The 72,089-nt window shown below is 42.1% G+C and overlaps 1 long non-coding RNA gene across 2 annotated transcripts; it reads left to right on the top strand.

Moving 5' to 3' along the window:
- The first annotated feature begins 21,823 nt into the window (after positions 1–21,823).
- On the top strand, positions 21,824–47,564 carry LOC134350950 (uncharacterized). 2 transcript variants are annotated; one of them, XR_010019035.1, is made up of 4 exons: positions 21,824–22,482; positions 25,046–25,206; positions 46,410–46,519; positions 47,517–47,541. It is a non-coding gene; the product is annotated as an uncharacterized LOC134350950 (long non-coding RNA). The 2 variants fall into 2 exon arrangements; XR_010019034.1 differs by having other exon boundaries at positions 46,410–47,564.
- Positions 47,565–72,089: the final 24,525 nt, after the last annotated feature.

The following is a 72,089-nucleotide window of genomic DNA, read 5'->3' as shown; positions in this document are numbered from 1 at the left end:
TCTATTGGCAAGAAATGGCATTGTACAACGCATACAGTTATTACAGTTATACAGAAAGTGTATTTACTAATTTTAGCTTTGTCAAACAATTACTAAGGAGAAAAAAAGAAAAAAAAAATTGGGCTCATTACACTTAAACCAGTCTAAGTGTGCACATCGTTAGAGCTCCTATTGTCCAAAAGCTGGGTATAACCATTACTCACTCATCACCAATCACCAGTAGAACATCCCATCTTGAACTCCTTTGTCTCGTGACACCACTTGCAATCGCGTCTTCCCGTTGGATCAAATCCTATGGCTGTCTCTCCTGAATTTCTCTTCCCCGCATCTCCCACCAAAAGACCATGAAACACACCAGTGTCTGTCACAAATTTCTCTCCACCCAGTTCTCTCTAGAACCTTTACCCAATTCCACCATCTTGATTAACTGACAAAAAATTCTTAATTTGAACATCGTAGCCCCTTATCTTTTGTTGAAACCAAAACATTCTATTAGCAGCACCATCTGCTTTTACAGGAAGCTACTAAATGAAATGCCCTACAGCATAGCAGTAGAAATCTTAACCAGGGTGTTACATTCTCCCCCCATCAAAAATAAGTCATGAAATTTATCAAGCCAATATTAATAGCACAGTATTCAAATAAATTTCATGATTTCAAGACTTCCAAGCCATTTGTAAATGGCAGGAACATATCCCATTATGGGGATGGACGCAACACTCTGCTTCCCTGGTGCATCATACGCCACCCTATCTAAAGGTTTCCCAATTCTCTCACACCTTCTTATTTCATCTTCAGCTTCTGCAGCCTCAGACACTCCTCGAGACCTTCCCTGTTCACTTGGGGATGCTGCCCACTGCCGATTACTCATGTCTTCCGGCAACTCAGGTCCCCCTGTCACCTGACTGAGCCCAGCTTCTTCCCAAATTACATTACAGCCCAATTTCCCTTCACTGTCTAGTGTCGCGTCTGCCTGTCCACTGCTGTTCCCCTCCTCCTTGTGTTACATCTGAGCCTGTGTTGGGAGAGCCAGGAATCTCTTCATCAATGTTTGGGGAGTTTGCTTAGGGTAACGTATACCTCACCCTCATTTCTCACACTCTTGAATCCATACAGCATTCAGTGGTTGGCTCCTATTCTGGTCTTTCCGCTATTTGCCTTTCTGTTCTCCTCCTTCTGCACAAAGTTCTCCAACTTGGTGTAGGTGCCATACCAAGCTCTGAGTCAGCACGTACTTCATGCCCTAGGGTTAAAAAGTGATTCCGAAGGAGAATTTTGACAGGTCCATTTGCATCTTCTGGTTTCACCTAGAAAACTGCCACATTTGGCATCTGACTCTGCACTCCACAGTGCACAGACACCTTGTGGTCAGCTAACTTATGCTTCTCTGGTAGCCCCAAATTTCTTATTAAAATGCTGTCTCCGGTTATCAGTTGAGAGAATCTAATCTTTTAATCATATCCGCCAGTGATCGGGAGGAGAAGATGGTGGCATGGCGCAGCTCACAGCGGCCACTCCAGTGGTGATGCCTGCTATTTGTCAAGTAGGGTGCCGTGCACAATCCTGATTTGATGGAGATGGATGTGAGAGCATGGAGGAACATCCGGTGAAACTTCTGAAATGCCTCCTTCGCTGCTGCTGCTACTGTGTGATCCGGAATCTCTGGAGGAGAAGGCCCCGAGTCCACAGCTTTGTTTGTTGCTCGGTGGCTGAGGCGGGGTTAAAGCGCTCGGCAGAGGATGGTGCTCGGAGAGGCTGTGTTGGAGGGGTTGGTCAGAGGCTTGACGTTTTCGGACGGACTCAGAGTCCACTGAGGTCGGGTGCTTCCAATGGTGCTGCATCGGCAAGTTGGCGGCACTTGGAGGTTCATGGCAGGGAGAGTTCCTCCCTTCTGCCGCCTGCATGAGTTGATGAGTCTATCGGGACTTTGAGACATTTTTTACCGTGCCCATGGTCTGCTCTTTATCAAATTATGGTATTGCTTTGCACTGTTGTATCTATATGTTATAATTATGTGGTTTTGTCAGTTTTAGTCTTGGTTTGTCCTGTGTTTTCTTGTGCTATTATTCTGGAGGAACGTTGTATCATTTTTTAATGCATGCATTTCTGAATGACAATAAACAAGGACTGAGTGTCCTCATAATCCAATATCTCCTTGTGTTTCCATGATTTTGCCTGGTAGCAAAGACATCTGCTAGCTCATAAGCCTTCTACAGTTCTTTCCTCATGTCAGACACACACTCAGTAGCAAGTCTTCCCCACTGGCTCTAAAAGAGAGATCTACAGAATTTCACTTCTCGCTTAAACATCAAGTAGTATGGCGAGTATCTGGTGGCCTCATTCTGTGTATAACTGTGCAGTGGACCAAATGTTCAATATGCTGGCACCACTTGTTATTTTTTGCTGATTTCCAGAATTCCAAGCGTGTCTAACAATGTCTGGCTGAACCTTTCAGGCTGGGGATCACCCTGAGGGTGATAAGGCGTGACCATTTACTTCTCGATGCCAAGCATCCTCAGTATGAGCCAATTCTCAAAATCCCTTCCCTGATCACTGTGTATCCTTCTTGGGAGGCCATAATGAACAAAATACTTCTCCCATAACACTTTGGTGACTGTGGATGCTCTCTGATCCTTGAGCTTTTTCTGGTGTAGTGATCAGTGATGATCAAGATATTCACATCTCCTCTATGGAGAGGAAATCCAAACACACTAAATCAAGTGGCTCCACACTCTGTAAATGGGATAATGCAGCAACTCTGATAGGCAACGTCTCCGTCCAAATACATCAAATGTACGACTTCCAGTACTCTTCAACCTCAGGTTTCATTCAGGGCCAATAGAACATCTCAGACCAATCTGTAGGTCTTGTCAAACACCAAATGATCTGAATTATCATGAAGTGACTTCAACACAATCCTCTGATACTTCTCAGGCAAAATCAACTGAGAACGCTGAGGCTTGTCTGAAGAGGACAAGACCCGGTATAGAACCTGGTTCCTCAACTCCAGTCTGTTCCATCCTCTTGTCAGTAGGGGTATTGTAGGGTGATTCGCCTTTTCAACTCAGGCCATATCCCCTTTTGCAACAGGTGACCAAATGGCACCTATACAAGGATCATCTCCTTGTACTGCTGCCAATTCCTCAGGATTCAGGGCAGGCAACTGCTTCATATCCAGAGCAGTCAAGTTCAGTAAGTTTGTGGAATGGTGCAGAAGCTCGCAAATAATCCATAGCTCTATCCTGCCACAGCCTTGCCTCTTATTACCCCATGGTGGAAAGCTGACACATTGCTTTAACACCAGAGGCAGAAAGGTTCTCCCAGTCTCCGTCCATTTCCAGCACCTCATGCGAATGTCGGAACAATACATTGCATCAATGTTCTGGCTCCCCGGCAGATAATTCAGGCTGAAATCATAAGCAGACATTACCGCCAACGAACGATGGCCTGATGCATCCAACTTCGCCAAGATCAGGATATAAGTCAATGGATTGTTGTCAGTCCTCCCCTTGTTATTTAACTTATCCATCACAGCCCATTTCAATGCAGGAAACTCCAATTTGTGTGTAGTGTAGTTTCATTCTGAGGGTGACAGACTCTGGGTGATGAAAACAACAGGTCTCAATCCTCTGTCCTGGTCCTGATATAGAATACCCCCTAAACCCTCATTGCTGCTGTCAACATGCAGTACATATGGCAATTGGTGGTTTGAAAATGCCAACACAGGTGCTTTAGTCGGCAACTCTTTCTGTTGCTGAAGGACTTCTTCACATTTTGCATCCCATATTTTCTTAAAAGGCTCCAAAGAGCTAAGATAAACTTGACCTTCTTCTCCTTCCTTCCTTCCCCAAGGAAGGGTACCCACACAGCAGCTGATTCAAAGCATGCTTTACTTTGGAGTAGAACTTCACAAATCTCTGGTAGTACCCACAGAATCCAAGGAACAAGCTTGGAGCACTCACATTCTTGGGCCTTGGCCATGGGGTCAACATCACTATCTTGGATGGATCTGTAGCTATTCCATTCTGTGAGACTCTGTGCCTGACATAGTTGATTGACATCTTACAGAACTGGCGCTTGTCCAGTGACAGTTTGAATTCTTCAGCTTTCAGGAAGTCTAGCACCTTCAGTAGCCTCACCTCGTACTCCTCCATTGTAGACCAGAGCACTGTGGATCATCCAAGTACACCAGTACTTCAAGCAAGTTCATGTCCCCAACAGTCTTCTCCATGACATGTTGGAAAATAACTGGTGCTTCTGGTACACCCTGGGGCATTCTTTCACACTGAAAGAATCCAAGTGGACATATGAATGCAGTCTTCTCTTTGTCAGCTTTGTTCATGGGTATCTGATAACACCCACTCCTCAGGTCCAGCACACTTGCTCCACTCAGACAGGTCAGAGAATTCTTGATCTATGGAACAGTATATTGGCTGGGAACTGTTCAATAGTCAACACATATTCGTACCTTCCCATTCTTCTTCCTCACCACCACCATGGGTGACACGAAAGGACACCTTGACTCAGTGATAATTCCAGTTTCCTTCAGTTTCAGCAGGTGCTGCTGAATACCTTCCACCGCTGCCGGTGCTAACTGTCAAGACCTTTCTCTGAAAGGGGTGTCCTTTGTCACTTGCATTGTGCGGCGACTACTCTTGGAACAACCTACATCGAACTCATCAGTAGAAAAGGCATCATCGAACTTTAACATCTTCTCCCAAAAACTCCAGCTTCAACGAGTAGCCATCATACAAGTAGTCATCAGTAATAAGGCCCCGGAGCACTAGGGCACTGAGTGGTATCATTGGTAAATGCGTCAGATACCGGTTGTAAAAGGATTGGTACAATTGAGTAAACCTGAGGGCCCATGTCAAGTATGGCTGTCGCATAAATACCTTCAATCTGTATAGATACACTGGAGCTCGGCCCCTCTGAGCCTTCAGGAATAGGGTTTTGCACTTTAGTATATTCCTTGATACGTTGATTTTAATATGTTACCCCGAAATGCCAGGCCATTCCCTTTACTGGGTCTTTCCAAAATTTCCTGACTTTGTAAGAAACCATTGGGTTGCTTTCCGAAGGTTTTCCTGTCCTTCACACTCCTACTTGAAATATCCATCCTCTCCACAGTTGTAACAGAAAACACTGGTTGCTTTGCTTGTTAAGAGACTCCTGTCAGTAGCATCCCTCTGGGTTCAGTTTCCTATCAGACTTGTCACACTTGGTGGCAGGATGAGCTGACATCAACCAAGACACCTGGGCTTGCAGGTTTTTCACCACATCCTACAAAACCCCGCTTGTGTGGTATCAGGGGGTGGCTTCAGCAACAAACGCTCCTGCTGAGGACTTTGCCCTGCTGACGGAGGCCTTCCGCTCCTCCATCACGTTCTCTGATTAGCTCAACAAATGAGGGAGGAGGGTATGTCTTCTGAGACATTGAAATGCTTAAAGCAATCATGACTGCACGCCCTTCACAGGTTTTTTCAGATAAGGGTCCCAAAACTGCTTGCAATATTCCTAATGTGATCTGCCCTGTAACTTATGAAGCGTCAGCATCACATTCTTGCTCTTCCTTTCTTTCTTTTGTAACACAATTTTAATGCTACTCTGTATGTATTTCATTTAGCAGTTCTGTGAGAGCAGTCTCTTCTGTTTTCAGCCTGTTCAGGTTATTGTTTAAAATAAGGGATGATAAGGAATGTGTGACATCCAATTAGGAAGGTTGGCCTTGGGCTTTTTTTTTGTGCGATGAGAGATGAAGGGAGAAGACGCTGGAGAAAAACGGTCATAGGATTTGACCCGGTGGAGCCAGGTGCTGAGATTGAGGATCGGTGAAAATGAATTTTTGGAAGAGTTGAGCTCCAACTTGTGCACATTTGACAGTTTAATTATAATGGGCCCTTTTTGTTTTTTTCTTTCTTTTCTTTACTAACCCTTTAGTTAAGATTGATAAATATAATTCCTTTAATCTTATGCAATGTACTGTCTGTTAATACTTGGCACTGAGTTGTAACGGGGTTGCAAATTACACTGTATTCACACAAACTGGGATTTGGAGTGGGAGAGCCATCTCAATCTCAATGGTTTGCCGGGACTGGAGTGTGTATTCCCTAGATGTACGCAGCCAAAGAACCCAGTGGGAGTTTACTTCCTTTCTTCTTTTTTGTGCAATCCTTTTTGGGACCAAGGGGGGACTGAAACCAGCAATGTCCAGACACCAATTCAGTGCTGGAGCCCAAAGGCAAATTTTGCTCCTTCAGCATTTGCTTTGAAACAAGTGGGCTTGCAACCTTTGTCAAAAGTAAAGCTCGTTTGCTTATAATATGCAGTTCTGTAACATGTACACTAATTGAGAGTATGATTGCTTCTGTCAGCCTAAAAGCTGAAACATATGAAGAGGTATTCCTTGTGGTCAAAAAACATGGACCTGTCATTGTAGCGGAGTAATTCAGTGTTAGCATATACAAAGAATACCTTTAATCTAGGCTTATTCTCAGAGGATTATGTTTACCTTCTGAGTAGGAATGTGGTTCGAATGCTATTCTATAACGTTTGGTGCCTGCACATTGTTAACTGAATGCCACATCATTCCGTAGTGGGAGCAAGCATCCTGCAGTAATTACAACCCAACATTTCTTTTATCTTGTTTTGGATCTTTGATAGAAAGTTCTGGGGAGGCTGGAATTAAAACCACCTAAATTTAAACTGAGCCACCAGAGTGCTGATTCAGGGAGAATAATAGGAAAGTCCCTTGGTGGTTCCAAGATATATAATCGTCTCTATGTTGTTTTTGTTCTGACAGAAAGCTCTCAGGTCAGAATATTTCCCTGGAGCTTCTCCTAATCCACTGAAGAAACAACACAATGAGCTGCTCTGAGGAAATTCCCAGGCCTTCTCCCTCCGGCAGAGTTGAGATAAATAATCCACAACTGCTGTTCACACAGAACGTTGGAGGAACTCAGCAGGTCAGGTAGCATCTATGGAAATGAATGAACAGTCAACATTTTGGGCTGAGTCCCTTCATTAGCACTGCAAAGGAAGGGGAATAAGCTAAAATAAGAAGGTGGGGAGAGGGGAAGGATCAGAAGCTAAAAGATGATATGTGAAGCCAGGTGGGTGTTGGGGGGGGGGGAGGCGGAACAAAGTAAGAAGGTATGTCAGTTTATATCCTCCTTTACTGCCACAATGTGGCCATTCCCGGCTTGGAAGATCAACAGCTCTTATTCTGTCTGAGTAGCCTCCAACGTGATGGCATGAGTATCAATTTCTCTAACTTCTGGTCATTTTTCCCCTCCCTCTTCCCATCTCTGCAATTCCCCATTCTGGCTTCCCTCACACCTCTCCTCTTCTCCTCATCTGCCTATCACCTCCCATGATGCCCCTCCTTCTTCCCCTTATCCCATGGTCCGCTCCTCTCCTAACAGATTCCTTCCTCTCCAGCCTTTTACCTTTTTCACCTATCACCTCCAAGCTTCAGCCCCTTCTCCACCCACCTGGTTTCATCAATCAACTCCTTCTCCTCACCCCCACCTTCTTATTCCTTTTCTTCCCAGTCCTGATGAAGGGTCTCAGCCCGAAACGTTGACTGTTTATTCATTTCAATAGATACTGCCTGACCTGCTGAATCCCTCCAGCATTCTGTGTGTGTTACACACATAAAAAGTGCTGGTGAACGCAGCAGGCCAGGCAGCATCTCTAGGAAGAGGTACAATCGACGTTTCGGGCCGAGACCCTTCATCAGGACTAACTGAAAGAAGAGCTAGTAAGAGATTTGAAATTGGTGTCTTCTCCTATCATTTCGGATCTCTTCCTCCACCTCCCACTTTCAAATCTCTTACTAGCTCTTCTTTCAGTTAGCCCTGACCGAAGGGTCTCAGCCTGAAACGTCGACTGTACCTCTTCCTAGAGATGCTGCCTGGCCTGCTGTGTTCACCAGCAACTTTTATGTGTGTTGCTTGAAATTCCAGCATCTGCAGATTTCCTCGTGTTTCTGTGTGCGTTACTCTGGATCTCCAGCACATGCAGAATCTCTTGTGTTTATAACCGCAGTTTAGTTACAATTGGGTTTCTTCTCAAGGACACCAATGACAACAGTCAGAAAACTTCTTTCAGTTTTTCCCTCCGAGAAATCCCCTGTCTTTGCTGTTAGTCAAAAAGTAGATATTGTTCACTCTAATCCTCAGTGCTTTCTGATCAGAATTATATTTTTCAGGAGTCTATAAAGAGAAGTTCTGTTTCTGATACATAAGTACACGTGAAGTAGTAGCAAGATTCATACAGACAGAGCTTGATCTGCCATTCAATAAGGCAATGTTCATCAGAAGATTGCCTACCTGCTGTAAGTCCTGAATGTATTTCCACAGCTCCCTTGGGTAAAATTTCAAAGATTCAATGTAGAAAATATTCCTCCTCAACTCTGCCTTAATTCAGAGATTTCTTACTCTGAAGCTATTCCTCATAATTTAAAATTCCACTATAAAGGAAAATCAGAATCAAAACTAAGTTTAATAGCTGGGGGCAGGGTAGAGGGGATTAACTCCCACTACCTACTAAATGCTCCCAATAGTGTGTGCCTCAAGTAGCCCCTGACAACCAAGTCTAGCTCCTGGCCTTCACATGTGGCTTAGCTACTAAGCCTGGTGGAGTCATTTCTATTGATAGGAGAAGGGGCAAAGGCAGGATACAGGCACCTTAAAACCAGTCACCTTTTGCAGATGGCACTCATCAGCCTTGGCTGGCAGCTCAATTAGGTGAAGAAAATCTCTGATCTCAAACCTCCACTGCCTTGTGGATATACCCACTCATGGGGAAAGCTTCAGGAATAAACCTCAAGAGAAATATCTGGATCTGGACTCCCCATATCAGACCAATGTTGAGTTCAACACTGAAAGCAAGACCTGCGATGCTGCTGGTGGCAAACTGCAGTGGTCTCTGCTGTTCCTCTGGGTTCATCAGATGCGTGAAGACGGGGAGCTTGCTACATGGGCAGCAGCTTGTTCTCCATATCGTACTGCCCAGGATTACGTACCGAGACAGCTAGGACACAACACCCTGACTTACAGTGGTCTATAATATACATTTAAATAGAAATAACATTTATAGAAAGTAAAGTAAGTAGTGCAAAAAGAGAGCAAGAAGAAAATTAAATGTGAATTAGTATACATGAGTTCATTGTCTATTCAGAAATCTGATGGCAAACGGGAAGAAGCTGCTCCCAAAACATAGAGTGTGTCTTCAAATGTCCATAATATAACCTTTAATTTTCTTAGTATTGATCAAGGAGGACAACATCAGACATTTTGTAAGAGTAATCAAAGACAAATTTCTGCTCTCTATATTTTGTTCTTTCATTTGTAAGACATTTGTTATTACAGCACATCATTGCCTGTAGTTCTCATATAATCTTCAGCACATATGTTCTCTTTATTAAACTGTCATGGTGTCACTCCAAATTTCAGATGTGAATAGTAATTGGAAATAAGACTCATTGCGATATGAATGCACTGAGCAATGAAGAGCACTTTGTTTTAAAGCCCTTGAGTGCTTTCTTAATGGAATGCTGATTGACTGCTTACACACTCCACAGACCAACAGCAGCCAAGAGCACAAGGAGAGGACAATACTGCTGCAAAAAAACTTTACCATCAAGGGAACCTTCAGTCTCTTTTGGGAGCCCACAAAGCCATTTTACTCTGCTTACAATATAGAATAAGAATCAGGGTCAGGAACCAGGTCTTTGGACTGTGGGAGGAAACCCGAGCACTCGGAGGAAACCCACAAGATCACTGGGAGAACCTACAAAACCCTTACAGGCAGCAGTGGCAATTGAACCTGTGGCGCCTGTACTGTAAAGCATTGTGCTAACCACTATGCTAACGTGCCATCCTGGCACGTCATAAAATATGTTTGTTTTATGGCAGCAGTACATTGCAATACATAATAAAAAACAAAAAATTACAATAAGAAATATATTTTTAAATGTGTATATAGACACAGATACATGCGCACACACACACACACACACACATATATATATATATTATATGTGTGTGTGTGTGTGTAGGAGGCTCCTGCACCTCCTTCTTGATGGTAGCAATGAGAATAGGCACATCCTGCTAAACAGCTAATAAGAAATTTTTGTTTTACCACATGTTGCATTATTTTATTTGGTTGCTCCTTCAACACTCTGATGAAAAGTCAAACAGTGTGAAATAATCTTGTTCTAATGGACTTGAATCACTGGTCAGAATTCTGCACAGGCAATTTTACTGTGGGATTTGCATTGATAAACTGACTAAAGAATGTCACCTTGAAGGAAATTGTTGAATCAAATCTGTTAAATTGTAAATGATGTTGCGAGGACAAAGAGTGTGCCAATTAATTTAGATGACTCCCGAAAAACTATTCATAGTTAATGCCTGTATGGGAGGTGTGCACTGCACAGGATCGATATACTATAAGCTGCAGACAGTTTGTGACCATAGCCAGTTCCATCATGGCCACTAGAACTCCCCAGCATCCAGGACATCTTCAAAGAGGGATGCCTCAAGAAGGCAGCACCTGTCATCAAGGATCCCCATCACCCAGGACATGCCCTCTTCTCATTGCTACCATCAAGGAGGAGGTACAGGAGCCTGAAGACACACAGTCAATGACTCTGGAATGGCTTCTTACTCTCTGCCATCCGATTGAAATGGCTGAAATGGCTGCCACAAGAGGGCACAGGTTTAAGGTGCTTGGAAGTAGGTACAGAAGAGATGTCGGGGGCAAGTTTTTTTACGCAGAGAGTGGTGAGTCTGTGGAATGGGCTGCCGGCGGCGGTGGTGGAGGCGGAAACGATAGGATATTTTAAGAGACTCCTGGATGGCTACATGGAGCTTAGTAAAATAGAGGGCTATGGGTAACCCTAGGTAGTTCTAAGGTAGGGACATGTTCAGCACAGCTTTGTAGACTGAAGGGCCTGTATTGTGCTGTATGTTTTCTATGTTTCTATGATGAAATGGCAGAACAGACTCAATGGGCCAAATGGCCTCAATCTGCTCTTATACCTTATGGTCTACGGTCTTATGGTCAGTAGTTATGAGGAGAGGCAACTGAAGAGAGAACAATCGCAAAGATGTTCCAAAATGTCACCTGCAGTGAGGGAGAGAAAGTGAAAGTCCCCTTAAAGATAATGCTGAAGGTCCTGATATCACTCTCTCCTTTTTGATGAGGCTTTAGTAAAGTGAAGAGCTTAATCTGCAACATATAACATGAGAAATTGTGCAGAAGCTGGAAATCGAGAGTAACACACACAAAATGTTGTAGGAACTCAGCAGGTCAGGCACCATTTATCGACATGAATGAACAGTTGACTTTTTGGCCTGAAACCCTTCTTCAGTCTTGAATTGAAGTGTTGATTCTTTATTCATGTCCATAGATGCCTGACCTGCTGAATTCCTCCAGCGTTTTGTGTGTGTTACCATAATCTGCAGTTGTGGGCTTGTATTCAGTGATATGTTCTGGATATGCCTTCTGCGTAGAATTGTTTGAGCTGCAATCAGGGGACATGGACAGGGTAGAAAACTGATCGGAAGTTTCTGCAGAGAGATCATGGTTTAGAGCTGTGGGACATTCTCTTTGGTATCCAGCAATGGCGGAATACTATAAGCTCTACAGATTCAATGACAGCCCCTGAGACAAACATGTCTATCTTACTCTTCAGTCTCTTATCACTCAGCTTCCAAATCTTCTACAAAGGTTCACAGCAGTGAGAATTCAATGGTCGCAACCAGAGTAAAGTGAATCACAAAATACTGTCAGGCCTCTCTCACAGAATTACAATGACTGTCCCAATTTTACACTGGTGAATTTCCCAAATCAGAATCAGATTTGATATCACTGGCATTTGTTGTGAAACCTGTTGTTTTGCAGCAGCAGTTCATTGCAATACATAATAATGAAAACTATAAATTTCAATTAGACATTTACATATAATTAAATTAAATAAGTTGTACAAAAGAGAGCCAAATAAAACTGTGAGGTAGTGTTCTTGAGTTCATTGTCCACTCAGAAACCTGACGGGGAGGGTGAAGAAGCTGTTCCTAAAGCATCGAATGTGTGCCTTCAGGCTCTTGTACCTTCTCCTTGATGGTAGCAATGAGAAGAGGGCAAATCCTGGCTGATGAAGGTTCTTACTGATGGATGCCATCTTTTTGAGGTATCATCTTTTGAAGGTGCCCTCGATGCTGGGGAGGCTAGTGCCCATAGAGCTGGCTAAGATTACAACCCTCTGCAGCTTTTTCCAATCCTGCGTAGTGGCATTTGTTTAATTTGCAGAGATAAATCAATATATTATCACATTTATCCATATCTACTAAATGTCATTCCTTTTCTTATTTAATGTAATAGAAGAATTAGAAGTTAAGGGAAGAAGTCAGTTCCTATTTTTAAAGATTTATACTTTATGTACATTGTTGACAAGAATGACCATTACGTATCATTTTATCAGTGTCAATGCCCATTCATTCAATACATTATTAATCTGACAAGACAAATTTTTAATTCATGATTCAGTAGCTGGGCATTTTTGCACTCACCAATCATGTTCAAGGTTTGATTAATTGCAAATTAAATAAAACTGCAATTCAATTATCCAGGCCAAGATGTGAACAGGCAATCTTTATTTGGAGATGGTTCAGAGATCTAATTGGTCCAAATCTGATTCATAAAATGATGGAGTCATACAGTACAGAAACAGGCTCTTCAGCCTACTCTTCATCTGAATTTCCATCACAACCTTACCTTACCTATACTTCTCATAAATTGTGTATAGCTCTAACAAATCTCCCCTCATTCTCCTATGCTGTAGGGAAAAAGACCTAACCTATTCAACATTTCCCAATTACTCAGGTCTGCAAGTCCTGGCAACATCTTTGTAAATTTTCTGTGTACTTTTTTAATCCTATTGATACCTTTCCTGAAGGTCAGTGAACAGAACTATACACAATACACTCCAAGCAACACACATCAAAGTTGCTGGTGAACGCAGCAGGCCAGGCAGCATCTCTAGGAAGAGGTACAGTCGACATTTCGGGCCGAGACCATTCGTCAGGACTAACTGAAGGAAGAGTGAGTAAGAGATTTGAAAGTGGGAGGGGGAGGGGGGAGATCCAAAATGATAGGAGAAGACAGGAGGGGGAGGGATGGAGCCAAGAGCTGGACAGGTGATTGGCAAAAGGGATATGAAAGGATCATGGGACAGGAGGCCCAGGGAGAAAGAAAAGGGGGAGGGGGGAAAACCCAGAGGATGGGCAAGGGGTATAGTGAGGGACAGAGGGAGAAAAAGGAGAGAGAGAGAAAGAGAATGTGTGTATATAAATAAATAATGGATGGGGTACGAGGGGGAGATGGGGCATTAGCGGAAGTTTGAGAAGTCAATGCTCATGCTATCAGGTTGGAGGCTACCCAGACAGAATATAAGGTGTTGTTCCTCCAACCTGAGTGTGGCTTCATCTTTACAGTAGAGGAGGCCGTGGATAGACATATCAGAATGAGAATGGGACATGGGACATGGAATTAAAATGTGTGGCCACTGGGAGATCCTGCTTTCTCTGGCGGACAGAGCGTAGGTGTTCAGCAAAACGATCTCCCAGTCTGCGTCAGGTCTCGCCAATATATAAAAGGCCACATCGGGAGCACCGGACGCAGTATATCACCCCTGCCGACTCACAGGTGAAGTGTCGCCTCACCTGGAAGGACTGTCTGGGGCCCTGAATGGTGGTGAGGGAGGAAGTGTAAGGGCATGTGTAGCACTTGTTCCGCTTACAAGGATAAGTGCCAGGAGGGAGATGGGTGGGGAGGGTGTCATGGTCTGGATCGGGGTCCCTTTAAATTTACCTTGTTCATGTTACGATCTGGACCGTTGATTCCCTGTTTTCCCGTGTCCCTCGGCTTTGGTGAATAGAGGCAATTAATGCTCGGCTGAACTGGTAGTTTATAGTCTTCGGCTTTCAGCTGTTCGGGCGGGAGCGTCTGCAAAGTCATCAAAGGTACGGTGTGCCGATGTCATCTGGCCGGAGCAAGCCTAGTCTCTGCCGAAGCGAGTCCCGGTAATTCGCCTTTCCTCACCGGAGCAACCCTGTCCAGTTACCTCGCCGAAGCGAGCCTGCAAGGTTTCCTCATCAAGGTGGGTCCGTCGGTTAACCTGCCGGAGAGAATCAGGAGCCGCTGTCTACTGTTCCTGGGCTGAGTCTAGAGCTCGCCACTACCCGGCGGTTCCAAGCACCACATCCAGGTCCTGGCTCTGGTGGCATCCAAGTACCACGTCCAAGTCAAGTCCTGGTCCTGGCGGGATCCGAGTACCAAGTCACGTCCTGGCCCTAGTGGCATCTGAGTAGCTAGTCAAGTCCTGGCCCTGGCGGTCTGTGATTCCTGTCCTACTCCCGTGTCTGAGTCCCTTCTCTGCCCCCTCGCCTCCATCCCTCGTCTGTAGCCCTCGCCTGCACCTTGGTCTTGTTCTATGGCTGGAGCTAGATAGGAACTGTGTTGTTCTTTGGTGTTTGTCTTGTCTTGTCCTCGCCTCCGTGGGGTAAGTCAGGCCGTCTTGCTGTTGCTCTATGGGGGGGTCATGTCTTGTCTTGTCTTGTCCTCGCCTCCGTGGGGTAAGTCAGGCTGTCTTGCCGTTGCTCGGCAGGGGGTCATGTCTTATCTTGTCTTGTTCTCACCTCCGTGGGGTAAGTCAGGCCGTCTTGCTGTTGCCCCGCGGTGGGGGGGAGGGGGAAGTCATAAGTCCCGGCCCTATGTTCTGTTCCCATGGAGGGGTCCCGGCTCTCTGTTCTGTGTGTGAGTCCCGGCCCTAAGTCCTGTTTCCAAGGAGGGGTCCGGACTCTGTGTTCTGTGTATGTGTCCATGGTTCCATGTACCTGCTTTCCCGAGATCGAGCCTCTGTTTTTCCATGTTCCTCCTCTCCCTAGCCCATGTCTTGTCCATGCCTGGTTCTGGGGTCCGAGCCCGAGGCAAGACCCAGGTACTGTGTCCTTGCCCAGTCTCGGGCTCGGAGTCCAAACCGTAACCTCACAAGATGTGTCTTGCATTTGGGTCCACCCTTGCTTCCAATGCCCCACCATTGTGACAGAGGGATGGTGGGGGACGAATGGACAAGGGAGTTGCATAGGGAGTGATCCTTGTGGAAAGCGGGGGGTGGGAGGGAAAGATGTGCTTAGTGGTGGGATCCCGTTGGAGGTGGCGGAAGTTACGGAGAATAATATGTTGGACCCGGAGGCTGGTGGGGTGGTAGGTGAGGACCAGGGGAACCCTATTCCTAGTGGGGTGGTGGGAGGATGGAGTGAGAGCAGATGTGTGTGAAATACTCAATACACAATACTCCAAATTAGGCTTCACCAACAGCTTATACAAATTCAGCATAACATTCCAAATCTTGTACTCAATACATTGATTTATGAAAGCCAATACGCCACTTTCAATGAATTACAGATCTGTATTCCCAGATCTCTCTGTTCTACCGCACTCCTCGTTTCCAGACCACTCACTGTGTAAGTCCTACCCTGGATGGTGTCCTCCCAAATTGCAACACTGTACACTTGTCTCAATTAATATAATGGAATAAAACTGTAGTTCAGGCAGTTGATGGTGGTACCTGTTTCCCATTCCCATTCAAAGTAAAATAAGCTATTTAAATTGGGAGAAAGTGGTTTTCTCATCATCCATCATAGCTAGATGCTCATAGCCGAAGCAGCAAACAGCAAAGTTACCAGTACAAACTTTCTTTTTTATTAAGTGCAATGGTGAACAATGGCCAGATCAGAAATGCTGATCAAGTCAACTAGTTCCCAAAGAGAACTCTGATAGGCCAATCAGATGGTTCACTGCTGCTCAGCATAGAACACAGAACAGGCACAAGGGTCGCTAGCCCCTGTACCCCAGAAACACACCTGAGCAGTGCGGCGGAGGTCTGTGCTGTGCATGACCTGATCTGAAAGCATCATGTTGACTCATAACAGATCATGTTCACGGTGGAACAGCTTAGTCAAGGATGGGGTGATCAGCACAGATGGACAAATTATACCTCCACTACTCCAAAATCTATGATCATAATAGTTATATTACCAGTGGTGGCTGTCCATTGTACCTGATGATGACAGGAAACCTGTGCGGGAGAGTTTTTAAAGTGAAACATAAAAACATAGAAAACCTACACAATACAGACATTCAGCTCACAATGCTGTGCCGAACATGTACTTAGTTTAGAAATTAGCTAGGGTTACCCTTAGCCATCTATTTTTCTAAGCTCCATGTACCTATCCAGGAGTCTCTTAAAAGACCCTATCGTATCCACCTCTACCACCGTTGCCGGCAGCCCATTCCACGCACGCACCACTCTCTGCATAAAAAACTTACTCCTGACATCTCCTCTGTACCTACCTCCAAGCACCTTAAAACTGTGCCCTCTCGTGCTACCCATTTCAGCCCTGGGAAGAAATCTCTGACTATCCACACGATCAACTTTTATATTCTGGTACACTTGAAATGGGAATGCAAACATTGCATTTTCCTTCTTCACCACAGACTCAACCTGCAAGTTAACCTTAATGGAACCCTGCACAAGGACTCCCAGCCATTGCACTGGGGTAGTTCCACTCTCTTGCCCTCAGAAGTCCTGGTCCAGAAGTATGAACAGGAGCCACAAACAGGGGTCTTCCTTGGTTGCAGTGGATGACCATGATGTCTTCTGTGCCTTGTCACGCACTTTGCTCTGCACAGAGCCTTGCTGGTCACTAGCTCTCACTGTAGATCTCATCTGCCCTTTCCACCAGCTTGTCATGCTGTGAGAGCTATTTCCCCAATTCACTGGGGTATGAGGCTGCTGGCTACCCTCACCTGGTTTAATTCACCTGTTAAAGTGGTGTACTGGGGTGTGGTCACCGTCACGTGCAAACACCTACTTGGAACCACAGATGAGAGCTGAGTGTCTGGTTGGGACAAAAGGTGAGTGAGCTGCCCCAGAACAGACAAGACAAGCCCTTTACCAGAGGTGTTACCCCTCACTGGACACCCCATTTACTCCACATTACCAGTAGATGTATATTAAACGCGAAAAACAGGAATTCTGCAGATGCTGGAAATTCAAGCAACACACATCAAAGTTGCTGGTGAACGCAGCAGGCCAGGCAGCATCTCTAGGAAGAGGTGCAGTCGACGTTTCAGGCCGAGACCCTTCGTCAGGACTAACTGAAGGAAGAGTGAGTAAGAGATTTGAAAGTTGGAGGGGGAGGGGGAGATCCAAAATGATAGGAGAAGACATGAGGGGGAGGGATGGAGCCAAGAGCTGGACAGGTGATTGGCAAAAGGGATATGAGAGGATCATGGGACAGGAGGTCTGGGAAGAAAGACAAGGCAATTTTTTTTTATGCTGATAGGGGTGGGTGTCTGGAATGTGAGGCTGGGGTGCTGGTAGAGGCAGAGACGTTAGAGACTTTTACGAGACATTCAGATAGGCATGTGAATGTGAGGAAAATGAAAGGACCTGCATATTGTGTAGGCAGAAGGGATTAGTTTAGTTCAAATTTCAAAGTAAATTTGTTATCAAGCACAGAAAAAAGTTGAATAGGTTAGCACTTTATTCCCTGGAGTGTGGAAGAATGAGGGGAGATTTGATAGAGGTATATAAAATGGTGATGGGTATAGATAGTGTGAATGCAAGCAGGCTTTTTCCACTGAGGCAAGGGGAGAAAAAAACCAGAAGACATGAGTTAAGGGTGAGGGGGGAAAAATTTAAAGGGAACATTAGTGGGGGGGCTTCTTCACACAGAGAGTGGTGGGAGTGTGGAATGAGCTGCCAGATGAAGTGGTAAACGCGGGCTCACTTTTAACATTTAAGAAAAACTTGGACAGGTACATGGATGAGAGGTGTATGGAGGGATATGGTCCAGGTGCAGGTCAGTTGGACTAGGCAGAGAAATGGTTTGGCACAGCCAAGAACGACCAAAAGGCCTGTTTCTGTGCTGTAATGTTCTATGGTTCTATGGCTCTATATATGTCACTATATATAACTCTGAGTTTCATTTTCTTGTGGGAATACACAGTAAAATCCAAGAAACACAATAGGATCAATGAAAGACTGCACCTAACAGAATGGACAAACAACCAGTGTGCAAAAAATGAATAGTACAAATACAAAAGAACAAAGAAAAACCTGTAAATGTCGAGAACATGAGATGAAGAGTACTTGAAAGTGATTCCATGTGTGAACAGTTTAGTGATAGGGTGAGTGAAGTTATTCCCTTTGGTTCAAAAGCCTGATTGTTGAGGGCTAACAGCTATTCCTAAACCTGGTGGTGTGCGTCCTGAGACTCTTGTATCTTTTTCTAAATGCAGTGGTGAGAAGCAGCACGGTCTGAGTGCTGGGGGTCCTTGCCGCTGCTTTCTGTTCTCCTGCAACATTGCTCCGTCTGGATGTGCTCAATGGTGGGGAGGGCTATACCCATAATTCACTGGGCTGTTTCCACTACTTTTTGTTCACATTTCCATTCAAGGGCTTTGGTGTTTCCATACCAGACCATGATGCAACCAGTCAATATACTTTCCACCATACATCTCTAGAAGTTTATTCTGCATTGTTATTGATTTACCTAGTTCCACCTCATTGTGGTTGTGGGGTGGAGAATTGTCTCTACCAAAGGAGATGTAAGACTTCTTTCCCTCTCTTAGCCTGCAGGTCACCCATGGACAAGGTGTAGCACCTGCTTAGACAAATCAGGATCATGTGAAGCTATAGGAGCAGGTGGTGGATGGTTGTTTGAGCAGCTGGTGCACATCACAAGTCCTGGCTATGCAACCACTGACACCAGGCAGACAATCTCTGAAGAGTATTGATACTGGCTGGGGTCACCTATCTTGTAAAATCACTGCCCAGAAGAAGGCAATGACAAATCTCTTCTGTAGAAAAAATTGCCAAGAACAATCAAAGTCACGGAAAGACCATTGTCACCCATGTCATATGACACAGTGCATAATGAATGACCCTCAATGCATAGTGCAATGATCTGATCTGTTAAAGCAAAATGTAAGACAAGTTTTTCTTCTGTATATTGATACAGGTGACATTAATAAATCAGTACAATTAACCATTGTTTTGGCTTCCATACTTAATTTAAAAGGATACCTAAGATTTTTGGATTTTGCAAAACTTTCTAGAATGTCTCCCCTGCAAAAAGTTTATTGTATTTACATATCTCATCAACAGAACATAATGTCCCAGGATGCATCAGGAAAATTGTAGATCAAACTCATGGATAAGTAGAGATTTAGAATGCAGTAAGCATCTGAAGGTTGGTTTAGAAGAGATGGTTTGTGAAAACAGCACCTGATTAACTAAATCTTTTTTTTCCCCCCGAAGTTACTCCTGTTTGTCTTGAGCTTATATTTTGCCTTTTCTGCTAAAATTCTGACCATCTGCTCACATTTTCTGAGCAAAAATCAAGCATGCTATCATTTATCCTGGCTTTACATTGAACTGATTTCGTTTTCAAATCAATTAGCACCCCTTAGAATTTGTCTGGGACACTTCAACCTGAAACTTACCTTAAGAAAAGAGATGTTTGACCAGTATCAGGTGTCTGGGGTTTAGAAGAATGAGGGAGGATCTCAGTGAAACCTATCAGATATTGAAAGGCCTAGGTAGAGTAAATGTGGAGAGGATGTTTTCTATGATGCATGAGTCTAGGACAAGAGAGCACAAACTTAGATTAGAAAGATGTCCATTTAGAACAAAGATGAGAAGGAATTTCTTTAGCCAGAGGTTGGGAAATCTGTGGAATTCGTTACCACTGGTGGCTGTGGAGGCTACATCATAGCTGAGGTTGATAGATTCAGTGTGTCAAAGGTTGTGGGGAGAAGGCAGGAGAATGAGGTGGAGAGGGCTAATAAATAGGTAGATAGATAGATATACTTTATTGATCCCGAGGGAAATTGGGTTTCGTTACAGCTGCACCAACCAAGAATAGAGCGTAAATATAGCAATACAGAAACCACAAACAATCAAACAACAAAATGCAAAAGATCAGCCAAGATCTAAGGTAAAGCGGCTTGATAGATTGAATGACCTAATTCTGCTCTTATGTTTTATGGTTTTATATTGAGAATGTCATTAAACAGCACGTTTTTTTCCATTGTCTGTAGAAATCAGAGCCTTTGTGGAAACCCATCACTCTTACTACTCACTCGTAGGATTCAGGAATTTAACATCAGTTAAATTCAATGTAGCATCACATTGCTGTGTTTGGTCCTTCCAGTCTCAATCCTTGCCATCAATACTTTGAAGAATTAATCAGCGAGGCTGCGTTTACTCATCACAGGACTCGGCTAAATCCAGTCTGCAACTGCACACCAAAATCACAGGTCCTTGATCAGCCTGAATCTCAAAATGGTTGAGGACTACAGGGGCAATGGAGATGACTGGGCCATTTTAGCACATAGGTCGGCAGCTACAGGTACACTGGAGAGCTCTATGGTCAAGTTCAAGTTTAATAGTCATTCACACATACTTGAATGACCATGAATACAACGGAATGAAACAGCATTACTCTGGGGCCAAGGTGCAAAACACAGTACCGACAGTTATACACAGCAAAATGCACAGATAGCACATGCAAGATAGTAGTAAACATACAGACAACGAAAGAAAATTCACAATATAGGCCAAGTCCCTGAGTGTGATGCTGTAGATTGAAAATGCAAGGGAGTTGTCAGCAAGAACAAACCCTCAGCAGCTCGATCATCATGCAGTAATACAGCAGCAATCCAGCTTGTCTTCCGCCGAGCGAACACTGGAGAGCAGCACCAATGGGAGGCGCCAGCCGCCAACATGGCTCGTACCCCCATTATGCCCCACTGCCTCCAACATCTCCTCCCCTGGAAGGCTGCAACAGGCGACAATGCAGCACGAGAGCCTGGTTCACTCTCAACCGAGGCCATTTAGTATCGCTGCTGTCAGTCTCACCAATGAACATGTAAACCGGACTTGCAGAATTCCAATTACTAATGTCCAACAGGGTCTTGCAATCCTGCTTCCTCTTCATTTCCCTTATACTCTCATAATTATTGTAGCTGTTCTCCACCGTAATAGCAGGATACTTGCTTTGAATACTCCCTGCACTACTTAATAACCATGCACTATTAAAATTCTCCTTCCATAAAATACCTGTGGAGGCAATTGGTGTTAGTAAAAGAGATGAAAGCTCTGTTGGGGTAAATGAAACCACATCAGTATTACAAACTGTGTTAACACAGCAGAATGCAAGCTCACCCTGCTAATAATGATGTTTATATTCTTCACCGGTGCACATTTGGGGAACAGGATATAATTAATGAAGTCCAGTGGATTAGGAAATGTAATAGTTATTAGGATTTGCTTTCTGTTCACTGTTAATGCCATAGGAAAGCAGAGGAGATGATTTCTATTGGTCCCTTCCCCATTAATATTTTATAACTGCAATATGTCCAACACAGAACAGAAAACACACTCGTCTACAAAAATTAAAGAACATTGGCTCTATTTCATGGTACTGCATTTGGTAGAAAATATTAATGAAGATGCCATATTGATATAAACATTGAATATTAGTAAAGGATTGCCCTTGGACCATATATATTGTATACACTGCCATGTATTTAATATTTCAGTAATATTTAAGTAATATTGCAAATATTTTGTTTGATCAAGGATTCTTTGTAGCTTACATAATTTATTATGGGTTATATGTAAAAGTATGTAAATAGCATACGTGATTACTCCACCAGATCATATGTGAGCATCTTACTAAAAGTAAAACTAAACATACAACAGTTATCCTTGGCTCCTGTGTTTTTCTTTTAATTAGTTTTATGTTTTACAAATAATAAAATATACAAGGAGAGCAATAAAGAAATAGAGTTAAGAATCTTTTGAAGATGGGGATAGGTTAACAAAAGAAGAATTCATCCATTTTCAAGAAAGAAAAAGCAAGAATCAGAATCAGGTTCCATCGGAATCGGCGGGAGGAGAGAGAAGCAGTGCGCCGCGCGTGCGCAGCCCTCCGGTGAAAAATGTTATTGTATCCATTAAATAGAGACCATGGACAATTCCGATTTGATGGAGATGGACGTGAAAGCACAGAGGAACATCTGGAGAAATTTCTGAAACGCTCGTTTGCTGCTGTCATTACTGCGCAGTCGGGAATCTTTCGGAGGGAAGGCCTCAAAATCCCCGGCTTTGCCTGCTGTTGGCGACCGAGAAGGAGGTCGAATCGCCCGGACAGAGATGGCGCTCAGTACTCGGTGTCGGAGAGCTGATCAGAGCTCAAAGCTTTCCGATGACTCGGAGTCAGACCGTGGTCGGGTATGGCAGGGAGAGTTTTTCTTCCTTCTCCCGTCTGCGTGAGATGTGGGATATTTGAGAGATTTTGAACTTTTTACTGTGCTCATGGACTTCTTCATCAAGTTATGGTATTGTTGCACTGTTGTAACTATATGTTATAATTATGTGGTTTTGTTAGTTTTTCAGTCTTGGTGTGTCCTGTGTTTTGTGATATCAGACTGGAGGAAATAATGTATCATTTCTTAATGCATGCATTACTAAATGACAATAAAAGAGGACTGCGTGTCTTCATAATCTAATATCACTAACATATGACATATGCTGTGAAATTTGTTGCAGCAATACAGTGCAATGCAATGTTTAAAAATATATTAATTGCAATAAGAAATATGTACATAGTATATACAAAATTAAGTAAATAGTGAAAAGAGAGGTAGAAAAATTGTTCATGGGTCCATTGTGTATTCAGAAATCTAGTGGTGGGGTGGATGAAGCTGTTCCTGAAACATTGAGTGTGTTTCTTTAGGCTCCTGTACTTCCATTTTGATGGTGGCAATGAAAAGACAGTATGGCCTGGGTGATGGAAACCCATCATGATGGATGTCGTCCTTTTGAGGCATTACCTTTTGAAGACTTCCACGATGCTGGGGAGTGGTGGCTGGTGCCCATGATGGACTTTTCACACAGGAAGCTTCTACAGCAAAGTGATGGACAGATGTCTTTTGATTTACTGGCCTCTGATTTTACGGTAGCATTACAGTGCAAAAGCAATCATTTGCGAAATTATAATGTGTATATAATCAATAAAAAATTACTCTAACTTCACATTATTCTATAGCTATGTTCTACTTCTCTTTGTTTCGTGTACTTACTAATGAACAAAATAAGCTATAGGATAACTGGCCTCGGGCACACAGATTCCTGCATGAATGCTGAAGTAATTATGAAAAATTTCCCTTGTGTTTTTGGGAGAAGAAAGATTTGCATTTTTCGCATGCATTTCAGAACAACCATTGTTACTTCACAGCCAGTGAAATTCATTTGAAGTGCAGTCACTGTGAGAAGGAAGGACATAAGCCAATCTGCACATGGCGTGCTCCCGCAAAAGGAAATATGATAATGACCAGATAATTAATTCAGTGAGAATGATCGAGGTATCAATATGGAAAAACTTTCCATTCCATTTCAAAGGATCTTTCATGGGTATCTAGGAAATCATACTGAGATTTATGTCAAGGCCACTGCATTCTCTGAAATTTGAAGTGAAGCATGTGCCTGTAGTTTTTTTTTTGTTTCCAATCTTCTCTGTCGATCCCTGAAGATCTATCCTGGGCCAAACATATTGAGATATTGATGCAATTACAAAGATGCCATGACAGCGGCTACATTTCATTCGGAGTTTGAGAAGACTTGGTATGACACCAAAAACCCTCACAATTTTCAACAGATAAAGAATGGAGAACATTCCAACTGGTTGCATCATGGAGATATGGAGGGGACGACTGCACAAGATTGGAAAAAAAACACAGAAAGTTGAAAGTTCCATCAAGGGCACGAGCCGTCCCAGCATCTAGGACTTCTCCAAAGTTCAACGTACACTTATTATCAAAGTATGCATACTACATACACCCTTTAGATTCATCTTCTAACAGTCAGCTACAAAACAAAGAAATCCAATAGAACTCATGAAAAAAGACCATCAAACACCGAATGTGCAACAAAACAAAACAAAACATACAAACTATAAAAGTAAGCAAGTAGCTTTCAGAACTGAAGTTCACAAAAGTGAGTCCCCAGCCATGAAGCCAGTCACATCCAATCCAGGAGCCCATTAGTTGCAGGCCACAGCCTTAGTACAGCACAGAGACCAAAAACCAATACCCTGGCCTTTTCAATCCAGCTCGAAGCTTAAATCAGTCAAATATCAGCTTGTTCCTCTCTCTTGGGCCAAGGTCCTGCTGCCCTGACCCTGTCTCGCCTCAGTTCTGCCGCCTTGAATCGTGTCCAATTCTGACATACCAATCCTCCTCAATAGAGGAGAGACTGAGCAGAAGTGGAGAGACTGAGCAGATTCAAATTTCTGGGTGTCAAGATCTCTGAGGATCTAACCTGGTCCTAACATATCGATGCAGTCATAAAGAAGGCAGGACAGTGGCTGTGCTTCATTAGGGGTTGGGGAGATTTGACATGTCAACAAATACACTCAAAAACTTCTGTCGTTGTACTGTGGAGAGGATTCCGACAGGCTATGTCGCTGTCTGGTTGGGGGCAGGGGGATCTACTGCACAGGACCAAAAGAAGCTGCAGAGTGTTGTAAATCTGGTCAGCTCCATCTTGGGTACTGGCCTGGAGGATGCCTGGGATGTCTTCAGGGAGCGTTGTCTCAGAAGGAGAACATCCATTATTAAGGACCCCCAGCACCCAGGGCATGCCCTTTTCTCACTGTTGCCATCACGTAGGAGGTGCAGAGGACTGGGGGCACACACTCAGCGATTCAGGAACAGCTTCTTCCCCTCTGCCATCTGATTCCTGGATAGACATTGAATCCTTGGACACTACCTCACTTTAAAAAAATATATACAGTATTTCTGTTTTGTGCATGGTTTTTCTTAATCTATTCAATATATGTACACTGCAATTGATTTTCTTGTTTATTTATTATTATATCTATTGTTTTTTATTCTCTTCTAGATTATGTATTGCATTGAACTGCTGCTGCTGCTAAGTTAACAAATTTTATGTCACATGCTGGTGATAATAAACCTGATTCTGATTCTGAAGATACACACTCAACAATTCAGTAATAGCTCTTCCTCTCCACCATCAGATTTCTGAATGGACAGTAGACCCAGGTACACTACCTTATTTTCTTTGTACTAGTTATTTAAGTATTTTTTAAAAATGTATTTCTTATTGTAATTTATTGTTTTTTTATTGTTATGTATTGCAATATTCTGTTCTCACAGAACTAGAAATTTTGCAACATACCAGTGATATGAAACCTGATTTAGATTCTGATTGCCGCATCATGCTGGGGCAGAGTGAACTCAAAGTGTGCCCAAAATGGAAATAACTTTTGAAGAGCGATTCAAACTGAGGAAGGTAGTTGTAGATTTGAAGAGATCTGGTAGAGCGGTAGAGCAGATAGTGATGTTTGCTCACAGCCTCACAGACCTGGGTTTTGTTCTGGTCTATAGTGCTGCATGTACAGAATTTGCACTTTTACCTGATGATAGTCTGCTATCCAAACACATGCTGGTCATAGACCATGAAACTAAGGACTAACTATAGACCATGAAATTACACTAAGGACAGTTTACAATGGCCAGTTAATCAATTGATCCAGCGGAGTTGAGCGTTTCTGGGAATAAAAGGGTGACCATACGAGGAGAGTTTGATGGCTGTGGGCCTAAAATCACTGGAGTACAGGCCCAGAGCCATTTGGCCCATTGAGTCTGCTCCACCATTCAATTGTAGCTGATTTATTATTCCTCTCAATCCTGTTCTCTGGACTTCTCCCTATAACCTTTGAAACCCTGTCTAATCACAAACCTATCAAGCTTTGCTTTTAACAGACTCAATGATTTGAGCTCCACAGCCACCTGTGGCAATGAATTTCACAGATTCACTAATCTCTGTCTAAAGAAATTACTCCTCATTTATGTTCTAAATAGACATTTCTCTATTCTGAGGCTGTGTCCTCTGGTTCCTGACTCCCCCTCTATAAGAAACATCCTCTCCACATCTACTCTATCTAGGCATTTCAATATCCCGATAGATTTCAAGGAGAATACCCCTCGTTCTTCTCAACTCCAGTGAGTACAGGGCTTCAAATGCTCCTTGTATATTAATCCTTTCATTCCCAGAATCATTCTTGTGAACAGGTTATAGAACCTCTCCAATGCCAACACATCTTTTCTTAGATAACAGGTGCAAAACTAATGACAATACTCTAAGTGCAATCAAATTGGCCATTGAAAATTATCCCTAGTGTGCATGAGAGTGAGGGAATCTAGGGAGAATTGTCTTGAAAGTCAAAATAGGATAAATAGGATTAATGTCAAAGGGGTGTTTGATGTTGGAAAAGTACTTGGTTGCTCTAAAGGCCTGTTTCTATGCTGTAGGGGTCTCCATATACAAATGAAGCTAAACTCTCAGGCACATTCCGGGCTGCAGGAGTACGTGCTGAGAGACACACTGAGGCAAGGTTCAGCCACTACCAGAGCTCAGTGGGTAGGACCACAGTGTAGGGTCCTTTTCCTCAGGCTGTGTATTGTAATATGGACAAGGTCACCAGAGAGACACTGAAGATAGTGGAGATAGAAGTGTTTTATTCAACAAAAGCGAGCAGCAGGTATCATAATGAGACCCTTTCGGAGGAAGAGGCTTGTTCAACCCAATATTACATGGCATTTTAGATGCTAAAGGTCAAAGGACAATTCTACAGTACAGTGTATCTACAAAGCTCCTTTCAAATTACACGTAACTTTCACACTTCCTTCTTCATTCTCCAGACATCCAAAATAAATGCTAATCACCATTTTCTGGTTGTTCAATTAACTGCTGTCCACAGCTCCAGGAAAAATATATTCCTCTGAATAGATTTTAAATTTAATCAAGAATCCAGGTCCAGGTCTAAAGATTGGTTGCTGAAGTTAGTGTATGCTCCATACCCTCATTCTAGAATATGCCCTAACAGTGAGGGAGGGGCCGGACCGGGTGAAGATCAGTGGTTACTTTAGCAGTATACCACCCCAGAGAGACAATTGATTGTCAGCAGTGATATTGATGTGTAGGAATGAAATATGAATTGACTACGAATGTAAAGGATGAAAAAGTATTGAATGGTTTATTCCTGTAAATATGTTTTTTATTATGAATAAAGTTAATTCTTCTTCTTTTTCTTCTTCTGTCCATTGGGATTATGGCTGATTTTCTTGCACTCCTGTTCTGTGGGTTTTGAGGTGACTGACATAATCAGATTAGAACCTATAGTTTCCACCCTGGATGCTTGATGGGATTATGATGTTGTATTCCTTCCACTGCTTGTGGTGAGCTTTCCAAGGATTCTGCCTCGTAGACTCGAGCTTCTTGATTCCCTTTGGAGTGTGTATTTCCGATCTGAGTCCTTATGGAACATAGAACATAGAACATAGAATAGTACAGCACAGTACAGGCCCTTCGGCCCACAATGTTGTGCCGACCCTCAAACCCTGCCTCCCATATAAGCCGCCACCTTAAATTCCTCCATATACCTGTCTAGTAGTCTCTTAAACTTCACTAGTTTATCTGCCTCCACCAATGACTCAGGCAGTGCATTCCACACACCAACCACTCTGAGTAAAAAACCTTCCTCTAATATCCCCCTTGAAATTCCCACCCCTTACCTTAAAGCCATGTCCTCTTGTATTGAGCAGTGGTGCCCTGGGGAAGAGGCGCTGGCTATCCACTCTATCTATTCCTCTTATTATCTTGTATACCTCTATCATGTCTTCTCTCATCCTCCTTCTCTCCAAAGAGTAAAGCCGTAGCTCCCTTAATCTCTGATCATAATGCATAATCTCTGAACCAGGCAGCATCCTGGTAAATCTCCTCTGTACCCTTTCCAATGCTTCCACATCCTTTCTATAGTGAGGCGACCAGAACTGGACACAGTACTCCAAGTGTGGCCTAACCAGAGTTTTATAGAGCTGCATCATTACATCACGACTCTTAAACTCTATCCCTCGACTTATGAAAGCTAACACCCCATAAGCTTTCTTAACTACCCTATCCACCTGTGAGGCAACTTTCAGGGATCTGTGGACATGTACCCCCAGATCCCTCTGCTCCTCCACACTACCAAGTATCCGGCCAGTTACTTTGTACTCTGCCTTGGAGTTTGTCCTTCCAAAGTGTACCACCTCACACTTCTCTGGGTTGAACTCCATCTGCCACTTTTCAGCCCACTTCTGCATCCTATCAATGTCTCTCTGCAATCTTCGACAATCCCCTACACTATCTACAACACCACCAACCTTTGTGTCGTCTGCAAACTTGCCAACCCACCCTTCTACCCCAACTTCCAGGTCGTTAATAAAAATCATGAAAAGTAGAGGTCCCAGAACAGATCCTTGTGGGACACCACTAGTCAAAATCCTCCAGTCTGAATGTACTCCCTCCACCACGACCCGCTGCCTTCTGCAGGCAAGCCAATTCTGAATCCACCTGGCCAAACTTCCCTGGATCCCATGCCTTCTGACTTTCTGAATAAGCCTACCATGTGGAACCTTGTCAAATGCCTTACTAAAATCCATATAGATCACATCCACTGCACTACCCTCATCTATATGCCTGGTAACCTCCTCAAAGAACTCTATCAGCCTTGTTAGTCACGATCTGCCCTTCACAAAGCCATGCTGACTGTCCCTGATCAGACCATGATTCTCTAAATGCCCAGAGATTCCATCTCTAAGAATCTTTTCCAACAGCTTTCCCACCACAGACGCAAGGCTCACTGATCTATAATTACCCGGACTATCCCTACTACCTTTTTTGAACAAGGGGACAACATTCGCCTCTCTCCAATCCTCCGGTACCATTCCCGTGGACAACAAGGACATAAAGATCCTAGCCAGAGGCTCAGCAATCTCTTCCCTCGCCTCGTGGAGCAGCCTGGGGAATATTCCATCAGGCCCCAGGGACTTATCCGTCCTAATGTATTTTAACAACTCCAGCACCTCCTCTCCCTTAATATCAACATGCTCCAGAACATCAACCTCACTCATATTGTCCTCACCATCATCAAGTTCCCTCTCATTGGTGAATACCGAAGAGAAGTATTCATTGAGGACCTCGCTCACTTCCACAGCCTCCAGGCACATATTACCACCTTTACCTCTAAACGGTCCTACCTTCACTCCCGTCATGCTTTTTTTCTTCACATAATTGAAGAATGCCTTGGGGTTTTCCTTTACCCTACTCACCAAGGCCTTCTCATGCCCCCTTCTTGCTCTTCTCAGCCCCTTCTTAAGCTCCTTTCTTGCTTCCCTATATTCCTCAATAGACCCATCTGATCCTTGCTTCCTAAACCTCATGTATGCTGCCTTCTTCCACCTGACTAGATTTTCCACCTTACTTGTCACCCATGGTTCCTTCACCCTACCATTCTTTATCTTCCTCACCTGGACAAATTTATCCCTAACATCCTGCAAGAGATCTCTAAACATCAATCATATGTCCATAGTACATTTCCCTGGAAAAACATCATCCCAATTCACACTCGCAAGTTCTAGCCTTATAGCCTCATAATTTTCCCTTCCCCAATTAAAAATTTTCCTGTCCTCTCTGATTCTGTCCTTTTCCATGATAGTGCTAAAGGCCAGGGACTGTCCCCCAGATGCTCACCCACAGAGATCTGTGACCTGCCCCGGTTCATTACCTAGTACTAGATCTAGTATGGCATTCCCCCTAGTCGGCCTGTCCACATACTGTGACAAGAATCCGCCCTGGAACAAGGACTCCTCTGAGTCAGTGGGGATGTTGCAAGTTTTCAAGAAGGCTCTGAGAATGGCTTTGCAAGATTTTCCTCTGAGTGCCTTGTTATCTGTTCCAATGATGGAGCTCAGAATAGACGAGGGATTTCCAATCCTGTTTATGCCTTGGACAAATGCCATTAAGCAAGGAGTCCATAGGTTGGGAACCATAGGTAGATGAACTGTGGAGGGCATTCTGACAGGCTGCATCACTGTCTGGTATGGAGGGGGCGGGGGTGGGGCTACAGTACTGGACTGAAAGAAGCTACAGAGGGTTGTAAACTCCATCTTGGGTACTAGCCTACAAAGTACCCAGGATATCTTCAAGGAGTGGTGTCTCAGAAAGTCAGCGTCCATTATTAAGGACCTCCAGCACCCAGGGCAGGCCTTTTTCTCATTGTTACCATCAGGTAAGGAGGTACAGAAGCCTGAAGGTACACACTCAGCAATTCAGGAATAGCTTCTTCCCGTGTCATCCGATTCCTGAATGGACGTGAAACCTTGGACACTACCTCACTTGTTTAATATATATTATCTTTGGTTTTTCATGATTTTTAATCTATTCAACATCCATATACTGTAATTGATTTACTCATTTATTATTATTATATTTTTTTCTTCTAAATTATGTATTGCATTGAACTGCTGGTGCTAAATTAACAAATTTCATGACACATGCCGGTGATAATAAATCTGATTCTGAGTGTGGCATCAGGTATACAAATGATGTGGCCTTACTGTTGAAACCTACTGAAGCAATGAAGGCCAATTTGATGTCTTGTACTCTTGTATATTATAAAGGACAAGATCCTGCTTTTTTTTTTTAAAAAGTCTATTAACTTGCCCTGCTATTTCCATTGATTCAGATGCATTTAAATCCAGAACTCTCAGTTCTCGAATCCCTTTTAACATTGTAGTTTATCCTCTTATTCTCATCCTCCAAAACGTAACACTTATTTGCATCGTACTTCAATTGCCATCTGCCCACCAATACCACCAGCCTTTCTTGCTTTCCCCGAGAGTGAGGAAACTCTCAACGTCTGATCATTTGAACCGCCAGGCTGAGTTGGAAAGGTAAGGGATGGGCTGAATCATGGCAGCAGGATCCTGGCTGCAGAATGGTCCAAGAGTGAGGAACAGCCCGATGGTTGGATGTTTTAAGCGCTGGGCTAGATTGAAAGGACCAGGATGTCAGGTCCTGAGGCAAGGCAAGGACCAGTTCTGCTCGCTGCTCCATGATATTTACTCAGCTTTACGCTGAAATGCAGAGCCGGCTGCAACGATGCCTGGTTTCATCGGTGGCTTTGCAACGTTTACTTGACTTTGATGAACCATGGCTGTTGCCTTCACCAGCTGCAGTAGTGCTTGGCTTTCGTAGAATTCCAGTTCTGAATGCTATTTGCTTACTTTTTGTCTGCGTGTCTGTCCCTGCGAATTGGGTGTTTAATGTTCTTTTTAATGGGTTCTTTTGGGATTTTTGTTTTGTGGCTGCATGTAAGGAGATAAATCTCAAGTTTGTATATGGTATAAATACATTAAACTTTGAACTTTATATCTTACTTCTTGCCACTATATTTCTTGATCAAATTTATACATCAGAGAAAGGGAGCCAAACAAGAAGAGCTGCATAAAAGAAAACATCTCCACCTGGACTGCTTTCTCATCAAACATTAAAACCTTGCCCTTGTTTGTCTTTTTGTAATGTGGGAAAGAAGACGAGTGAGTAGGGAAGTGCCTACAGCAAGGAAAAATTGAAACTATTTTAACAAGGCTGCTAATCTCAAATAAATATTGAAAGGATGTTCCCTCTCAGCACTGGAGGACAATCTGAGTGAGATATAGCTGTCAGGCTGTTGAGATAAGGGATTAAAATTGTACAATATACTAATAATTGATTTGCTGGATTAAGCCCTGTAATAAGAGGTACAACCTTTCAACTGACTATTGTAATTTTAATTAGCCAGATTAAAAATTTACATTGAAGTCTGTTCTGCAAACTGTTAGGAGCTTTGGAGAAATAAAAAGATAGGACAAACAAAGAAACTCATTTACAGAAATCTGTAAAAAGTAGTGGTCCTGCAAAAATATGTTAATAAAGTAATAAATGATTTCCCTTTATCCCAAGAGAGCCTGAATACAAAGGAATAGAGTTACAATGGAAGAAAATTTTGATTAGATACTATTCAGAATATGGTATTCAATCTTGACACTAAAAGGAATATGTTGGAGTTGGAAGAGTTTTCAACACATTTTCAACAAATGTATCTGGAACAAAGTTGTTCAAATTTTTAAGTCACTTTTGTGAGAAAGCAGCTTGCATGTGGAAAATTAAGGGGTAACACAATTAAAGTATTCAAGGTGTATAAATTTAATGTAAATCAAAAATTTGATATCAACGTTGGAGAGAAATAATTTCTCCTCGAGAATGAGAACTAGAATTATCAAGTACACAGAGATCTTTAATTCAGAGATATAGGTCCCAATTCCACAAGGGCAGCTGGAATACTCAACTTTATGATGAAACAAAATTTGAAATAAATTGGTAATATTAATAATGGTGAAATTTCAAAAAGTCAATTGAGTTTACAGTTAGTTGTCCTTTAGTTTTATCAATGTGGTTAGTTTTTAACTATGGACATTTTGTTGGAGGAGGAATTAGTTTTTGGGGATTTTAGCTGGTTCAGCACAACATTGTGTGCTGAAGGGAATGATGCTGTGCTTTATTGTTCTATGTCCTATGTGCTCTGAACACATTTAGCCAGACATTCCATTCAGGGGCACTTGAGTAATTGCAGGTCCCGAGAGGAACACCCACAACCAATTAAGAAATAAACTGGAGACCGAGCGTTATATTTGTCCAAGAATTTAGAAGCAGTGTCCAGTGGAACTGTCTACAATTTGAAGCTCCTTTAGAAAGTTAACATACACATTTGCTGCAGAATATTGTCGACAAGTAGTAGTGGACATTGCCCCGTCCATCACAGATAAAGCCCTCCCCTGAATTAAGCACAGCTACATGGTATGCTGCCACAGGAAAGTAGCACCCATCATCAAGGCCATGCTCTCTTCTTGCTGCTACCATCAGGAAGAAGGTATAGAGTCCTCAGGTCCCACACCACCAGGTTTAGGAAACATTATTACCCTTCAACCATCAGGCTGCTGAACGTCACTCACCTCAGGTACCAGACATAAAAGTTGCTGGTGAACGCAGCAGGCCAGGCTGCATCTCTAGGAAGAGGTACAGTCGACGTTTCGGGCTGAGACCTGATTTGATGCAGAATGGATGTGAAAGCACAGCAGAACATCTGGAGAAATTTCTGAAACACCCATCCGCTGCTGTCGTTACTATGTGGTCGTGAATCTTTCAGAGGGTAGGCGTCAAAATCCCCGGCCTTGCCTGCTTTTGGTGACCGAGAAGGAGGTCGAATCGTTCGGACAGAGATGCCGCTCAGTATTCGGTGTCAGAAGGCTAATCAGAGCTCGAAGTTTTCGGATGACTCAGAGTCGGATTGTGGTCGGCATGGCAGGGAGAGTTTTTCTTCCTCCTCCCGTCTGCGTGAGATGTGGGACATTTGAGAAACTTTAAACTTTACTGTGCTCATGGACTTCTTCATCAAGTTATGGTATTGTTACACTGTTTGTAACTATATGTTATAATTATGTGGTTTTGTCAGTTTTTTCAGTCTTGGTTTGTCCTGTGTTTTGTGATATTACACCGGAGGAAATAATGTATTATATCATAATGCATGCATTGCTAAATGACATTAAAAGAGGACTGCATGTCTTCATAATCTAAGTACGCTACAACTCATATTCCCAGTAACTGTGGGGTACCAGTGGGGTACCGCAAGGCTCAGTGCTGGGACCCCAGTTGTTTACAATATATATTAATGACTTAGATGAGGGAATTAAATGCAGCATCTCCAAGTTTGCGGATGACACGAAACTGGGTGGCAGTGTTAGCTGTGAGGAGGATGCCAAGAGGATGCAGGGTGACTTGGATAGGTTAAGTGAGTGGGCAAATTCATGGCAGATGCAATTTAATGTGGATAAATGTGAGGTTATCCACTTTGGTGGCAAAAACAGGAAAACAGATTATTATCTGAATGGTGGCCGATTAGGAAAAGGGGAGGTGCAACGAGACCTGGGTGTCATTATACACCAGTCATTGAAAGTGGACATGCAGGTACAGCAGGTGGTGAAAAAGGCGAATGGTATGCTGGCATTCATAGCAAGAGAATTCGAGTACAGGAGCAGGGAGGTACTACTGCAGTTGTACAAGGCCTTGGTGAGACCACACCTGGAGTATTGTGTGCAGTTTTGGTCCCCTAATCTGAGGAAAGCCATTCTTGCCATAGAGGGAGTACAAAGAAGGTTCACTAGGTTGATTCCTGGGATGGCAGGACATTCATATGATGAAAGACTGGATCAACTAGGCTTATACTCGTTGGAATTTAGAAGATTGAGGGGGGATCTTATTGAAAAGTATAAAATCCTAATGGGATTGGACAGGCTAGATGCAGGAAGATTGTTCCAGAGCGAGGGGTCACAGTTTGAGGATAAAGGGGAAGCCTTTTAGCACCGAGATTAGGAAAAACTTCTTCACACAGAGAGTGGTGAATCTGTGGAATTCTCTGCCACAGGAAACAGTTGAGGCCAGTTCATTGGCTATATTTAAGAGGGAGTTAGATATGGCCCTTGTCGCTAAAGGGATCAGGGGGTATGGAGAGAAGGCAGGTACAGGGTTCTGAGTTGGATGATTAGCCATGATCATACTGAATGGCGGTTCAAACTCGGCCGAATGGCCTACTCCTGCCCCTATTTTCAATGTTTCTATGTTTCTATATCCCTTTTGTTTATTATTCAATAAATATATTTATTATTATTGCAGTTTGTCTTCTTCAGCATGTTGGTTGCTTGTCAGACTGTATGTAGTTTTTCATTGATTATATTGTATTAACCATAGAACCATTGAATATTACAGCACAGAAACAGGCCTTTTGGCCCTTCTTGGCTGTGCCGAACCATATTTCTACCTAGTTTCACTGACCTGCACCTCGACGATATCCCTTCATACACCACTCATCCATGTACCTGTCCAGGTTTTTCTTAAATGTTAAAAGTGAGCCCATATTTACTACCTCATCTGGCAGCTCATTCCACACTCCCACCACTCTCTGTGTGAAGATGTCCCCCCTAATATTCCCTTTAAACTTTTCCCCCTTCACCCCTAACCCAAGTCCTCTTGTTTCTTTTCTCCCCTTGCCTCAGTGGAAAAAGCCTGCTTGCATTCACTCTGTCTATACCCATCATAATTTTATATACCTCTATCAAATCTCCCCTCATTCTTCTACGCTCCAGGGAACAAAGTCCTAACATATTCAACCTTTCTCTGTAACTGAGTTTCTCAAGTCCCAGCAACATTCTTTTAAACCTTCTTCTCTGCACTCTTTCAACCTTATTAATATCCTTCCTGTAATTTGGTGACCAAAACTGTACACAGTACTCCAGATTCGGCCTCATCAATGCCTTATACAACCTCATCACAACATTCCAGCTCTTACACTCAATACTTTGATTAATAAACGCCAATGTACCAAAAGCTCTCTTTACGACCACTTGTGACGCCACTTTCAGGGAATTTTGTATCTGTATTCCCAGATCCCTCTGTTCCACTGCACTCCTCAGTGCCTTACCATTAACCCTGTATGTTCTACCTTGGTTTGTCCTTCCAACGTGCAATACCTCACACTTGTCTGTATTAAACTCCATCTGCCATTTTTCAGCCCATTTTTCCAGCTGGTCCAAGTCCCTCTGCAGGCTCTGAAAACCTTCCCCACTGTCTACTACACCTCCAGTCTTTGTATCATCAGCAAATTTGCTGATCCAATTTACCACGTTATCATCCAGATCATTGATATAGATGACAAATAACAATGGACCCAGCACTGATCCCTGTGGCACACCACTAGTCACAGGCCTCCACTCAGAGAAGCAATTCTCTACCACCACTCTTTGGCTTCTTCCATTTAGCCATTGTCTAATCCAATTTACTACCCCTCCATGTATACCTAGCGACTGAATTTTCCTAACTAACCTCCCATATGGGACCTTGTCAAAGGCCTTACCAAAGTCCATGTAGACAACATCCACTGCCTTCCCTTCATCCACTTTCTTGGTAACCTCCTCAAAAAACTCTAACAGATTGGTTAAACATGACCTACCACGCACAAAGCCATGTTAACTCTATCAAATAAGTCCCTGTCTATCCAAATACTTGTAGATCCCATCTCTCAGTACTCCTTCCAATAATTTACCTACTACCGACGTCAAACTTACCGGCCTATAATTTCTCGGAATACTTTTAGAGCCTTTTTTAAACAACGGAACAACATGAGCTATCCTCCAATCCTCCGGCACCTCACCTGTAGACACCGACATTTTAAATATATCTGCCAGGGCCCCCGCAATTTCAACACTAGTCTCCTTCAAGGTGCAAGGGAATACCCTGTCAGGTCCTGGGGATTTATCTACTCTGATTTGCCTCAAGATAGCAAGCACCTCCTCCTCCTCAATCTGTATAGGTTCCATGACCTCACTACTTGTTTGCCTTATTTCCATTGACTCCATGCCAGTTTCCTTAGTAAATTACTAAATTCTTACTAAATTCCTTAGTATTCTTTTGTTTATTGTGGTTGCCCACAAAAAAATGAATCTCATCTATATTAAATAAATTCTGTATACTATTTTCCTTGTATATAGAAAACAGGAACTTGTCACTCGGTAGGGATGGTGATCGATGCTTCTTCTAAGGAAATGGTGGATATTGTCACTCAAACGCACACGGAGGTTGATGTATCCGACCGTGAATGAGCTGAGCACAAAATTTATCCTGTCAGTCACAATTTCTCAGTGGTTTTACTGAGGCTGTCACTTGTTTGGTTTGTAATCTATTCACAAAATTCCTGTTCCATGGTCAGCCCTTCAGCATGAGAGGTTTCAGATAAATCAGACCATCTTTCTTTTTCAACCTCAGTTCCACTTATATTCCATTCCTTCCATTTTGAATGAGTCTTGATTAGTTCAAGGCATGAAAGTGATATGGAGGGAAGGCAGAAGATTCCGGCTGAGAGGGAAAATGGATCAGCCATGATGAAATGGGGTAACAGACTCAAGGGTCAAATGGCCTAATTCTGCTCCTATATCTCATTCCTCTGGCAAATTGCATGGAACCTTTGTCCATTTGCATATTTGGAATAAATTCTGAGGTTCCATTGATCATAAATTAGTAATTTTATCAGAGAAAATATTTTTTAAAATTCATGCAAGTTCATGAGTGTTTTCTTTTAAAATTCAAGTTCAAGTTCAAATTTATTGCCCTCTGGCTGTACAAATATACAAACAAATGAAACAATGTTCCTCTGGACTAGAAAGCATATCGCACACAGCACATACAGTACTGTGCAAAAGTCTTAGGTTCATATATATATAGCTAGGGTGCATAAGATGTTTACACAGTGCTGTATTTGTCAAGGAAGAGCAGAGAGAGAGTTTGTAAATCTGGCAGTAGGAAACGATATTGAAAATGGCAAGAGTGGGGTGCAATGGAGGGGTGTGGAACAGGTAACGGAGAAGGAATGCCAGAGAAGTGGGGTGGTATGGGTGCAGCCACACTCAAGCAAGATTATTTGATTCCAAAGAATTGGTTCATTGATCATTACAGAATGTCTCTCTGGTTCCCACACCCCTCCCCTCTCCCTTCCCCCTTCCCACTCACAGTCTACAATAGAGACCCATATCAGAATCAGGTTTATAATAACTGACATTTTTTATGAAATATGCTTTATTCTGCAGCGTGATACTTAAAATTAAACCATTGCTATACATACAGTGTCTAACCAGTATTCACCATTCACCACCCGTAGAAGTTTTCATGTTTTATTATTTTACAACATTGAATCACAGTGGATTTAATCTGGCTTTTTTGTCACAAATCGACAGAAAAAGACTCTTTCGTGTCAGAATGAAAACAAATCTCTACGAAATGATCTAAGTTAAAGGGGGTGAATACTTACGCAATCAATTATTTTGTGTTTTATATTTGTAATTAATTTTGATCACTTTGTAGAGACATGTTTTCATTTTGACACAAAAGTAACTTTTTTGTTGATTAATGTCAATAAAAGCCAAATTAAATCCATTGTGATTCAATGCTGTAAAACATGAAAACTTCCGAGGGGGTGAATCCTTTTATATGCATTGTATGCACTTTCGACTTTGTGGAGTACTGTTAAACAAAATATTACCATAAATAAGTTAAGTAATAAATAGTAAACAGCTTGCTGCCCTAGTGAAGCAATCTTGGTGGTTGCAAGGCGTTCATTAGTCTCACAACCTGAGGGAAGAAGCTGTTACCCAGTCTCTCAATCCAAGTCCTGATGCTCCTGTACCTCTTTCCTGATGGTAGTGGGTCAAAGAGATTCTGGGATGGGTATCAGGGATCCTCAACAATGCTTCAGGCCCTTGGTATGCAATGCTTCTGTAAAAGTCACAAACAGGGAGGAGGGAGACCCACTGTTCCTCTCAGTAGCATTTACTATCCCCTGAGGGGTCTTGTGGTCCAATGCCTTGTCAAGCCAAGTCAATAAATAATAAACAAGACAATAGGCACAGTAGAGGGCAGTAGTAGCTTCTTACCACGCAATGAGGTAATCAGACAGGACACTATCGATGAGGCTCCTGTAGACAGTTTTTGGAATGGGGGTGCGGAGCCTTGTGTGCCTCAGTCTCCTCAGTAAGTGTGGACACTGCTGTGCCTACTAACACATGGGAAGACATTGTGGGTCCAGGTTAGATTGTCTGTTATGTTTTCAGTTTTTATTAGTTATAACCAAAATATGTAGCCTTATGCATTTATAGTGATAAAGAGCTTCATGAAAAGGTATGAACTTCCTTACATTTTCATAATAATTCCGTGGATTGTTGGCATAGCTGGCAAGCCCCAACTTTCATTGCCTTTGTCTAATTCACTTTGAGAAGGGGAACCTGAGGGGATACTTTTTTCAATCAGAAGATGGTGTGAGTGTGAAATGAGCTGTCACTGGTAGCAGTACGTGTGGTTTGATGTCAACTTTTAAGGGAAGTTTAGGACAGGTGCATAGAAAGGGTGTGGAAGGTGATGGTCCAGGTGCAGATTGATGGGACGAGGCAAAATAAAACTTTGACATGGATTAGATGGGACAAAAGGCCTATTTTTGTGCTGTACTACTGTTGTGTTTCTGAGGTGCCGGCAAGCTTCCATTGTGGCAAAAATCACTTCAACAGTACTGTCGGACAGGCTCTTGACCCATGTCAGTGAAGGGAGAGGAGAACTGAGACTGGCATGTAATTTGGAATGAAGCCTATTCTTTACCTTCTGGATGTAGAACTTGAAAGCTTTAAAGAAGACTTGGTGATTAGTTGAAAACACATTTCACAGTGTGACAAACCCAGGATGAAAGTGAACGGTTTGCATTGAATTTTTGCTGATAACTCTGAAAGACAATATATAGCTTGTAAAGCAAACAACATAATTTCTAAAATAACCATCATAAAATCAAATCATAGGTCTCTTTGTTCTCTGACATCTGGAATGAAGGAGATTAGACAGATACTTTATTCTCAACATTAGGAAGCCCCTACCAATGTTTAATCACTTATTTGATTTTGAAAATGGTTTAGAATGTCTTAAAATCTAAATTTGACACAGTGTATGGGTATAGAACACAGGCAAGTAGAATCATAGAATGAAAATAGATCATTAGACTATAAGATTTTATCAGGATCTACCTCTTAGTAATAATCACCAGGCAGACACAGAAAGGATCTGTATTTACTAACAAGTAACCTTTTTGTTGTTTCAACTAAAAAGCATGTGAGTTCACAAATTAACTGCGTGCACACACTAATTAGGATTCCCTGATCCTCAAAAACAGTTAATGAAGAAAAAAGATATTACCTGAGAAAGGAGCCTAGGTATTACTCATGGTCCTGCTCCAATCTCCAGGTGTCCATTAGGTCCTTCACAGGATGGTTGATCTTTGGAGAGTGTCAATACTTTGCATTTGAAGCTCCCTACTCTTATAGTATTCCTCATTAGTTCAAATGATGTATCTCCATCCCATTGGCTCAAGGTCATCTGACCAACCTGGTTCATCTTCTTATTGGCTCTGGTCCATGGCTACAACCAGTATTGTTCTATGGTCTCTGCCCTTAGCCTCATTTCTTTGTCTTTTTCAACTCTGACTGGTTCAAATCAGGAGACACAGGTACTTTACATAATACATAGCTGCTTGCCTGAGAATGGTCTCAGGTTTAGCAAGCCATTAGCTGAAACTCCTTGTGTCCACATTTAATTGCTCTGATTAAGTTACCCCAGAGCAAGAATCAGTTCATTAAAGAGCTCTCACAATGGGGTCTGCAAGGGCAGTCCTACAAAATGGCCACCCCCATTCTTGTTCACTGATCTTTGTTCTTTATAGCCAACAAAGTCATAGAAATAGGCCTTTCAGCCCATCAAGTCTGTCCCACCATTTCATCATGGCTTATTCATTTCCCTCTTAAACTTATTCTCCTGCCTTCTCTCAGAAAATTGGCCAGTTTACTTCAGTAAGAGAATTAGGATGAATCCAGCCTGTTACAATAAATCAACAAAATAATTTGACTATTTATATTAATTAGTGTAAAAATGGGTCTATCTATCAATTGCAAAAAGACAGAATGTGTGGTGATATCCAAAAAGAAGGAGAATCCTATCTGCAGGCTGAGAATAAACGGGGAAGACATAAAACAAGTACAGAACTTTTGCTACTTAGGAAGCTGGTGACATCAGATGGCAGGTGCGACGCAGACATCAAAAGAAGAATAGGGATGGCAAAACACACCTTTTGTGTGTTGAATGAAGAGTATACTGACCAACACTAAACTAGGCATGACAACCCCCCTCAGAGTACTGAAATGTCACGTTTATCCAGTTATGTTATATGGCTCAGAATGTTGGACAATATCTCATAACATGAGGAATAGAATTGAAGCAGCAGAGGTGCGGTTTTTGAGGAGGATGCAAAGAATATCATGGACAAAACAAATATCTAATGAGGATGTCATGAACAGAGCAAGCACAAAAAGAGAAATAATGTATGAGATCATGAAAAGGCAACATAACTTCATTGGACATGCGATTAGGAAAGAAGTGTTAGAATGCACAGTAATTATGGGAAAGATTGAAGGGAAGAAAGCAAGAGGAAGACAAAGACAAATGATGATGGAGACAGCAGCCAGAGAATTGGAAATGAATACCAATGAATTGATCCACTTGACCAGAAACAGGAGTGTGTGGGCCATGGCAGTCAAAGCTCAAACTGGGCACGGCACCTAATGATGATGATGATGATGATGATATTAATGCTACCCTCTGCTTTTTTATGTTCACTTTATACAAACCATTCTTCAGAATAAATAACAGTAATCTGTGATCGCTTTGTTACCGCATGGAATTAAAGGTCGGCACACATTCACGAACAGCATGCAAGCACCAGAGAGATAACGGAAACAGTTGTCTGTTTAATCAATTTTATAGAGAATAATTTGTACATTAATTAAATTGCAAAACATAGTAATGTAATCTATTTACCTTTTCTAATATAATCAGTGCACAATATTCACAGGATTTCATTACTTCAAGCTCTGGCGCAGATCTTTCAGCTGCTTAAGTCTATTTGTTCTCTTTTTGCTTCTAAAAGATGTATTTCTATGATGTGGACAATTGTGAAGTCATTCAATTTAGGACCTTAGGAGCAGAATTAGGCCATTCAGCCCATGAAGTCTGCTCCACCGTTCTATCATTACCGATTCATTATCCTTCTCAACCCCATTCGCTTGCCTTCTCCCTCTAATCTTTGATGCCACGACTAATTGAGAACCTATCAACCTCCACTTTAAATATACCCAATGGCAGCCTCCACAGTCATACAGGGCAATGGATTCCACAAATTCACCACACTCTGGCTAAAGAAGTTCCTCCTTATCTCTGCAACACACATAAAAGTTGCTGGTGAATGCAGCAGGCCAGGCAGCATCTCTAGGAAGAGGTGCAGTCAACGTTTCAGGCCGAGACCCTCCTTATCTCTGTTGTAAGTGGACATCCCTCCATTCTTTTCCTAAGCCCTCTGGTCCCAGACTCTCTCACTACAGAAAATATCCTCTCCACATCCACTCTACATAGAGCTTCCAATAATTTAGTAGGAAAAAATATAAAAACAGGATTTTCCAAAATATTAAGTATCAGTGATGATGAATCAAGTTAATAACAGGGATAGTTGGCAATTGGAATGGTAAACTAGATGCTGTTTTTTATTGAAAGGGGTTCAGGAATAAGGAAATCCTCCTGCAGATGGAAAGAGTTTTACTGAGACATCACATTTGGAATAGTATGGCAAGTTTTGATCTCAAATGTCGTAAACAGTTGCAACGGAGTAAGTGCACTTAATAGACTATTTCCTGTGATGACAATAGTTTTACTAGAAAGGTTTCAGAGATAAAGGATTTCAGGGTAATTGGAGGCACATGATAAAATAGCCCAAAGTCAGCATAGTTTCCTTCTGTTGAAATTCTTTGAGGATAGATAAAAGAGAATTGGTGAATGTTGTGTAGTCGGATTTTCAGAAAGCTTCTGACGAGGTGCTGCACATGAGGATGCTTAACAAGCTACAAGCCCACGGTATTACAGGAAAGATTCTAGCATGGATAAAGCAATGGCTGATTGGCAGGAGGCAAAGAGTGGGAATATAGGGAGCCTTTTATGGCTGGTTGCCATTTTTAGTGGGGTTCTGCAGAGGTCGGTGTAGGGATCGCTTATTTTTATGTTGTATGTCAATGATTTTGATGACATTATTATCGTCTTTGTGGCCAGGTTTGCAGACAGTAGGTGGAGGTGCATGTCAGTTTGAGGAAGTAGAGAGGCTACAGAGGACCTAGAGAGATTAGGAGAATGGACAAAGTAGTGGCAGATGGAATAGAGTGTCGAGAAATGTCTGGTCATGCACTTTGGTAAAAGGAATAAAAGAGCAGACATTTTTCTAAGTGAGGAGAAAATTCAAAAATCCGAGGTGCAAAGGGACTTATGAGACCTTGTGCAGGATTCCCTAAAGGTTAACTTGCAGATTGAGTCTGTGGTGAGGAAGGCAAGTGCAATGTTCGCATTCATTTCAGGAGGACTAGAATATAAAAGTAAGTATGTAATACTGAGGCCTTATAAGGTGCTGGTGATTCCACTTGGACTACTGAGAGCAGTTTTGAATGGCCAATGTAGACATGAGATCTTTGAAGGAACACAATAATAAAGGATCCTAAATTTATTATAAGGTGTTAATTTGAACCATTAACTCTGATTCTTTTTCCAGTGATGTTCCCTCACCTGCAATGTATTGCCAAAACTTCCAGTTTCATAAATCAAACTGCTGGAAAAATCCACAGGTCAGCCAGCATGAATGGGAAAAAAAGGAGTTACCGTTTCAGATGAGAAACAACACTAAGGTTTCCAGTGATACTTTTTTTTCAAATTGTCTGCTAACAGTTTTTATTTTTATTTTTCATAAACAAGAGAAAATCTACAGATGTTGGAAATCCAAGCAACACACACACACGCACACAAGATGCTAGAGGAACTCAGCAGGTCAAGTAGCATCTGTGGGAAAAAGTAAACAGTCGATGTCTTGGGCTGAGACACTTCATCAGGACTGGAAAGGAAGGAGGAAGATGCCAGAATAAAAAGGAGCGGGGAGGGGAAAGAGAATAGCTAGAAGGAGGTAGGTGAAGTCAGGTGGGTGTTAGAGATAAAGGACTGGAGAGGAAGCAATCTGATAGGAGAGGAGAATGGACCATAGGAAGAAGAGTTGGCGAAGAGACTTAGCCCAAAACGTTGACTTACTTTTGTTTCTATTTTCTTGTCAGTTTACAACATCACAGTACTTACATTCAGTATTATTGTGAAGCAAATAAATGGACAATCTTTGTGTCAATATCTAGCATTCTTAGGCTGTGTTCTTCTGTTCATCTGATCTGCAATACTTTGTACCAGTAAAAAAGGATGAAGATCTTTAAGATTCAAAATCACTGATATCCAGGACAGAATATAGTCTCACTTTCAAGGACTCTTCATTTCGTGTTCTCGATACATTTAACTTATTTACGAGGGGCGATTGATAATTTCGTGGCCTAAGGTAGAAGGAGTCAGTTTTAGAAAACCTAGCACATTTATTTTTCCTACATTTATACACTTAGTCCAGCAGTCGTGGAGCATGCAGATCCCTTCTTTGTAGAAGTTGGCGTCTTGGACCTCCAGAAAGTGGTCTACAGCAGGGGTGATTGATAAGTTTGTGGCCTAAGGTAGAAGGAGATGAGGAGAAACTTCAAACTTTCTGCATTTTCACTCAAAGAGTTGAACTGTACGTGCATGTAATGAGAGCTGTATAACTCATCTCCTTTTACCTTAGGCCACAAACTTATTAATCACCCCTGCTGTGGACCACCTGGAGGTCCAAGACGATCTCGTTACATGCATGTGCAGTTCAACCCTTTGAGTGATAATGCAGAAAGTTTGAAGTTAATAACTCATCTCCTTCTACCTTAGGCCATGAACTTATCAATTACCCCTGCTGTGGACCACTTCTACAAAGAAGGAATCCGTATGCTCCACGACCGCTGGACTAAGTGTGCAGTCATTCATTGATTCAAAGATGCAAAGTACATTTATTATCAAAGTATGTATTCAGAATACAACTCTGAGATTGTCCTTCAGCACGCAGCACAAAACAAGGAAATGTCATGGAAGCCATTCAAAGAAAACATGAAACACCTAATACCCAATAGAAGAACAAATTGCACAAACAGAAAACAGCGAGCACACAACAGATAGAATAAGAAACATCAATCCAGGAGCCCAGAAGTATTCAATCCAGTTCATTTCAACACTGCAAGCCAAGGCAATCTTCCCCGAGGAGACCCAGTCCGCACTCATCGCCCGATCGAACCTTTCAAATACAGTACAAACAGGAACCAGGATCCAGAAACACATGCAACATGAACGTCATGGCCCCCAAAACGAGTCCACAGCCACGAGCCTGAGATATCAATCCTTACAGCGTGGAGCCCAAGGCTCCTGCACTTTCCTCTGGCAGGAGCAAGCAAGAAGGAGAGGACGACCGGCAGAGGGACAGACTGACAGCGCTAAACAGCCGCCCTTTTCCACTTTTGTATTTATCAACTTCAAACTTGCTCGGATGCCTCAGTCAGAGAGAAGCCGTGGAGTTGATCATGGGCTCACGCCCTTCCTCCAGTCTTCCAGGCTGCTAGGCCACACACTCTGCTCCCAACCTCACCAAATTCCCTTGGAAAGAGAAAAGCACCAGAGCATTCATTCAGCTCAAAAACATACCATCAAAATGTAATTCACAGATTCAAATCACATGCAGCTTAATAAAAGAAATATTTTTGAAAGGAGAGGTAAAAGAAATAGTTACGTGAACTGTTTGAAGGGTGTCACGTTGGTCACATTGTTTGCTGGCGCCATCTTGAGGAGTATTGTTCAATTCTATTGTGTTTCTTTATGTTTACTGTGAATGCCAGCAAGAAAATTAATCTCAGCGTTGCATATGGTGACATATATAAAGTATATATGTACTTTGATAACTATTGAACGTTGAACTAGAATTTTTCTGCTTAGTAGCTAATATCTCTAAAGGAAATGATCAGCTATCAAACATTGACACATTAGATCGCCTTAGACTTCTGAAGTTTAGAGAGTATGGATTATGATCAGAGATTAAGGGAGCTAGGGCTTTACTCTTTAGAGAGAAGGAAGATGAGAGGAGATGTGATAGAGGTATACAAGATATTAAGAGGAATAGATAAAGTGGACAGCCAGCGCCTCTTCCCCACTGCTCAGTACAAGGGGACATGGCTTTAAGGTAAGGGGTGGGAAGTTCAGGGGGGATACTAGAGGAAGGTTTTTTACTCAGAGAGTGGTTTGTGCGTGGAATGCGCTGCCTGAGTCAGTGGTGGAGGCAGATACACTAGTGAGTTCTAAGAGACTGCTAGACAGGTATATGGAGGAATCTAAGGTGGAGGGGGGTTATATGGGAGGCAGGGTTTGAGGGTCGGCACAACAATGTGGGCTGAAGGGCCTGTACTATTCTATGTTCTATGTTGTACGTCTAGTCCAATAATCGAATAGACAATCAGATGGTTCTGTCTTTGATTTTCTATCCCATGCCTGGACACACCATTAAGTCAAGGACAGAGCAGTAACCTCCTGAGGAAAGGTAAATGGATACATATTGTTCCGAGCTCTCAGACTTGAGCCAAGGACGACTGGTTAATGAATGGGTTTCTTCATTTGAATGGGTCACTAATACATGAAAAATATGCTCCAAGTGTTTTTTCTTGTGGTACTACAGTAGCATAGTGATTAGTATGTAGTAATATTACTTACTGTGGTGTTGCAGGGTGGCGATACGTCTCTACCAAAGGAGGTATAAGGTGCATCTCCCTCCGCTAGCCTGCAGGTCACCCTTGGGCCATGGGAACAGGTGGTGAATGGCCGTATGAGGAGCTGGTGCGTATCACAAGTCCTGGTTATGTGACAACTGACATCAGGCAGACAATCTCTGACGAACATTGATAATGAGTGGGGTCATTCATCTTGCAAAGACTCTACCCAGAAGAAGGCAGTAGCAAACCACTTTTATATAAAAATTTGCTGAGAACAGTCATGGTCATGGATAGACTATGATCACCTACGTCATATTGATGATGATGAGTATGATAAGATGGACACCTCACAACCCAACTTGTTATAAGACCATAAGATATAGAAGCAAAGTTAAGCCACTGGGCCCATCAAGTCTGCTCTGTCATTTCATCATGGTTTAATCCATCTCCCTCTCAGTCCCAATCCCCTGCCTTCTCCCTGTATCCCTTCATGCCCTCACTAATCAAGAATCTATCAGCCTCTGCCAATGACTTGGTTTGCATAACCATGGTGGCAATGCATTCCACAGATTCACCACTCTCTGGTTAAAGAAATCCCTCCCCATCTCCATTCTAAAAGGACGCTCCTCTATTATGAGACTGTGTCCTCTGGTTTTAGACAGCTACACCATAGAAAACATCACATCCACTCTATCAAGGCCTTTCAACAGGTTGCAGTGAGGACCCCCTCATTCTTCTGAAATCAAGTGAGTACAGGCCCAGAGCCATCAAATGCCCCTCATATGATAAGCCATTCAATCCTAGAATCATTTTCATGAACATCCTTTGAACCCCCTCTGATGTCAGCACATCCTTTCTTAGATAAGGAGCCCAAAACTGCTCACAGTAATCCAGGTGAACTCTTACCAATGTCTTTTAAAGCCTCAACATTATATTCTTGTTTTTATAATCTTACATCTATTGTTTACCTGTATTGTACTTTCTCTGTTCCTGTTACACGTTATTCACATTGTTATTGTTTGATTTTGTTCTATTTTAATGCAATGCTTAATAATATAATCTGTATAAATAGTATGTACAACAAGTGTTTCATTGTAGCTCTGTATGTGTTCTTCCAGCAGATATGTATCTGTTGTTCCATATCCCAGCATCATGTATCTCCAATTATATTCAGGAAGAAATTTGTAACACCTGTGTAGTGCTGGTCTTATTTCTTGTGACTGATCTCTTCACTCTTCATGAGAAAAATCAAATCAGATAGTACTACACTAGGTGCTAGAAAGTCACCAGAAGCTCCAGGTATCGGAAGGAGGCTATGAATAGAAAACACAAACTTCTGGAGGTAAGTTTTGATTATTTAAAAAAAAATGGATATACAAAATATTTACATGAGTAAGAATATTTCAAAATTCCAACATTCTGTTAGGTTTCAAATCTCAGATATCAAACAAAAACCAACTTCCTGTTTTTTAGTTAGAAGCAGTTATATTCATTAGAATGACCTTTATTACTCAAATTTCTCCAACTAATTAGATCTAGTATTATTCTCTATTTAAAAGTTTACAGACTAACATTTCATTTTATTTATCTCTGTTAGTTAGAAAACTATTTGAATTCCTATTCTGAAGTATTATGGCTAACTTCAGTTTCAGTTCCAGTCAATATGTCTACATATTCAAATAAAAATATGTGTGTGTGTGTGTGTGTGTGTGTGTATATATATATATATATATATATATATATATATATATATATATATATATGTATGTACGTGTATATATATATATGTATGTATATATACGCACACACAGCTTATCTCCTTACACAAAAATTCTCCAGCATCACAACTTTTAAACAAAGTAAATCTCATGCAGTAACTTATCAAAATTATTGCAAAAGTAATCAGTTCTTGAAGAAAATCAAATTCAGTTCCTTCAAATGAAAATAAAATTATACATCCAACCATATTAAATCATCTACACCATTAAGCATTTCATGCTGCACTGGTTCTTCGATCTTGGGTCGCTTGCCATCTTGCTATTGGTTCATTGGATGAAATAATTGATCATCCACGAAAAGTCGATTCACAAACTTATACAAAAAAAAAAATGACCTGTGTACAGCAGGATTACAATCTGTAAGTTTTTACACACATTCTATTTTCTATTTCAAAATAACTTAACATCACTGTCATTTACAAACATTTCACAGTTACAACACCACTTCACACATAAATTATACACTCAGAACAGTAAAAGTTTCAGCTCATCAAATCCTTCGGTGTGCTTTAACAAAACTGATTTCCAGTTACACGGTAGAGATCTTGGACACTTGCCTCTACCGATATTGTCTCGATGTAGCTGCTGCTTCTTATAGCTGTAGCTTCAATAGATCTTTTATCAATATTGTCTCTCCTCCAGGGGTTTCACCCCGAGGTTTTCAAGTAAGTAAGGTATAGATACTCACTACTAATTCCACTTTTAACAGTTTACATCTTTAGTTTCTAATAGCTTGCTACATTTCTCTTGCTTTCCAAGTTCTCTATTTTTTTTTAATTTGGTAAACTTCATTTTCATCCGTCCACAGGTAGAGCTTTCTAACATTACATCTTTGGCTTTAATTAACCTGGGTGACAAGATGGCACCAGTGAACAACGCGACCGATGGCGACAGCCCTCAGACAGTTCATGATGCTTTTCTTCTCTTACTTTCTGTCTTTGTTTTCTTTCAAATGTGGTTCTGCTACTGCTGGAGCCCACAATTTACATTTTGATGTCATGTCTTTGGGCCGATTGAGTGATCTGGTGCTTTGCTGTCTCCAAGGGTGTGGTCTCAAACAAAGTATGCAGCCTTGAGGCCAAGAAACTTGGAGACAGATCGTGAATCCATGATCGACTCCGTTACTCTATGATCTTACCAATTGAAGCATCAAGGAAGATTGAAATCATCGAAGTGAGAGCGGAAGGCAAGGGGATGTTCAGCAACATCTATCAGCCTCTCACTCACTGCTGCCAGAGCAGCATCACTGCATTCAAATAGCCTCTCTCTCCATCTCACTCGATGCTGTTGGGGGATTCTGCTGGAGTCCTGGGTCTTGGGGAAGGTTTAATTGACACAGATTGTGGATTGCATTCTATAATTCACATTATGATATGTTTCTGCTTTCTGGTCACTCCTTTTTTTTGTTGCTATTTTGGGCAATTTTGATCAAAGCGTAAACACAAAATACTCTGCAGATGCTGGGGTCAAAGCAACACTCACAACACCCTCGAGAAACTCAGCAGGTCGGGCAGCATCCGTGGAAACGATCAGTCAACATTTCGGTTCTGGCCCGAAACATTGACTGATAGTTTCCACGGATGCTGCCCGACCTGCTGAGTTCCTCCAGCGTGTTTTGATCAAAGTGGCCAGCAGATGACAAGCGATACAGCACTAGATTGAACTGAGCTGAGTTGAACTGAATATGCCTGGACACTTTCAATAACTTTTGTAGTTTGGTGTATTATATCCTGTGTTTTTCACTCTTTTTTTTTTGCCATTTGTGCATTTTTTTGCACAGTGTGGCGGGGGGGTTGATGTTTTCTTTGAATGTGTGTCATGGTTTTCTTTGTTTCATGGGAAGCTGAATCTCAAGGTTGTATACTGCATACATACTTTGAGAATAAATGTACTTTGAATCTATTTGGTTCTTAACGGCCAGTGAATTCCAGCACAGTGTGCAGTGCTGATCTATGGTGTATGAGAACAGTAAATAAAAACAAATTATTTACCTGCATTTTAATTAAGGTCAAATTTCCAACTCAAATGGACATGGTATTTATCCCTGGAGTAAAGTGGACTTGGTCTGCAACAGGTTAGTACAGTGAGTTCAATGTTACAGTAGGAGATCAGGTACATCAGGGACCTCTCTCTGACTTGTGTCTGACTTTTGAATTTCAATCTACAAGTGTAGAAATCAGAGTGGGGAGCTGATCCCTGCACAGCAGGTTCTATTGAATCGCCAGCCAAGAATGAGAGTGATTGGGTGCAGTATCATGGCTGACAGTTAATATTGGATTCCACTTCTCTCCCCAGACATTCCTGATTCTCATTTCTAACAAATCTTTTAAAGTCCAGAAGCTATCAATCTGGGCCTTGAACATACTGAGTAACTAAACAGTCACTAAAGCCCACTTTTTAAAACTAAACACTAAACTAAACAGAAGAAGCATACAAATTAGCCAGAAAAAGTGGCTCACCTGAGGACTGGGAGAAATTCAGAGTTCAGCAGAGGAGGACAAAGGGCTTAATTAGGAAGGGGAAAAAGATTATGAGAGAAAACTGGCAGGGAACATAAAAACTGACTGTAAAAGCTTTTATAAATATGTGAAAAGAAAAAGATTGGTTAAGACAAATGTAGGTCCCCTACGGACAGAAACAGGTGAATTGATTATGGGGAGCAAGGACATGGCAGACCAATTGAATAATTACTTTGGTTCTGTCTTCACTAAGGAGGACATAAATAATCTTCTGGAAATAGTAGGGGACAGAGGGTCCAGTGAGATGGAGGAACTGAGGGAAATACATGTTAGTAGGGAAGTGGTGTGAGGTAAATTGAAGGGATTAAAGGCAAATAAATCCCCAGGGCCAGATGGTCTGCATCCCAGAGTGCTTAAGGAAGTAGCCCAAGAAATAGTGGATGCATTAGTGATAATTTTTCAAAACTCTTTAGATTCTGGACTAGTTCCTGAGGATTGGAGGGTGACTAATGTAACCCCACTTTTTAAAAAAGGAGGGAGAGAGAAACCAGGGAATCATAGACCAGTTAGCCTAACATCAGTGGTGGGGAAACTGCTAGAGTCAGTTATCAAAGATGTGATAACAGTACATTTGGAAAGCGGTGAAATCATCGGACAAAGTCAGCATGGATTTGTGAAAGGAAAATCATGTCTGACAAATTTCATAGAATTTTTTGAGGATGTAACTAGTAGAGTGGATAGGGGAGAACCAGTGGATGTGGTATATTTGGATTTTCAAAAGGCTTTTGACAAGGTCCCACACAGGAGATTAGTGTGCAAACTTAAAGCACACGGTATTGGGGGTAAGGTATTGATGTGGATAGAGAATTGGTTGGCAGACAGGAAGCAAAGAGTGGGAATAAACGGGACCTTTTCAGAATGGCAGGCAGTGACTAGTGGGGTACCGCAAGGCTCAGTGCTGGGACCCCAGTTGTTTACAATATGTATTAATGACTTGGATGAGGGAATTAAATGCAGCATCTCCAAGTTTGTGGATGACACGAAGCTGGGCGGCAGTGTTAGCTGTGAGGAGGATGCTAAGAGGATGCAGGGTGACTTGGATAGGTTAGGTGAGTGGTCAAATTCATGGCAGATGCAATTTAATGTGGATAAATGTGAAGTTATCCACTTTGGTGGCAAAAACAGGAAAACAGATTATTATCTGAATGGTGGCCGATTAGGAAAAGGGGAGGTGCAACGAGACCTGGGTGTCATTATACACCAGTCATTGAAAGTGGACATGCAGGTACAGCAGGCGGTGAGAAAGGTGAATGATATGCTGGCATTTATAGCGAGAGGATTCGAGTACAGGAGCAGGGAGGTACTACTGCTGTTGTACAAGGTCTTTGTGAGACCACACCTGGAGTATTGTGTGCAGTTTTGGTCCCCTAATCTGAGGAAAGACACCTTGCCATAGAGGGAGTACAAAGAAGGTTCACCAGATTGATTCCTGGGATGGCAGGACTTTCATATGATGAAAGACTGGATGAACGAGGCTTATACTCGTTGGAATTTAGAAGATTGAGGGGGGATCTGATTGAAACGTATAAAACCCTAAAGGGATTGGACAGGCTAGATGCAGGAAGATTGTTCCCGATGCTGGGGAAGTCCAGAACAAGGGGTCACAGTTTGAGGATAAAGGGGAAGCCTTTTAGGACCGAGATTAGGAAAAACTTCTTCACACAGAGAGTGGTGAATCTGTGGAATTCTCTGCCACAGGAAACAGTTGAGGCCAGTTCATTGGCTATATTTAAGAGAGAGTTAGATATGGCCCTTGTGGCTACGGGGATCAGGGGGTATGGAGAGAAGGCTGGTACAGGGTTCTGAGTTGGATGATCAACCATGATCATACTGAATGGACGTGCAGGCTCGAAGGGCTGAATGGCCAACTCCTGCACCTATTTTCTATATTTCTATGTCACAGTCTTCTAAAGTTTCAAATTAAGAAAATTCGTGAGGTAGTGTTCATGGGTTCATTGTCAATTCAGAAATCTGATAGCAGAGGGCAAGAAACTGTTCCTAAATTGTTGAGTGTGTCTGCAGGCTCCTGTACCTCCTTCTTGGTGGTAGCAATAAGAAGAGGGCATGTCCTGGGGGATAGGTGTCCTTAATAATGGATGCCCCCAATATTCCCTCTAATTTGTAATGAGCAGTGTGCACAAAAATATTGTGTTGTGCGTTGTTGCATGAATCAAGTCACCAGAAAAAAGTACTGGTAGATACAAAGATGCTTCTTTGTTTGAGAAAATAGACAGGCATCATATAGAGGCACTTCTGGTGGATCGGTCTCCCGGCCCAATGCGGGCTCAATATTTTATGTGCCAAACATCAAAGGACAATTCCATATTCACAACATATGGACAACACTTTCTTTGAAACTACATACAACCTTTACCCATCCACATCACAGTTATCCAAATGAATTTTAATCAACATTAGCTGGTCTGAGATTCAGGGCTTTTAGAAACCCATTGTTCAGAGCTGCACTCCAAATTAAATCCACAATCCATGTTCAGATGTGAAGACTGGTAGCCAAAGTCAATTGCTAAATGTATATGTTCTAAAACCAAAAATCGCTCTTAAAACTGTACAACTTTTTGCCCAGTGACAACATGTGTGCACTGAATTTTATATAAAGAAGTATTCATTTTAACAGCCAGCAAAACAATGTCAATAAGAACTTTGATCACCTCTGTGTTTGATCGTTTTCGTTCTCATTCATCTGCACTCTCACAAAACATATGCAACAGGCCTGTAGCGGGTAATGAAAGATTTTCTCCCTCGAGCTTTCGCACACTAACCATATGTGATTTGCTTGCTAAATGACACTTTAAACAGCCATTTTACTTTAAATGAACTAGCAATTATTTTGCACTTCACGCCCTATGCTTCTTTGGAATTCAACATAGTGAATCAATAATTTCTTCAATAAAACATTATAAATAAGCCAGTTCTAAAATCTGCAGACAAATCGTTGCAACTTCACATTGTCAACACCATCCACATTAGGAACCAGAAAAGGAAATTGATTGTGTCTGATCATGAAATATTTTTAAAATGCTGATGAGGTAGAGGGTGACAATCTTTCGTATACAGTTTAAATTCCTTTGTGCACTAGTAGCAAAAGATCAAAAGATGTGTGCGCGCACACACGTGCACTCCTTAGAGCGATCACCTTTCTGAGGCATCGCTCCACAGCGTTTCAAACAATCTGTCATTACCACATTACTCATTGTTTATTTATTTTGACAGACAGTGTGGAACAGGCCCTTTCAGTCTAACAACCCAGCAACCCATCTATTTAACCCTAGCCTATTTAAAATCACCAATTAACTTACTAACTGCAACACGTATGGACATTGAAAAATATGCCTTTATCTCCCTTCTGCTTCTGCTTTTTGATAAATAGCTTCATTTACAATTTAATTTATTTCGAAGAGTAAACATGTGTTGAAGAATTGGCAATTATAGTCTAATAGTGAGGTAGATCAGCCATTCATGAAACCATCTCTTTATAGACATTTGATTCTTATACCGTACATATTAATTCCTTTAATCTGAAGTCACATTGTACACAAGCACACTTATGTTGGAGTTATCATCTGTTCCCCCCAAAAAAAGAGTTGGAGCATCAATTCTAAAGTGAATGGTGAAGTTAAGGGAAACTGAGGGGGGGCTTATCCACTCAGTGGTGCAACTGTGGAAGGGAAGTTGTAGATGTAGATTTGAGAACAATATTTGAGATGTGGCAAATAAGTGGCAGATGGAATATTGCGTTCTGAAGTGCATGGTCATGCACTTTGGTCGAAGAAACAAAAGCATAAACAATTTTCTAAATAGAGAGGAAGTTCAAAAATCAGAGTTGGAAGGGGATCTTCGGATTCCTTGTGCAGGATTCCACAAAGATTAATTTGCAGGTTGAGTCTGAGGTGAGGAAGGCAAATGTAATGTTAGCATTCATTTTGAGATGACTAGAATATAAAAGCAAGGATGCAATGTTGAGTCTTTATAAGGCACTGGTGAAGCCTATCGGAGTGTTGTGAGCAGAACTGGGCTATCTTAGAAGGGTTGTGCTGGCATTGGAGAGAATTGAAAGGAGGTACATGAAAGTGATTCCTGGATTGAAAGGCTTGTCATATGAGGAGCATTCGATATCTCTTGTCTTCTACTCACTAGAATTCAGTAGAATGAGTCATGACATCATTGAAACTTACCCATTTTAAGATGACTAGAATATAAAAGCAAGGATGCAATGTTGCGTCTTTATAAGGCACTGCTAATGCCTATCGGAAAGGCCTTGAAAGAGTGAATGCGGAGAGGATGTTTCCTCTTGTGGGAGAGTCTAAGACCAAAGAACACAACTTCAGTATAGAGGGATGTCCTTTTAGAACAGAGATGGGGAAGAGTTTTTTTAGCAAGAGAGTGGTGAATCTGTGGAATTTGTTGCCACAGGTGGCTGTGGAGGCCAAGATATAGGTTATATTTAAGGCATAGGTTGATAGATTCTTGAATAGTGAGGGCATGAAGAGATATGGGGAGAAGACAGGAGATTGGGGCTAAGAAGGAAAATGGATCAGTCATAATGAAATGGCAGAGCAGACTCAATGGGCCAAATGACCTAAATCTGCTTCTATATCTTATGGTCTTATGTTTGGATAAGTACATGGATGGGAGGGGCATAGAAGGCTGTGGTCCAGGTGTGAGTTGATTGAACTGCAGAATAACAGTTTGGCACAAACTAGATGGGCCAAAGGGCCTTTTTATGTGCTCTAGTCTTCTATGACTCAATAACTCTAATTCAAAACTGACATGCTCGTTCTGCGATTTTTCTCTTCGTTCCTGTATGCTTTCTTGGTTTTGCTCTTGAAACCTAGTTTCAATAGGTTCAATAGGTACATTTAATGTCGGAGAAATATATACAATATACATCCTAAAATTCTTCTTCTTTGCAAACATCCACGAAAACAGAGGAGTGTCCCAAAGAATGAATGACAGTTAAACTTTAGAACCCCAAAGCTTCCCCAGCCCCCCACCCACACACAACGCAACGAATCCCTTCCTCCCTCACCAGCAAAAAGCATCAGCACCCTCCAGCAAGCACTCAAGCGTACAGCAAAGCACGAATAAAGACACAGACTTGCAGTACCCCAAAGACTACTCATGCCCTGGTAATTCGACATACCACAGGCTCTCTCTCTCTCTCTCCCTAATAAGGGAAATAGAGGTGTCCCATTTCACAGCAAGAGGGGAGATATAACAAGCAACTAGCTGATTTATGATGTTAAAAGTCTGTTGCGTCACTTTTTTCTGGCTCTACGCCCAGAGAGTTGGCTCTGGATGCACATCTCCTGATGTTCCAAGTTCTCCCCTGATGCCTCAGTCAGGGGCACTGGCCTTGAATCAGCCTGTTTCCAGAGCCTCGAAAATCTGGCACCCTGAAGGCACGCTAGTCTTCCAGGCCACGTCCTTGGCATAACGAAAAGCGGTGGTCGTGAGGCCCTGAGAGCAGGTCCCATTCCCGCAAAGAACCAAAGTCAGAGTGTAACTCCATGTCCGGGTCTGCAAAAAATCCTTGAAAAGGGGAAAAATGAGATATCAAAGAGAGAAGTAGATCTGTTTCCAAAGATGCAAGCAAAGCAGTCACTGTTTAGCGCCATCTTAACTTTGCCCCGCCCTCCGTGTGATGCAATATCTGATATACAATTGTTCTGTTTGATTGGTGCTTTAATAGAAGAGAAATTGATAAGTCAAAGCATAATTTATCCAATATGAAGATTTAAGTTTATTCTATTAATTTCAATAATGTTATGTCTACCAAAGCTGATTTGTTTGAAATTTAACAGCGAGTGGATAGAAAATGTGCTGCAGGAGATCAGAATCAGGTGAATATCAGTGGCATATGCTGTGAAATATGTTGTTTTTTGTGAAAACAGTATGATGCAATATATAATAATAGAGAAATAAAATGTGAATTACTGTAAGTATATGCAGTGCCCTGGTTCATATTTTTTACTGTTATCCTGTTCTGTATTGCAATTTGTGTTATCTGTGTGAGCTGCTTGTTTTTAGTTTATGTTTGAGTTACTGCTGAAGATAAGAGAGAGGAGAAATATGTGCCATCCAATTAGGATGGTCGGATTAAGGGGTGTTTTCTCTGGTGAGGGACTCTAAGGTTGGGCTTGGGGCTTTCATTCGAGAGGAGATGAAGAGAGAAGATGCTGGGGAGAACCGATCGTAGCATACGATCCGGTGGGAGCCCCGTTTGTTTGAGATGGATTGCGAGCGACGTTCGGAAGGTGGTGTGGGCATTCACATCGACCGAGGGCCCAGCACGCGAGTGACCGAGAAGTTCAGGATGAGCTCCAACTTGTGCACATTTGACTGTTTAATTTGAATGGGCCCTTTTCTTTTTTTCCCTATGGTAAGTCAGCACTCTCGATGTTGGCAGTGGGCTTGGAGTGGTGACAGGGAGTGAGGGAAGGTACGTCATCGGGGTCATCAGGTGGAAACCCTTCTTCTTTGATGTTTCATTGATAAGCCCACGACGTCTCCAGAGGGCTCAACGGTGCTACCTGGCGTCCCAGATACACCCCCTCAGTTCCATACCATCCTGTCTTCATCTTGCAGCCCAGTTGTTGTCTTTCCTTTTAATCCAAATCCAGTTGCTGCTTTCTTCTGCTGCATTTGACAAGGACTTGATTGCTTGTTGGAGGGAGTGACCCCTCACCCCCATCTTCTTCAATAGACTGGTCGTAGATGTAGCAACGAATCCCCTGCATCCCACTTCTACAGGGAAAGTCTTGGTCTTCCAGCCATTCCGGGCAGCTTCAGTTGCCAGTTCAGAGTACTTGGTCTTTTTCCTCTCATAAGCTTCTTCGACACCATCTTCCCATGGTACTGTCAATTCCACAACATATGCCAGCTTGGCTGTTGTGGACCACAGGACCACGCCTGGCCTGAGTGTTGTAGCCGCAATGTCTGGGAGAAACACTAGCCTTTTTTCCAAGTCCATGTCCATTTTCCAATCCCGAGCAACCTGCAGAATGCTTACATCTTTTGATGTTATATGGTGCTCTGGAGGTTGGCCTGCTGGTACAAATCGTGTGATGTGGACATTTCCTGCCGATGTTTGTGGGAGAACATTTGTGGTGATTCACCTGTGTTCCAAGATTGATGCCAGCTGTCTGAGAACTTGGTTATGCCGCCAAGTGTACCGCCCCTGGGTGAGGCAAGGCTCGTGGTGCATCCTGTTAAAATGTGCCTTAGTGATATATATATATATATATATATAATAGTTAAATTCAATAAATGGTGCAAAAATCAAAATAAAAAACGAATGAAGTAGTGTTCATGGGTTCAATGTTCATTTAGGAATGGGATGGCAGAGGAGAAGAAGCTGTTCCTGAATCGTTGCGTGTGTGTCTTCAGGTTTCTGTCCCTCCTTCCTCATGGTAGCAATGAGAACAAGGCCTATCCTGTGTGATGGGGGGGTTTTAATAATGGATGCCATCTTCTTGAGGCATTCCTCCCTGAAGATCTCCTGGATGCTGGGAGGCTGGTGCCCATGATGATGCTGACTGAGTTTACAACTCCCTGCAGCTGATTTCAATCCTATGCAGTAGCCCTAACACCCCTTCTCCCCACTACCCCCACACCATAACAGATGGTGATGAAGCCAGTTAGAATGCTCTCTATGGTGTATCTGTTGAAATATACGAGTGTCTGTTGGTGACATACCAAATCTCCTCAAACTCCGAATGAAATATAGCTGCTGTTGTGCCTTTGTAGTTGCATCGATATGTTGGGTCCAGGTTAGATCCTCAGAGGTTTTGACACGCAGGAACTTGAAGTTGCTCATCCTTTCCACTTCTGATCCCTCTGATATGTAGGTGAAATTCCTTCCTTCCCGCTTTCAAATGGACCTGTAACACAGGATTTAAAATAAATTGCAAACAGAATCAAATGATACAGCTATAAGGAAGACAAGACAGCAGCTATATTTCATCAGGAGTTTTAGGAGATTTGGTTTGTCATCGAGAGCACTTTAAAACATCTGCAGATGTCCTGTGGAGAGCATTCTCACTGGCTGCATTACCGTCTGAGATGGGGGCGGGGTGGGGTCTTCTGCACAGCACCAAAATAAGCTGCAGAGAGTTGTAAAATTAGTCAGCTCTATCAAGAAGACATCTTCAAGGAGCAGTGCCTCAGAAAAGTGGCTTCCATCATCAAGGACCCCCAGCACCCAGGACCTGCCTTCTTCTCATTGTTACCATCAGGAAAGAGGTACAGTAGCCTAGAGGCATGTACCTAGCAGTTCAGCATTCCTTCCTCTCTGCCTACTGATTTCTGAATGGACATTGAACTCATGAACACGACCCTACAATTCTTTTAAATTTCAGTTTTTGCACTACTTGTATTAATTTAACTATTTTATATATAATTACTGTAATTCACAGTTTTTAAACATTTTTTCCATGTATTGCATTGTTCTGCTGCCACAAAGTAAACAAATGTCACGGCATAAGCTGGTAATATTAAACCTTATTCTGATGCTGATTTTGAAAAGGACTTTAAACAGTAGTGTGTTGGGCAGGTCTAATTTGAGTTGCATGAGTTTAACCACACATTGCAGCATTTTAACACTAATTTAGTTTGAATTAAAATGGAACATCTGTACTCATGTTTCCAAGCATTTCCATCCCTGTGCAAAGAGAGAATGAAAAAAAGATTTAACATTCCATATCGCAAACAACAGGAATTCTGCAGATGATAGAAATTCAAGCAACACACATCAAAGTTGCTGGTGAACGCAGCAGGCCAGGCAGAATCTCTAGGAAGAGGTACAGTCGACGTTTCAGGCCAAGACCCTTCCTCAGGACTCTTAGTGACTCTTAGTCCTGACGAAGGGTCTCGGCCTGAAACGTCGACTATACCTCTTCCTAGAGATGTTGCCTGGCCTGCTGCGTTCACCAGCAACTTTGATGTGTGTTGCTTAACATTCCATATCCTTTCTTCACTGTTTTACACCTGGAAGGATGGCTTGTCCAAGGATTATTCAAGTGAAGATCAGAGTCATCTCTACAATATTCTCAATCAGATACTTCTGTAATTCCTCACAGAATGCAGGCCAACTCTAACAAGTGAATTCAATTATATTCTTTCCAAGGATTACTAAATAGTTAATCTGTGTCAATATGAGGTTCATTTATTCTGTGTGCATTTGGGATGCTGTACAAAGTATTTCAGCTCATTAGAGGCTTTACAAAGTCTTAGATTTTGAGGGAGACCATCTAAAATACAGAGGGTGGAGATTCCACATGGGGTAATGTCTTCCCTCAGAGGGTGGTGAGAATGTGGAACGAGATAGTTTGATTTCAACATTGAAGAGAAGTTTGGACAAATACACTGGGGGAAGGGTATGGAGGGCTATGTTTCAGGCGCAGGTTGATGAGAAAAGGCAGACTGATACGTTCAGAGGCCACTTAATTAGCTATTATCTATACCCAATGAAATGGTTACTGTGTGCATGTTCGTGGTTTTCTGCTGCTACAGTCCATTCACCGCAAGCTTTGACGTGTTGTGCATTCAGCAAATTCTCCGCTGCATACCACGTAACAGGTGGTTATTTGACAAGACCTTCCTGTCAGCCTGAATGGTCTGGTTATTCTCTTTGGCCTCTCTCATTACAGGGCATTTTCACTGACAGAAATGCAGCTTACTGGATGTTTTTCTTGCACCATTCTCTGTAAACTCTAGATACTTTTGTGCATGAAAATCCTAGGAGATCAGCAGTTTCTGAGATACTCAAACTACCCCTTCTGACAGCAACCATCATTCCATGTTCAAAGTCACTTAAATCACATTTCTTCTCCATCCTGATAAGATTAGATTATGAAGACACGCAGTCCTCTTTTATTGTCATTTAGTAATGCATGCATTAAGAAATGATACAATATTTCCTCCGGTGTGATATCACAAAACACAGGACAGACCAAGACTGAAAAAACTGACAAAACCACATAATTATAACATATAGTTACAACAGTGCGACAATACCATAACTTGATGAAGAAGTCTGTGAGCACAGTAAGAGTTCAAAGTCTCTCAAATGTCCCACATCTCACGCAGACGGGAGAAGGAAGAAAAACTCTCCCTGCCATGCCCGACCACAATCCGACTCTGAGTCATCCGAAAACTTTGAGCCTCCGAATCAGCTCTCTGACACCGAGTACTGAGCGCCATCTCTGTCCGAACGATTCGACCTCAATCTCGATTGCCAACAGCAGGCAAGGCCGGGGATTTTGAGACCTACTCTCCGAAAGATTCCCGACCGTGCAGTAACGACAGCAACGAACGAGCATTTCAGAAATTTCTCCAGATGTTCCTCTGTGCTTTCACGTCCCTTTCCATCAAATCAGAGTTGTCCACGGCCCCTATTTAACGGATACAATATCATTTTTCACTGGAGGGCTGCGCACGCGCAGTGCGCTGCTCTCTCTCCTCCCGCCAATGTTTTGATCTGAACAACAAATGAACCTCCTGACTATGTCTGCATGCTTTTATGCATTGAGTTGCTGCTAAATGATTGGTTGATTAGTGAGCATTAACAAGCAGGTGTGCAAGTGCACCCAATAAAGTGGCCACTGATAGTAGTTCAGTCCAAACCAGATGGGCCGAAGGGCCTGTTTCTGTGCTGTAGTGCTCCATGACTCTATGGGTAAAAAAAAATTAACTAGATTTGCTGTGCCAGCAGCTGACATGAAGCATGAAGTGATGCTCCCAAAAACAAACAACGTTGTTCTGCACCTGGCTCTCGGCTGGTTCTGATACTTACTCAGGTCTGCTTCCAGACGTGTATGTCAGTGTCAACAAGTATACTTAATCCTATCTTGGAAATGCATTAAGAGCTTGCTGAGTGTATTAAACAGCATAAAGTATTTCAAACAAATCCACATCTTGCTGAGGCAGAGTGGAACAGAAAGGAAAGCTGCTTTCTCACCGCTCCAGCATCCTACGCTTGATCCTGATCGTCAGTGCTATCTGTCTGTAATTCATGTACACTCCCTGTGGTGTCATGAGTTTTTCTGGGTGCTCTAGCTTCCTCCCACATCCCAAGGACACGTCGGCTGGTAGGTTAACCGACCATGGTAAATTGCCGCTCCTGAATATGTAAGTGCCAGAATCTGGGAATGAGGGAATAATAAAACTGATCTAGCAGAGAAATAGTGTCAATCAATGGCTGCACCAGCTACCTCAACTCTCTGAGGAGACTGAAGAGACCTGGGCAGTGAACATCAATACTGACGACCTCTCATAGATGTGTCCTAGAGAGCACCCTAACATGCTGCGTCACTGCTTGGTGTGGGAATTGCACTGCAGTGGACAGGAAGGCTCTACAGTGGGTAGTCAAAACTTCCCAATGCATCACCAGTACCTGCCTATCCACCATGAAGGACATTTGTACAGAAAGGTGCCAGAAAAGGGCCAGTAACATTATGAAAGATCCTAGCTACCCTGCTCATGGACTGTTTGTCCCACGCCCATCAGGGAGGAGACTATGTAGCATTTATGCCAGAACCATCAAACTCAAAAGCTCAGTTACTTTCCCCAAACAATAAAGCTGACCTACACCTCCACCCACTAACTCAACACCCCCACCACCACTACTTTATCATTTCCTATCAGTCACTTTATTTACAGATACCCCTGTACCTGGCATCAATTCATGGACACATTATCAATCTATGAATATAAGCTATCTTATGTATTTATATTCATTGTGGTTTTTTGTGCCGCATCAAATATAGAGTAACAATTATTTCATTTTCCTTTGAACTTGTGTACTGGAAATGACATTAAACAATCTCGAATCTTGATAGCGGACAATGAACTCATTGACCCTATTTGGGTTGTTTCTGAGCTCCATAACCTGTTGGTTCCATGACTGTAAGAGAAAGATAAAGGGTGATAAGGGAAACAAAAACACAAGGAAAGCATTTATGAAAATGAATAAGTCAGTCAACATTTGCACCAAGACCCTTCTTCAGGACTGGAAAGGAAGGGGGAGGACACCAGAGTAAAAAGCGCGTGGAGAGGAAGGAGACTAGCTGGAAGAGGATAAGTCAATCCAGGTGGATGGGACAAGTAAAGGGCTGGAGAAGAAGGAATCTGATAGGAGAGAAGAGCGGACCACAGGAGAAAGGGAAGGTGGAGGGGACCCAGGGAGAGGTAATAGGCGGGTGAGAAAAGGTAAAAGGGAGTAGTGTCACTACCACGGATTCGGCATTGCAATAGATACAGAAATTGCGCTTGTGAATATGCACATGTCAGCTAATTATTATTTCATTGTAATAGTATTTAACTCTATACTTGTCGTCGTAGTGCTTGTCGAGACTTGAACACAGCAATGCTTTGCTGCCGGCATTCCACCTTGCCCGAGAAATTGGACTGTCGAGTCAACTGACTCTGAAGACTAGCTGTATTCATTTTATTCTTAGTTGTTCTTTTCAGCTGCAGTGTATGCTTCAGTTACTATTTGAGAGTTTTAGTTAACGGCCCTATTTGGCCTAGCGTTTATTGTTTTCTTTTCCCTTTAACACTGTTCGCATTAAAGTCTGTGAGTTTTCGACCTGGTTCAGTGTCTCTCACTCCACACGTGGGTCATATCCGAACCAGAAGACAGCAAGTCTTGACCACACAACGATGGACCCAGTGGAGAGAGAGTAGCTGACCTTGTCCATGAGATTCATTGGTCAGAGTGATTTATTGAGGCAACAATGTTCTGTGGGTATTCCTATGTGTGAACTCTTATTTCTGTCTCCAGCGTGACGGAAGGATCTTGGCAAGTAATAGACCCAGCAAAGTCTGAACAGTGACATTTTGGTATTGGTGGCCTGAGAAGAGGGTGCCTTCTATTCTCAGTGCATATCCTGACCCTGCATTCCGAGAGTCCCAAGTCTACCTGCCGAGCTTCAGTCTCTAGTCTTTCTCTGGTATCCAGTCCAAGCTTTTCAAGTCTCATGTATCTAGGTTCCCAGCTTTGTGGTTCCGTGACTCAGGTCTGCATAACAAATGAGCGCTTCAAGCAAGCTTATCAATTGATTCAACAAATTATCATCCAAGTCAATAGTGTAAATTCCGGAAGAGCCCTAATCCAAAAGCTAATCCCTGGCTGCGGTGTGCAAGCACACAAGTAAAGTAACCCTATTAAGAGTATTTTTAACCTCGTGATGAAAGTCATGGTACAGAATGGGAAAATTGAACTTCCATGTAGCAAATTAAACAGATCTGCAGAGAACCAGCCAGTTTAGCAATGAAAGAAAACAATAAACGCTAAGCCAAGCAGGGCTGTTAACGAAAATTCTCAAATGGTAAATGACTGAAAAGAACAACTAAGAATAAAATGAATACAGCGAGTCTTCAGAGTCAGTTGACTCGACAGTCCAATTTCTCGGGCGAGGTGGAATGCCAGCAGCGAAGCATTGCTGTGTTCAAGTCTCGACAAGCACTACGACGACAAGTATAGAGTTAAATACTATTACAATGAAATAATAATTAGCTGACACGTGCATATTCACAAGCGCAATTGCCGTATCTACTGCGGTGCCAAATCCGTGGTTGTGACAAATGGAGGTAGAAGGAAGGGGAAGGGATTTTGTTTTACCGGAAGGAGAAATCGATATTCACGTCATTAGGTTAGAGGGTAACCCGACAGGATATAAGGTGTTGTTCCTCAACCCTGAGAGTGGCTTCGTCGTGGCACAAGAGGAGCCCATGGACCAACATGTCGGAAAGGGGATGGAAGCAAAATGTTTCATGTGACTAGTGTCAGATTGTTAACCAGGCTGGTTATTAAAGAATCAATAGATATGGGAAACCAAGAGACTGCATTAGGCATATTAATAGTAATAGGCATATCCTGGAAGTGTGTAGCCCACTGAGGACAACAATGGGAGTTTACATTGGAATCTCAGGAAAATGTTAAATTACTGAAAGCCTACTAGGGTGCTTGGAAACAGTGAACGAGGAGGATCTTGTTGAGACATTGGATAAGTGAAGAATCAGTAGACCAGAAGTATCAGTAAAGTTTACTGAAGTTGAAATTTGTTAATCATCTGGGTCAGATTGGATGCATCCTAATATTTTGAATAAATTCAGAAGGGAATTGGATAGGCCGTAATCTTCCAACTTCTTCCGGAGGCAGCGATGTAAACATCCACTTTCTCAATTTCCATGCAAACAGTGCCTGTATTTGACAAGCCATTCTCTGCATTTTCAGAGATTCCACCTCCAGGCACATCTCACCATCTTTTCCCCATTAACTAATTTGTGTGAACTGTTTGCTTTCCAACTCTCTGGTCCATTCATACATTCCCACCAACCACCCCCTCCTTTCTGCACTTTGAGATGCAACTGCAGGCGATACAACAGTTGGCCTTTCACCACTTTCCCTGCCATCATGTAGCAATCTAAACAGCCTTTCCAGGTGAAGCAGTGATTCAGTTGTCCTTCTCCTCACATCAGAGGAACCAAACGTAGAGTGGGAGATGATTTTCTGAACATCTGTGTTCAGTCTGCAAGGACGACCCTTAACGTCCCATTGTCAGCCACTTTAATTTTCCATCCATTCCGTTTTCACCTCCCAGTTGTGATCTCCACATTCTTACAGCAAGGTCCAATGGAACTTTGAGTATAACACTTCACCTTTATTCTTTCTATATCTGTAGACTCAAATGTTGAATTATATAAATTCAGGGATCTAGATTTCTCTGACTATATCAGTCACCATTTGTAATATCCCCTCAGATTTTGTCCTCTCTCTTTTTTTCTCTAGAAGTGGAGATCATACCCAGTCTGACCTATTGGGCAGACTTGACTTCTGTACATTTTGCAACTCCAATAGTCTTTTGTCCACGTTCTCACTTACCAGCTGCTCCCATTTCACTCATTGACTGAACAGAATCAGAATCAGGTTTAATATCACAGGCATTATCAATAACATTATCGTTATCATTAAATGATTATATACCATGTCGTTTGACATAGGTGATCATGGTCTCATGACCATGATTGTGTCATGAATATTTGCTGTTTTGTTACAGCAGTACAATTCAATACATGATAAATATAGAAAAAAGAACTGAATTACTGTAACTGTGTGTGTGTGTGTGTGTGTGTGTGTGTGTGTGTGTGTGTGTATGTGTGTGTAAGTATATTAAATAGTTAAGTTAAGATAAATATTTCAAGAACAGAAATAAGTTTTTAAAAAAGCAGTGAGGTAGTGTTCACGATGAATAAATGATGAATTCCACCTTTCTGAGGCATTGCATTTCCAGGATGTCCTCAGTGCTGGGGAGGATAGTTCCCATGATGGAGCTGGCTGAGCTACAATGTTCTGCAGCTTTTTCAGTCCTGTGCTGTGGCCTCTCCATACCAGATGGTGATGCAACCAGCTAAAATGCTCTTCACAGTACTTCTATAGAAGTACTGCTGTTCACAGCATACTTCCATAGTTGCCCCGATTTTACCCTCAAACAGGAGAAAATCTGCAGATGCTGCAAGTCAATGTAATAGGCACAAAATGCTGGAGGAAAATGCCTCTGATTTTACCCTGTCAGAGATATGCACATGGCCCCACTTACACTCCCCCTGCAGCTTAACAAGCTTTTTTAAAATCTCCTTTCCAGTTCTGCCAAAGAGGTTTTCGCCTGAAACATTGGCTTTATTTTTATTCCCACAGACATAAGTCATCTGCTGTGTATTTTCAGCATTTTCTGTTACCTTGTGATTATTTTTCGATCCTCAGATTCAGATCTATGGACTCAATTTGGTTCGGAATGCTGTTGTTTATTTCCATTGCTTGCATGATTTGTGTTTTTCTCTTTCTCTGTGGATTTGGTGTTGGTCTTTATTTTTAGTTGGGTTCTTTCTGGTTTCTTGCTTTGTGGCTGCCTATAAGCAGACAAGTCTCAAGGATGTATAATCTATACATACTTGGAAAGTAAATGTACATGGAATCATTGAATCTTTTTAAATACAGGTTGTTTCCTAAGGACTGGAGAATATGCGATTATAGGCAAGTCCATGAACTGTGACTAGCTTAGCCTCAATAACGGCACAGGTTAATATTTACTTGAAGGAAAATGGATGTTTTATGTTAGCAGTATGGATTTATTAACAAACTTGACAGCAAACACAAGATATTCTGCAGATGCTGGAAATCCAAAGCAACACACACAAAATGCTGGAGGAATTCAGCTGGCAAGGCAGCATCTCTGGAAATGAATATATCCTGATGAAGGGACTTGGCCCAAAGTGTCAACAGTTTATTGATTTCCATAGATGCTGCCTGACTTGATAGATATGCTCAATTACTCAACTGCTAAGCAACATGATAAGATGAAGCCACTGCCATGATGCTCCAGAAAACTTTTGATAAAGTATTTCACAGCTGTATTACACACAGCATAAAAAGAGACAGATAAAGCACGGATATAAATGGAGTAAGAAGCAGAGAGCAGACCAGATGGTGAATGTTTTTTTTTTCTGTGAGATGAAAGATGACAGATGGCATCCCTATGGACTGATGTTAGGGCCCTTAATCTGGGGGTGCAAGATTATATTAGAGAGGCTGGAAGAAAATGTTTGAAGGAAGATTTAATGGAAGTATATGCAATAATAAAAGGCCAGGAAAGAGTGAATAGTGGGAGGCTATCCCCTTTGGTGGAGGAGTCATTGTCTTGAGGCCACACTCATAAAATTAACAGTGATTTAAGGAAAATTATTTTTTTCACAGAATCTGCAATTTATGGTCTATAGATATGGTGAAAACAGTTATCTTGGTGGCCTTTAATAAATGTGGTTCAGTAGCGTTTGCCAGCCTATGGAAAAGAATGGCTGTGGAGGTCAGGTCATTGAGTATATTTAAAGCAAAAGCAGATAGGTTTTTGTTTGGTAAAGATGTCAAAGGTTACGGGGAGAAGACAGGAGAATAGGGTTAAGGGGCACAATTGATCAGCCATGACTGAGTGGTGGAGCAGACTCAATGGGCCGAATGGCTTAGTTCTACTCCTATGCCTTATGACCTTATAAAAAGGGTCAAGGGTAGAAGTAGTGAGTTGCATGAGAGAGATCCAGCTTGAACTTCAAAGGTCAAACATATCCCTCTGTTCTGAGCTCTGTGTCCATGAGCTCTGAAGCACCTCAGCTTTGGGAACACAAGAGAATTCAGATGCCAGAATGATTCCAGAATCTACAGTCTATCAAGAGTCATTGAATCATATCCTTTGGTCCAACTGATTCATCCCAAACAAGATGCTCAACTGAGCTAGTCCCATTTTCCTCTATTTGACCCATATCCTTCTCACCCAGGGTTTTCCACCCTGGAGTCCACAGACCTCTTGCTTAATGGTGTTGGTCCATGAGATAAAAAACAATGGTTGGGAACCTCTGATATAAACCTTTCCTATTCATGTTCTTGCCCAATTGTCTTTTAACTTGATATACTATCCAACTCTTGAGTCTCCATGATGGAGCGGACTAAGTTCATAACTTTCTGTAACTTATTTCGATGCTGCGCAGTAGCACACCCCCATACACCATACTGGCTGAATCACTGTCTAGAATATGGAAGGGGCTACTGCACAGGATTGGAATAAGCTGCAGAGAGTTGTAAACTTAGTCAGCTCCATCATGGGCACTATCCTCTGTGGTATCCAGGACATCTTCAAAGAGCAATGCCTCAAAAAAGCAGCATCCATTATTAAGGACACCCATCACCCAGGACTATGCTCTCTTCTCATTGCTACCATCATAAAGGAGGTACAGAAGCCTGAAGGTATACACTTAACAATTCAGGAACAGCTTTTTCCCCTCTGCCATCCTATTTCTGAACAGATGTTGAACCCATAAGCACTGCTTCTTTATTTCTATTTTTTGCACTACTTTTTGAATTGACTTTATTTCTTACATCCTTCATATACATGAGCAATAAAAATCTTTACATTACCTCTCCATCTAAATGTGCAATGTTCAATTTATAGTAATTTGTAATAAATAGCATATACAACAGGACAGTCAATATAGCATAACAATACAATTGTATATCAGTGTGAATTAATCAGTCTGATGGCCTGGTGGAAGAAGCTGCTGGTCCTGGCTTTTCTGCTGTGGTATCGTTTCACAGATGGTAACAGCTGGAACAGTTTGTGGTTGGGGTGACTCGGGTCCCCAATGATCCTTCGAGCCCTTTTTATTCACTTGTCTCGGTAAATGTCCTGAATAGTAGGAAGTTCACATCCACAGATGTGCTGGGCTGTCCGCACCACTCTCTGCAGAGTCCTGCGATTGAGGAAAGTACAGTTCCCAGACCCGGCAGTGATGCAGCCAGTCAGGATGCTCTCAATTGTGCCCCTGTAGAAAGGATTTGGGGACTCATACTGAACTTCTTCAGTCGCCTGAGGTGAAAGAGGCATTGTTGTGCTTTTTTTACCACACAGCCAGTATGTACAGGCCATGTGAGATTCTCGGTGATGTGTATGCCGAGGAACTTAAAGCTGTTCACCCTCTCAACCCAAGGTATGCCCACTTTGAAGATATTTTCTCCTCTCTGATGGGGATTCTGTAGCTCTGTCTCCTTGTGCTCACACTCCGTGGTTTTCCTCATCCTCAACCAATACGGAGTTACCATCACAACTCTTTGAGCTTTGATGCTGGTACTCAACTCTAAACATTGACTATTCATTTGCCTCTGCAGATGCTGCTTGACCTGTTGAATTCCTCCCGCTGATTTTTATTTTAACTCCAGCCAATGGTACTGAGCGTTCGTCACCCAGAACAAGTACCTACCAACCAGGTTATTCCGGTGCAGCAATACATTAATTCCTATCTCGAAAATAAGCAGTGTTATAAACACAAGAGATTCTGCAGATCCTGGAAACCTAGAGTAACACACACACACACACACACACACACACACACACACACACATATACACACACACACACACACACACACACACACACACACACACACACACAAAATTCTGGAGGAACTCAGCAGGTCAGGCAACTTCTGTGGAAATGGTTAAGCAGTCGATATTTTGAGCGAGGCTCTGAATGACGAATGGCCTCAGCCCGAATCGTTGACTGTTTATTCCTTTCCATAGATGCTGATTGACCTGCTGACTTCCTCCAGTGTTTTTTCTGTGTCATTATGCACCTGATATGATCTAGTTGAAAGCAAAAAAAGACAGAATAAATGTAATCAAACCCCGTTATATTTTTGTGGATTGTATCCAGCTGCTCTGGCATTTTACAGTTTTTCTCTACCATTTTTTTATCTGCTCCAGGATAATTATCATATTCATTGACTTATGTCCATTAGCCTGAATATATTGGTGTGAAAGTTTAATATTTCAATGGACAAGAGAAAATAATTTATACACCATGTGGTACTTGGTGAATTGAACTGTAGCTACAGTCAGTATTAATCACCTGACATACAATCCCTCTAATGGCTTGAATGAAATAACTTGTTATTCAGAAAGAACTACGTCTTTCTTGCTGTCACATTTTGTAATTCCAGAAATTAATCCAAAGAACAATATGAAAACCTGAGATAATATGGGTACCCCAGCTTTAAGTGAGGTGCACACTTATGGAGTAGTGGCATCATGACAGATGCCATTCATGTGGTTTTACATATAACTCGATATGAATTATGGAAACAAAGAATGTTTAATCAAACAACAAAGTTACAATATTACTCAAATATCACTGCAATATTAAATACACAACACTTGTGGCCTCTGATGATAACAATGAACACTTGTTAGGTAAAGATAGGATGCAGAGTACCTGCATTGAACAGTGGTGACATTCTCCTCTCTGCCATTTGATCCCAAATCCACTACATGAGCATGTATTGTGAATTTATTCATTTGTTTTATTTTTAGTTATGGAACGGACCTTTCCATCCCAATGAGTCACACTGCCCAGCAACCTACCTAATTAATCCTAGCCTAAGCATGGGATAATTTACAATGACCGATTAACCTATTAATCACTACATCTCCGGACTGTGGGAGGAAACTGGAGCTCCCAGAGGTAACCCATACAGTCATGGGGAGAATGTACAAATTTCTTACAGACAACGCTGGAGTTGAACTCCAAACTCCAGTGCGCCAAGCTGTTGACGCGTATTTAAGCTACTTGCACTCTTCTAGTGCAAGAAAATTTCCATATGTCCTCATATCTGACCATCAACAGCAACGCCACTCCATCACACTCTCAGGTACACTGGACAATTAAGCAACCGACTGTTTCCGCGAATCTTGCAATGTGTTACTTTCCTTTGAAGTGTTAACAGGCTACCTCACAAATCATTCTATGAGCGAAATGACTTGGGATGTCCTGAGGATATTACATGTAATTAAATAAATGTATTTCTCTCTTTTCAACATTATGAGGCAACCAACACTATAATAATCCAGATTCACTGCATAAAAAAGGCAGAGCTACAAACAGCCTCACTTCTGTCTCTACATCAGATCACGACACCATAAGAACTAAGAGCAGAATTAGGCCATTCAGCGCATCGAGTTATCCCTGCCATTCCATCATGATTGATTTATTATCCCACGCAACTCCATTTTCCTGCCTTCTCTCTGTAATCTTTGATGTCCTTACTAATCAAGAACCTATCACCCTCCGCTATAAGTATACCCAACAACTTGTCTCCACAGCTGTTTGTGGCAATGAATTCCACAGATTCACCACCCTCTGACTGAAGAAATTCCTCCTCATCTCTGTTCTAAATGGACCTCCTTCTGTTTTGAGATTGTGCTCTTTGGTCCTGGACTCTTTCACTATCAGAAACATTTTTTCCACATCCACTCTATCTAGTCTTTTCAATATTCGATAGGCTTCAATGGGATCCACCCTCATTCTTCTAAACTCCAGCGAGTACAGGCTCAGAGCTCTCTAACCCTTTTCATACACTAACCCTTTCATTTCTGGAATCACTCTCGTGAACCTCCTCTGGACCCTCTCCAGTTTCAGCACATCCTTTTTTAAGGTGAGGGGCCCAAAACTGCTCACAATACTCTGTGAGGCCTCACCAGTGCTTCATAAAGCCTCAGGATTATATTCTTGCTTTTATATTCTGGACCTCAAGTCCTCAAATTCTACAAGTATAATTGACATTGATTATATGTTGAGATATGAAATGCAAATATTCTGTGGTTCTTGTAGATTAATTATAAATTAGTTGATTCACGGATGAAGGTGAATATAATTTCACTTTGCCAGTTTATGGTTTCGAAATCACTTTTTTCTCTATTATTTCTATTTTTGAACTATTTTAATTTAACTATTTAATATACTCGCATATATACTTACTCTCATTGATTTTCTTGTGT

Source organism: Mobula hypostoma, chromosome 1 (assembly GCF_963921235.1).
Source record: "Mobula hypostoma chromosome 1, sMobHyp1.1, whole genome shotgun sequence".
Classification (NCBI taxonomy): Eukaryota; Metazoa; Chordata; class Chondrichthyes; order Myliobatiformes; family Myliobatidae; genus Mobula; species Mobula hypostoma.
Note: the sequence above shows the minus strand (reverse complement) of the source record. Positions and strands in the feature narration are given on the sequence as shown.